General features: G+C 39.5%; 4 protein-coding genes and 1 pseudogene across 8 annotated transcripts; 3 read left to right on the plus strand and 2 right to left on the minus strand.

Moving 5' to 3' along the window:
- The first annotated feature begins 7,111 nt into the window (after positions 1-7,111).
- Positions 7,112-16,954, plus strand: LOC120791206 (protein shisa-like-2A). The gene is made up of 3 exons (XM_040129465.1): positions 7,112-7,293; positions 11,207-11,343; positions 16,635-16,954. The coding sequence occupies exons 1-3, from the start codon at positions 7,112-7,114 to the stop codon at positions 16,820-16,822; spliced, it is 507 nt and encodes a 168-aa protein (XP_039985399.1). The 3' UTR covers positions 16,823-16,954.
- A 3,205-nt stretch (positions 16,955-20,159) lies between these two features.
- On the plus strand, positions 20,160-28,941 carry c6h19orf44 (chromosome 6 C19orf44 homolog). Its single transcript, XM_040128953.1, has 10 exons — positions 20,160-20,597; positions 20,753-20,923; positions 21,087-21,214; positions 21,363-21,849; positions 23,330-23,696; positions 24,267-24,346; positions 25,510-26,002; positions 26,249-26,332; positions 27,368-27,534; positions 27,961-28,941. The coding sequence occupies exons 1-10, from the start codon at positions 20,472-20,474 to the stop codon at positions 28,048-28,050; spliced, it is 2,193 nt and encodes a 730-aa protein (XP_039984887.1). The 5' UTR covers positions 20,160-20,471; the 3' UTR covers positions 28,051-28,941.
- Positions 28,942-28,996: 55 nt separating this feature from the next.
- On the minus strand, positions 28,997-37,880 carry akr1a1b (aldo-keto reductase family 1, member A1b (aldehyde reductase)). 5 transcript variants are annotated; one of them, XM_040128544.1, is made up of 9 exons: positions 37,771-37,880; positions 33,735-33,830; positions 32,656-32,775; positions 32,243-32,394; positions 31,614-31,809; positions 31,295-31,494; positions 29,938-30,010; positions 29,739-29,825; positions 28,997-29,302 (listed from the first exon to the last, which is right to left on the minus strand). In XM_040128544.1, the coding sequence occupies exons 2-9, from the start codon at positions 33,813-33,815 to the stop codon at positions 29,237-29,239; spliced, it is 975 nt and encodes a 324-aa protein (XP_039984478.1). In that variant the 5' UTR covers positions 33,816-33,830; positions 37,771-37,880; the 3' UTR covers positions 28,997-29,236. The 5 variants fall into 5 exon arrangements, with proteins under 5 accessions (XP_039984478.1, XP_039984479.1, XP_039984477.1 ...); XM_040128545.1 differs by lacking the exon at positions 37,771-37,880 and adding an exon at positions 37,657-37,763; XM_040128543.1 differs by lacking the exon at positions 37,771-37,880 and adding an exon at positions 36,444-36,548.
- On the plus strand, positions 37,797-45,924 carry uhmk1 (U2AF homology motif (UHM) kinase 1). Its single transcript, XM_040128540.1, has 9 exons — positions 37,797-38,131; positions 38,729-38,858; positions 39,792-39,978; positions 40,073-40,270; positions 40,439-40,533; positions 40,670-40,746; positions 40,838-40,936; positions 41,050-41,138; positions 41,973-45,924. The coding sequence occupies exons 1-9, from the start codon at positions 37,828-37,830 to the stop codon at positions 42,117-42,119; spliced, it is 1,326 nt and encodes a 441-aa protein (XP_039984474.1). The 5' UTR covers positions 37,797-37,827; the 3' UTR covers positions 42,120-45,924.
- Positions 45,925-52,618: 6,694 nt separating this feature from the next.
- LOC120790778 lies at positions 52,619-60,142 on the minus strand (annotated as a pseudogene).
- Positions 60,143-65,973: the final 5,831 nt, after the last annotated feature.

Below are 65,973 nucleotides of genomic sequence, written 5' to 3' on the forward strand. Positions count from 1 at the left end.
TGAGGAGGCATCGGTGCATTTGTTTATTGCGAACTTCTAAAATCTTGCCCCCGGCAAATACCCCCATATTATAATAATAAAAACTAAAACTAATACTGAAACTAATAAACACAAAACTAAACTAAAACTACACATTTGAAACAATAAAAACCAAAGTGAAACAAGCAAACCCCCTCTGGAAACTAACTGAAACTAAAAAAAATTGAAAACAAAAAAATAAGAACTAAATAAAGATTTAAAAAAATGAAAGATAAAAAACTATTATAACTCTGTAACGAAACCTAGAGCAGGGGCAATAACTGGTTTCCACATGGAAATGTCTGCTCAGGTCCCAGCTAAGTCAGTCCATCTCGCCGAGAATATTCGAACAGGCAATAAGGATCTAAATGATGACACAAACACCCTGCGCTGAATAATGTTTACTATTTGTACAATACCATACAGTAGTACCTCTCTCTCACACACACACATGCTAACGTTAGCTTACTGTCGTTGCAGGACTAACTGATGCTGCATCTAACCTAGCTCACATTAAACCGCTGCAATAAATAACTGTTCTTTTTAAAATATTACAAATTGCACAAATTTTACTTATTTGTGCAATAACATCATATGTTCAACCTGCTCCATTGCTCAAATGCCTTCTTCTTTTCCACTGATCTTTGAACTAGATCCGTCATCTGAGGATGGTACAGTCCCCCATCGGCCCATTGTGGGTTTAGAGGTTTAACTGGAGGCTCACACTCCCTGGATCTATCTATCTATCATCACACAAACTTCAAAATACAGCACAACAATAATCTGAGCCTGATCAACAACAGTATGCTGTATAATTCATTGACAAAGTATTATGATTTGCGGTGTTTATTTGTCTCTGTCACAAAAATAATACATTAATAGCTAACAAAAGTGTACCACACGGCCAAAGGAGAAAGGGGAGAAGGGGAGATAAGACAGAGGAAGTGTGCGGTGGCTTAGGACCACGTGATGGACCCCTGAACGACTGGTCCGGATCTCAAGGACCACGTGACGGACCACACAAACTGCATTGTGCACTGCAACAATAACCCTAGTGGTATTAAAAAATGATCCGTGTTAAAGACTATGGTTAGTGGACAGACAGGACAGATCACTGAATTGGCTTTTTAGATTTAACTAAGTATGTTTACTTTGTTATTGATATTTTTACTGAGGTGAAGGATCTTAGTACTTCTCTCATCAATGTCCCCTTAATACTTCTGACTTCCTTACTGTGGCACTCAGCCCCAAGCCCAATGGTTCTGGAGACATAAATCCTGACAAACAGGCGAGAAATATATATGTTTATATATTATTTAAAATAAGGCTCAGTAATTTCCCAAAACAGCAGGGCTCAGTAGGTTTTAGCAAACAAAACTCAAAGAGGGGGGAAGAGTGCATCTGTTTGGGACTATTTTCAGCCATGGATTAATCCACATTTGGTGCTCTAGTGAGTGTTTACGGCGGCAGGACAGTGTGTGTGGGACTGCGTCAAAATAAACTATGGTAATGAGTGAACATGTCACAGTGCAACAGTGAGACGAACAGTGAGGAATAAGATATATCAGGCTTCGGATAAACAATACAATTGTTACTATGATCAATGTAAAAGTTAAGAAGTTAAGAGCATAAAATACTGCCACTATGCTTTAATAAATAAACCACCGACCATAAAGAGTCCACTTGGGGTTTTATTCAGAAACATATGGTACGGGACCCTTACATGACACGAAAAAAAATCTTTTACTTACAAATTCAAAACGTTTTTTTTTTTGTTAAAACTTTCAACATCGAAGTTTCCGTCCTTGAGATGTCAAACTCCCAATGCATTCACACACATACACACATTATAGCTACACAGAGATACTCGATCCTTTGACACAAAAAGAGAAAAAAAAAGAGCAAATTAAATTCAGTTTTGAAGGTGAAACATTTCAATACACCGTTTTTTTTCTCAAAACGGCTACACCACGAGACAGCCACAATGTGTCCAATGTCAGATTCAGGGATAATGATCCTTTGGGAATTTGGTTGTTGCAGTATAAGCAGAGGAAAGATACGGCAAAGAAATATGTTGCCTTCCATTAATAATGATAGATGATTGATGCAGGCTCTGAGTTTACGTATAGTAGATGTAATGTCGTGGGTGATGACGTTATTGTCTTTTAAAGTTTTTCGTTTTTATCAGGGCTGACTTTTTTAAAAATTGAAACCCTCTACCCGTGTCAAGCAGCATCATTCACCCATGCCCTCTGATGTTGTCAACGTCGGCACAGTGACGTTGAAATTCGGCCCTTTAGGCATGGTGCCCCCATCAGGCTGATCAGCGTTACTGTTGGAATGCCACAATACATCATCGTCCCTCCAGTGATTAGAATAATACTAATAATAATAAATAATAATTTGGTGACTGGAGACTTAACCAATTGTGGGATAAGTATTCTTTAACCAAAAATATAAATACCACAATGTAAAATCACACAATTATTGTTTTAGTAAGTACGTTTTGCTTAAGAATCGCCTGGGATTTTCTGCTCTCCTGCTCTCCAGCAACCGGACCGTCCACCTGAGGTCTCCTTTCTCATTGGTTCCCCGGCCCTCAGGCCGTCCACCCAAGGTCCTCTGCCCCTGCCCAGCCCATCGGGCTCTTCCCCTGAGATCCCCAGCTCCATTCGTCAGCTCCCTGTCCCCTGGGCCCCGTCGGACTATCATTACTGATGCATTCATATGTAAGCAGCATTTTAATGTGGTAGCTGGCTGGTGTGAAAGCTACTTTTAACTACTTATATAGTATAGGCTACTTAAATTGTAGTGGTTCAGTAGTTTAATTGCTTACAATAAATGCTTCATAAGCTCTTTGTACATACAACACTTACAATCTTAATATGCAAAATAAGTACAGCTGTGGAGTGGAAAGTGCAATACTGAGCGGTGAAAACATAATTTATGCACAGTACATAAAAAAAATTCACCACAGATAATGATGATGACAGCATTAGGATTATTTTTTCCTACTCATCAACCTGCTTCTAGAGCCACAGAGGACATTATTTAATGGCTGAGGTGGATTCTTTGATGATGTGTAAACCAATCTTCATATGTAAATGTACCCTTTTAACTTTGACAGTAATCAGTTAAAAAAAAAAAAAAAATGATGTGGTGAAAGGAGATTTGCTCCTAATGACTGAAGGCAAACAATGGAAAGCTGAAAACAATTTTCTCAGTCATGTAGTATTTGATACATCACGGTTGGGTTATTACATTTATGTCAGTAATTTTGACCTTTAATATTAGCTTCCTCTTATGGTTGTTCAGTCATCAAACATGGGAGCATCGATAAAACCTGATGTATGTTTGACGGCCAGATGGACACAGGTTGATTCAGAAAGGACATAAAGAAAGATGGCAGAATCTGGTGACTCAGACACACAAGGTAAATTGTGAGTGACTTCATGTTGGATCCAGGATTAGCTAAAGGTGGTTAGTTTCTGCATTTGCCCCCTGGTGAGGGGGTGATACGTGTTGTACGAGACGGAAATCGTCATTGTCATGCTGTCACTGTGTCGTTCCTGCGTCCCTCCTCCTTAAATAGTTAATCACTGCTGCCCTTCTTCTGGACGCTGCCTGATCAGTATACCACCACACAAAACAGCCAGTTTTTGCATGCAAGCTTTTGCGTACTGGAACATGTTTGACTCATGGAAACCCCGTATCCTTCCAGGTAACAAGAAGCCCAATATGCACTTATCTTAGTTCTAATAAAACCATAATAAACCAGAAAATTGTGTCGTGCATCCTACTCAGGTCTTTGAGTAACTAATATAGATGTAGGCACCTCTTCATTTCAGTAATTCAGAAAAACTTGAAATATGATGAATGAAATGATGCGTAGTGTATTTCAACAGCAGTGAAAGACTGACACCCTTTGTGTGATAGAGTTCTTCTATCTCTTGTTTTGAATGCTGACTAAACGGTTCTGCCTCGCTAAGTAGTTCAATAACTGTTTAATTTGCAAGACATGCTGTGATATTACGTAAAAGCAGACTTTTTCTTGAACTTTATTTAAAAGTAGACGACAATATGATGTACCAAAGTTGAATAAACAAACAACATATCATGAAAAGGCCTGATCTCTTGTAGTCAGCCAGTGTAAAATTGCTTAATTATATCAAATTCAAGTAACATACAATAGCAGGCATGCATTTAAAAAAACGGGTGAATCAGCTTTGATTCTGTTTCAGTCATTATTGAAAATCTGGCATTTGTTCAACATTAAACGGAACCAGCGCTTTCAATTTCATTTCATATTTCAGCCATATGCATTATAATATTAACCATTGTTAAAGACATCAGGTAAACCCTTTATAAAGGGTGCATTATTAGAAAGCAGAGATACACCTTCACCAGATGGTTTGTGTATCATTTCAAAATAAGATAATGAAAATCAGATCCACAACACAGTGTTAATAGAGGACTATCAGAGTAGCCATATACCACAGTTAAGATAACTCCGTCACAACCGACACCTAGAAAATGGTATGAAACAAGTATCCATGGATATATTGGCTGCATTTTCAATGTAAGCATCGCTTCATTAATTGTTCTTTTTTACAACAGGTATCTTCAAATGTCCTGCCGCGAAGATGTCTGTCTGTCATGTGACTATAGCAGGGCCTTAGCACTTGAAACTGTATATAATCATAAACCAAAAGACCGAGGCACCACTGTAGCTCCTCAGTGTTCTCAGTCGAGTTCAAAAGCCAGGTACTTGTAGAACTGCATCCTCCTCCCCGCATTAGTGAGTTCTTTCGCTGTCAGAAATGCTGCCGCTTCCTCACTTGGCACATTCGGATGGGTATCAATGCATTATCTGACCAAGGGTCTTCACCAGACCGCAGTGCTCCTAAATCAGCAACATGCGCAGGATCTTAATATAAAAGTGTACAGAAAGGGTGGAGTGACACTGTTTGAAGCTAGTCTCAGTAATCCAGCTGAAGTAGGTCTATCTGTGGTGCAGGACTCGCAAGAGACAGATTCAAATAATAATACTCAAAATCGAAGCAGCAGAATCCACCATATCCTGACTTTTCGGTCCCTGGAATGTGTTAAGCTCCAAAAACACTGGATACAAAAATTCCCAGGATTCCTGCCTCCTCATGACAAGTCAACTTAATGAGTAACATTGGTAGAGAGCCCCTTTAAAAATTGTGACCAGTTGTAGGTCTTGTTGACAAAACACCGTCACCACCAGGTCCATTTAGTAGCTGTTCTGGTGCTTTCTATCGTATCGTGCAGTCTTCCACAGCACGTGGAGTCGGCGCAGTTGTAGGTGTCCAAATGTCATTTTTCAGGATGTGTTCAGGGCTTCTCATCCGTGTTATCTTAAAAGTTGATGACAGAAAGTTGGGAAAAATTCCTAAAAGCTTAATCCTTCCATCATATTGCATGGAGAGGGACCTCAAAAAGCCTGGAATGAAGCGTTTTTATCTGCAGTTTAGCATTGTAGCTAAACTATTATTGAATAAGTTGAATAAGTAGCTCGACAGACTGTTTATTTTACCCAAACATTATTAATATTAAGGAGGTGGAGGTGTCGGAGGATTACATATACCTCGGAGCATACGCTCGACCACAGTCGGGAGTGAAAGGGCAACACTGAGGCCGTCTACAGGGAGGGACACAGCGTGCCCCCCCCCACACACACACACACACTTGTGACCTGCAGGTCAAACAGCGGAGAACTTTCAGCAAGAGACTCTCTCACAGAGCAAACTCAAGAGCAAGGAAGTCCTCACTGTACAAAACCTTAGTAATATCTCCTTGAGATGCACTAATGCCCATGTTACATTACAGTACCATGTACAGTGTATATATTCAGTATATATTACAGTTGCCAGAATGCTCCATTCTTTGATCTCTATTCTCAGTTTGTTAAACTTTTATTCTATTTTACATTTTATTTAGTTTATGCTCATTGGGGAATGTTGGGCCTCTGTAAATATTACTTACTTACTTACTGTGCATTGAATTTTAGTTATTGTATATTATATATACGTCTAAAATGTATTTTAGACACATATATATTATTTTAATTGTACCTGTTTTTCACCAACTTCATTTCTATGTGCTTATAAACTCCGAGGTTAGGCCCCAGCTGACATGCAACCCCCCCAAAAATGGAGCTTACACATTGGGGGTTACCGCAACGGAGATACCGCAGCAGCTGGGACTGGTCGCTGAACAGCGGCAGTCTCCCAGCCAGCCACGAGACACGGAAGGGGCGTTACAAGTTACCTGGATGGAACTTCGGCTCTGTGCCACAGATTAGAAACTCGACTCTAAACAGGTATATGGCAGGACTCCCCTCACGTCGCAATCCGTCCTAAGTCCCTATCAATTGCAGCACCTACAGCACACTATAAAAGACAGAGACCCAGTCACCAACCAGCACCCTTTGGATGGATCTAAATTTAAATGCAACATTTGCATTACAAAAGTTGTATTAGATCATGCATACGTTATTTTGATATGATCATTCAGAGCATTTGAAAACGCTCAGTATTTTTTCTAATGGATTTTTGGAGCCTTCATTTTCTGTTTTCTCAATCTTTGCTGAACCTGGGGAAGCTGTTGCTCTTGGCCATGAAACGGAGAGGGAGCAAGAGGAGGAGAGAGAGAGAGAGAGAGAGAGAGAGAGAGGAGGAGGAGGAGGAGGAGAGAGAGAGAGGAGGAGAGAGATGGGTGGGGGTGCAGCAGCCTCAGCGCAGCAGCTCCTGGATCAGATGCTTGGATGGTCAGAGGGACAGAGAGAGAGAGAGAGGATGAGGATGAGGAGGAGAGGGAGAGAAAGAGAGAGAGAGAGAGAGGAGGAGAGAGAGAGGAAGAGAGAGAGAGGAAGAGAGAGAGGAGGAGAGAGAGAGAGGGAGAGAGAGGAGGAGAGAGATGGGTGGGGGTGCAGCAGCCTCAGCGCAGCAGCTCCTGGATCAGGTGCTTGAATGGTGATGATGTGATGAAGTTGCAGCAGCTGGAGATGGACGAGATGAGAGCGGGTTTCAAAGTGCGCCACGCCGCCTGTCCATGCACTGTGTCTGATATGAGCTCGGACTGCGAAAGTTACTACAGCAAAGAGAACGTGTTCGTGGAGGGCTTCACGTGTCCGAAAGCGGACAGTGACACCACGGCACTTTTCTGCTGCGGGTTTAGTGACTTGAAGTACTGTTGTGATGACCCCAACAGCTTTTTCCCCTACGACTATGGATACATGTGGTGGTTAAGGTAGGTGGTAGTAGAAGCAGTTAATCTGAAGCGTTGCATAGATATATATTTTTTTTTTTTCCATCCCCCGCCAGGCTGTGTGTCAGAGATGCGCGGTGGAGAGGCGTTGATGGAAACGTATCGTTATGCAGAACAAAATCTCCGGAGCGCAACGTGCAACAGCACAAAAGTGGGGATCACTTCCAAGAGTTTTTTCCGCAGCAGGAGATTTAAGGGCTATATATATATGTATGAGCTGAAAAGCACATAATCTACTGTTTATATCAGCGGTTTGTGTTCAGGAGTCAACCTGTTGATGGCATTTAGCAGCCTGTCCCCGTTTGGCTCTAATGGCTCACTGAGACACCGAAGACTGACTGGGAAGACTTCTGATCTGGAAAAAACGCCTTCAGACTCATCCAGAATCAGTAGCTATTTTGGTGAGTTCAGAAAGGAGTTTTTAAGGCTACCTTGCCGTCTGGGTCAAGCCCAATGTGGAGGTGGAGAAACGTGGACGTTCTTGAGATTTGCCACAAAAAAACAAACAAACAAAGAGATGTTGAATAAAAATAAGTCATGAGTGCATCTTGAATTCACCTCTGAGTTCCTCACACACAATGAGTAGCTACCATCTGGGGCAACTGCCTGTCATTCAGTGAACTGACAAAGAACTGGGGATGCACTGGTCCAACCTTTTCTCTCAAGGTGCCAATTTGGATACTTTCAACTCCGTTTGTCTGTATCAGGCCAATACGACTGCTGTTTTCTCAAAAAAATCGTTGTACCTCACTGCCTGGAACCCCTGGGCTCATGTTTATATGTAAGGATTGCTATGGTGATAGAATTCAGTGATTTTGTAATAAAACATTTCTGATAGCAGAAATACAGTGTTTTACAATGACAGTGACAAAATCCTTTATTTATTTTTGAGTGGCCCCCCATATTTTATATAATAATTCTATTTCTCAAAATGCATCAATCTACATTTACTTGCCTCCCTTTATTTGGTTGAATTTCTGTCTTTCTATTTTTGACTTTCCTAATTTTCATCATTTTAATCATCCAGATGTTTGAGTGTTTATCTGTCCATGTTTGAGATATATCTCTCGAGATTCCTGCTGCCAGCCTAATACAATAGAGATGAATGGAATTTAATTAGTGGTATTCACAGCATTGCAAAAGTCCAGTTAAATCATCTTTTCTCTCAAACTGTGTCCCCGTTACACGGAATAATGTAGACGTAATTTTTAATGCTGTGAGCACCAAAAAAGAAAAAGACTGCGGAAACAGGAGACTAAACTATATGCATGGCTAGATACCGCAAGAGGTAAGTGAGATAATGTGTCTTCATTTTTTTTTTTTGTACTTTGTGTAAACTGATGCTATAATTCATCACACAGAAGGTGCATCTAAAAGTACAAAATAACATTGCAATGGACAATACGTTGTGACAATCTGAATATGCAGTGTGCGAAACATTTAGGAGGCTGAATATTTTACCGGATAATTGGCAGTTTTATGACTGAATGTAATTTTGTGGGTCATTTTGTAGTAAAGTTTATCCTTCATCCTTCGTATCACACTGCAACTCATGTAACGTTTTACCAAATGATCGCGGTAGGAGTTTTGGTCCATTCAAATTAGCCGGCTCTGGGCAGCATACATCCTGTCATCCGACATCATTACGTGTCATTATGTGTAATAAAAACCCCACCGAAACGCACACTGCTTTTACTGGAGTGCTTTACTACCCTCGAGGTACTGAGGAGGCATTTATATCATCAGGCATAATTGCAGGACACATCACTCGTTCAATCATCTTGCATAATTCATCCTTTGATGAAGCACAGTAAGGATAATTGTGTAGGTACTTTTTAATTTGGAGTCTTCTTTTTGTTTCAGCTTTCCTGCTGGGGCTGTACTGCAAGTGCACTCCAATTGTCTATTTCCAATTCTTTCTGACAGTAAACAAACAAATCCTTCGTACCGGATCTGCATGTAAAAAATAGGCACGCAAAGGTTTAATTCAGCAGCATTACGATTTTCAGTGATTTTCACAGACCTGCTTGTTACAGTGCTTCCATACCACATTACAGCTGAACACGTAAATAAGGTGGGAGCGTGCGAAGAAGAAAATGTCATTTTTCTCTGTACAAACTGATGATTCAGAGTCACAGGAATTTGAAGTTATTTCAAAGAACAGAGTCTTTCCTGCCAAATCTAGCTGTATAAATATTTGTTATAGCAGCCTCTCCCAGGCTGATTCAGAAAAGCTAATATACAATTTTTCTAGCACCTCTAACAGGGTGAACTACTGTAATGCTCTTTTGTCTAGTTTGTCTACGAAAACTATTGATCAGTTTCAGCTTGTACAGAACGCAGCGGCACATATTCTGACAAAGATCAGTCAGAGCACCCACATTAGTCCAATTTAAAAATATTTGCATTGGTTTCAGCAGGAAAGGCTCTATTCTTTGAGGGCGCTCTCAAAGAATCTGCCAGAGTTCTGCTGGGAGAACTAATCCCCCTCTATTAAACATACATGAACATTAATATTAGCTAAATGAACAGTACCAGAAATAAAGCTAATTGGGAGGTGATTAGATTGTGGAGGGGACTGCGGCGGCAAACAGTGTTGGCATGAGTGTATCAGAATAATAACAAAAACAATAACATGAAGAATGTTACCAGTCAGCTGATAGCCACACAGCTGTGAATGAGCCTACGATTGTGACGCATGAATGAAACAGCTGATGCCAAACACGACTTCAGTGCTCTGCCTGAACCGACACTATGCTCCATAATGTCCGAACGCTGACTGACACAGGCTTGTTCACATCGTCTCTGTTTTGTTTTTTTTTAATCCATTTTTTCTGTTGTCGCTTTTCTATTTTTACTCTATAGTTGCTGGGGGTGCAGGCTGCCTTGAGTCACGTTCTCTTCCGTCATATATGGCCCATTCTCTCTTTTTTGGAAGTGGCCAATTTTTTTTATCTAATCTTTTTGCTTCTTTAGACAGAAAATTTGGAACTCTGCAGCCACCTTTAATACTTCAAATAGGATTCTACCTGTTATGATACACTACTAGTGGGGGAAAAGACACACCAAGATGCTAGTTTTAAAAAACACTATTTATTTTTAGGGTGAATATTTTAACATTGGCTTGGGATGGAAACTGGTCAGGAACAAATAGCCTACATGCGGAAGTAGGTGGACAGAGGTTTCTTTTGAAGGGAAATTCTGGTATTTGTCAACCTGGCTTTTAGTCTTATGTTTTTGTCCATTATGACTATTAGTCATGGTGACATTTTACTTACTAGCTCTGTTGTAGAGATCTGGGGGACACAGATTCTGGAAAGATAGAGAGGGAGCTACAGGGATTATTATTATCTTAACGTTTCAATAACGTGTTTGAAATCATTTTTGTTAAAGAAATAGTTTCAGATATTGGGAAATTCACTTTTTTTTGCTCTCACTCTCTCCTTCGTACTCTCGTGTCTGTGAATTAAGTATGGAGCTAGAGTCAGGAGGAAATTAGTCGAGCTTAGCATAAAGATTGAAAGCAAGGGGAAACAGCTAGCCTGGCTCGGTCCACAGCCTGTGTTATACCTACACAAACAGAAATGTAAAGACATCATGTTGTCACCTGATGGTAAGTTACATGCCATAGTTAGGCTATTTCTTAGTTTGCGCTGGTTACCTGGCAACCTCACAGGGCTCTTCCCAAATATTCAAAATCATGTCCAATAGTCATTATGGACCAAAGCATGAGAATAACATCTAGGTTGGCTATTAATTAGAATCTTCCTTTAAAAAAAAGAAAGGAAACACATTTATAAACTGTAATCAATACCAGCATTTCAAATCGAAGCGGTTGGATGTATCTTGCTCTGTAAGGTGATACTCTTGCTTGTCTTTGCTCTGTGTCTTATAGTCTTGGGGCTCTTGTGGGTCTCTCTGTAGCCGCTGTGGTTCTCCTTGCCTTCATCATTACTCTTTGTGTCCTCTGCTGTCTGTTCATCACCACCAAACCCAGAGGTCTGGACAATGGGCTGCCACTCCGAGCACCAGGTACTGACTGCATTTCCATCTCCCTGCAGGGGACATTCTGCAAAGACATGAATAAAATACACTGACTTATTTAGGAGCAACCCTCTGATATACCGAATCAATGGATGACCCAAAGGTTTTGGAAAAAAAACGAACCTATCAGCCTTTATTTGACTTTGCGAGCCTGTCATTTTCTTATCTTAAAACTAAAAGCTCATATATTGAATCCTCTTCACATGCTTTATGATTTTTGCGTGCTTTTATTTTATCTTGAAAATAATGGCAAAACTATTGAATGAGCACAAAACAAAGTCAGTCTACAATCAACCAACAAGATTAGATTTAAAAATGTTCAGGGACATATTCATAAGCACTAAACGAGATTGGAGTGCAGTATCATGGGGTTTCGTACTCTCATAATTTTGTTGCTGTTCTAGCAGATTGTGAGCAGTCAATGATGTGAAATAAGTCTTATCAACACATTTTCCCCAGTAAAATTCCATAGGATATGTCCATATTTGTTTGTTTTTACCAATTTCACAGTCACATCTGTAGACATCGGACCAAGCTAACGGAACATGCAGGGAAATTGCCTGATGTGACTTAGAAGACGAAATGTAACAGGACAACACTTTACCTGCAGGACAAAGCAAATGGTTGTTGCTCCGCCTTTCTTTGTATTGGCATGCGAGGGATATAATTGCCAAAGTAAACGACTTAAAAGAAACTGAGCAAAGGAAATCCTACTTCAAATAATTGTGTGATCTCAAAACATTTACTGTGCTTTTAAAACTTTAATGCTCTGTAATCTCTGTGTGGTTGCTCCCATTTCCAGATTTAGGAGAAAGATTTTTACTCAAATTGGTTTAGTGCTCTTTCAGTAGTTTTTTCATCAGTGAACTTCCACCATGTTTGGGCTATGCAGAAAAAAAATGAAAAATGGGGTCTCTATTGATAGAGGAACGTAACCAGAGGCTAAAAAGTAGTATTTTACTACACCCCTGGCTAAAAGTTTACCTCTGAAAGCACCTCTAATGGGTATAGTCAGTAGTTTGCGATGTTGCACCTGAAACCACATCCAACAGTGAAGTCACAGTCTACTGACACACCCTGGAGTACACTTCTACATCACAGCAGATTGAGAAGTGGATCTTCTGGTGGTCAGCAAAAACGAGATTTTCAGCTGCTGTTTAGTTGCTCTTTAAGAACATGAACCCATCCTACTCCTGATTGGACACTCATTAGTCTGTCCTTAACTTTGCCTCAGCTGTTCAAACTAAAGCAGTCCATATAAGCTATATAAGCCGAGTTTTGCTTTCACAGTGGAATACAGAAAATATTTTTAAATTGTACTTAGTTTAATTTAGATTTATGTAAAATTGTCTGTAATGGTTGGTAATTAGGGTATAATGATGAATTTTGTAGGGCCTTAAATTGTGTTCATTGATTCAGAAAAAAAAACAAACTAGCCACAATTCTTTGTATTTCCCAAAAGTTAAACACTTTGGGAAATACACTTATTTTCTTCTTTCCTCTGAGTTAAATGAAAATATAGATACTACTGTCATGTCTCTAAGCTAACTGTGAAGCTGGAGCCAAGAGGTGATTAGCTTTTTAGCGTAAACACTGGAAGCAGGGGAAAACAGCTGGCCTGGCTCTGTCTGACGCTCTAAATTTTACGTCAGAAGTTCACTATCATGTTGTATGTTGTACAGTCCTGGTAAGGTTATTGGCACCCCTGAATTTAAGTACAGAATTTGGAAAATCTTAAGAAATAAATGCAAATTAGCCAATTTTGTATAATCAGAATATAAAATTACTGGTTAATGAACAACAACAACAACAAAAAAAAAATGCTCTCATATAATGAAATAAAAAATACAGACATAAAATGTACGCTTGAAAGATTTATTGGCACCCTTTTGATGAATTTAAATTAGTTCCTCAAACAAAATAAAAAACAAATAAGACTCACTTGTGCTTAATTTTCAGTGTTCACATAACCTGAATCAACCAATGAATGATGGCTTTACTGCATAAGAAGGGGCTGATTGTTTCCGCTTTCTTTTCATGGTGAAGACAAGAGAGCTGTCTGAAAAGTTCAAAAATGTTACCATCAAAAAACCTAACAATTCCAAAATTTCACAAGGCAATGGCCTCGTAATGGTATCAAGATGTTTCACGGTCATAAAACTGTTAAGATGCATCCAGGTCATGGCGGTAAGAAGATACTCAATGAGAGAAGTCTGCAAAGGTTGATGCAGATTGTGGAAAGAACAATCTGGAGTGGTGGTTTCAGCCTGTACCCTATACCACAAGCTAAACCAAGTGGTGCTCCATGGGCAAATGCCAAGGAGGACACCACTTATTAAAAGAAGGTCCAAAAAGGCAAGACTGATGTTTACAAAAACTCGCATGGATAAACCACAGTCTTTCTGGGATTATGTTCTCTGGACAGATGAAAAAAAGTAGAGCTCTTTTGTAATGCAGTGCATCAGTTTGTTTACAGGCAATGAAATGAAGCCCATAAGGAAAAGAACCCCCTACCCACAGTAAAACATGGTGGAGGTTCTATCATGCTGTGGGGCTGCTTTGCCACCTCTGGTGCTAGAGGCACTGAATGTATCAAAGGAATGATAGAATCAGTAGATAACCTAGGTATTTTAGAGTGAAATGAGTTACCCAGTGTCAGATAACTAGGTTTGAGGTGAAGGTGGGTCTTTCAGCAGGACAACGACCCAAAGCACACATCCAGCAGCACACAAGAATGGTTGAAAAGGAAAAGATGGACTGTTATAAACTGGCCTGCGATGAGTCCTAACCTAAACCCCATTGAAAACCTTTGGAGAGAGCTGAAATCTGCCATTGCAAAAAGAAATCCTGCACAACTTAAAAGAGCTTGAACACATACCAATGAAGGAGTGGCAGAAACTACCAGCAGACTGGTGCAAGAAGCTTCTAGATGGCAACAAGAAACGTTTGGAGGCTGTCATTGTTGGTAAAGGTTCTGCAACCAAATATTAGTGAAGGGTGCCAATAACTGTGTCTGGGGTACATTTTGTGTTTGTATTTTTTCACTCTTTTTTCACTCACTCTCACATTTTGTTTTTTTGTTTTGTTTTTTTGTTCAGTAACCTCGGACATTTTATTAAAATATTTTGATCATACAAAATTGGTTAATTTGCATTTAAATTCTAAATTCTGTACTTCGGGGGTGCCAGTAATTTGAACCAGCACCGTATGTTTAATCCACAGAAAGGTAAATGACAATTTGTGGTTTCATGAGGAGTTATGTACTGTTGCTATTTCTAACATGTATCACTCTAAAACCACAGTTGGTCCCATTTACAATTCTCTCTCTGTACAGATTAAATAAACACAATAAGACATGTTAGTTAGTGAGCTTTAGTGTTGTTGGAAGCCAGATTTGTGATGTTTGGTGCTGATAAGAGGTTGATATCAATCTAACTCATCTAGCTCTGGCAAAAAGCAAATTAAAGTATTTCCCAATTCAAAACAAAACAAGAAAAAAAAACACTTCCTTTAAGGTGTTAAAAGGATGATGGGATTTTTGGTAGATATGCAACACAAAGATCAAACTGTAGATGGTAAAAAAAGAATGTTTGAAGGTAAATATATAATTTTGTAATACAAGAGTTCTTATCTGACATACAGAAACAAGAAACAATATACTTTGCCCTCACAAAACCACAGAAAGTGTACTTAGCAGTTTTTCTTTCCATTGTCTACAGTACTTCAATCTCAGAATTCATTAAAAAAACAAGAAATGTCCATTGAAATGAGTTCTTATGTATTTTAAATGAAGTCAATGGAGAGTGAGTTTTACTGACATTGAATTCTGTAGTTGTCACCTTTGGTAGCCTTCATACTATTACAGTGGATCAGTTTTAGAAAAAGCAAAGTACACACTTCCCCTTAAAACCCTATTCAGAAATGTGAAAAGGAGCAGATGTAAGAGTTCCTCGCTGGAAATTGAAAAAACTAATTTAATATAATGTCTCACTAACCACAGCAGATTTTGACCAGCAGGTCAATTATGTTTGTAAGCAATGGAAAGGGACAAATTCTTTTACAAACTATGCCTTTTGGTTGTACACGATTAGATGGTGACATTTTAACAGGATATAGCTTTGTCAGACCGTGGGTCATCTGAAGTGGTAATTATGATTTTGCCATTATACAGCCCACTACTGTGGCCTTCAGTTTATTGAGACGACTTTATATAAAGAACTTTGATTAAAGCCTCTTTCTTGTTTGTATATCACGCACAAAGGTTGGAGACTAACTTAACTCTGTATGATGCCCTGGAGCACCACAGAAGCATTGCAACTGCCTTATTTAGTTTTGGCATTATAGGCATGGTCACTTTTAGTTTTACCAACGAATAAAGTGGCAGCTTATCTGGCTCTCATCACGTGCTTGTTGCCCTATTGGACCTATTTTTCGTGATGTTGTCGCTTTCAGATCTCAGCAGTTACTTTGGAGATATCATTGGTGTTATTATAACCAATAGAACTGATGGCTGGAGCTCTTCTTTTTTCTTTTTGGTCACCTGGAGGCAGCAGACACAACACTGACATTCTGCATTATCACCTTTTAAGTTCATATGACAAAGTTGTTAGCAAACAGTTGCTTACTTACACATCCAGCAGACATCGAGCACTTTAAGCACTGATTTGGAGTTGTGTTTTTGGCCACCTGATAAATGGAAGACCAATGATAGTTATCAATCACTGGTCTTGCGTTGCATACTGTACACTTTTCTGTTAGTTCTGTTTTGGTCTCCGCCAACCCCTGAGGGAAATCTCTGGCTCTTTAGCAGGTAAAAGATCCACTATGTTCACCAGCTAGATGCTAACTGGGTTCATCTTCTTTTTGTTGCTGGCCATGGAGAGCTTTTTTGCTGAGAACAGCTATTAACTGTGTCTGGACACGATGTTGAAGATGGTAAGAGTCAACCAAAATAGTAAAGCTGCCGGCTGGAGACCAAATCAGTGACCTGAAATATGCTAGAATACACGTAAAAGTTGAGGGTAACTGCAGAGGTCAGGTGTTAATTTTCTATGGGGTTGTCACTATGATTGACACCTTTCACATAGACATAGACAGTTGATCCATTGTTAAAGGTTTGTGATTTCGAACAAAGGTCTTCTACAACATAGGTCCATTTTTAAAGTAAAATTACTGATTATAACAGCTTTGAAAAACAATACGTTTCATAGTTTTTTCTGTTTTTGTGGTGTGTCAGGCTCTTTACACAGAGTACATACTGTGAATTTTCTGCCCTCCAGGTTCTACATCGACTCCACAAGGTCCAGAACCGAGTCATACCAGCGCACCATCTGGACCTCAAGGCCTCAGGAAACACTTCCTGAGCGGCAAGCTGGACTGTGACAACCAGCCCCCAGACCCAGATCGCCTTTTCCAGCGTTGTTTCATGGCAACTGTGACATCAATCAACGTCGAGGGTCCTGCATAGATTCGTGGACTATTTGACTTTACACCAGCTAGTTTTACTTTGATTCTTATATTTTGGCTGCCCTCATGTTTACTACTGTAGTATCCTTCGTCTTCAGAAGGCTACAAGTTGGGCTAAATTTCGATTTCCACATAAATCGGAGCAATTGCTTTACATTTGGGATTTATTAGTTTTAGTTTGGGGAGACTTGCAAAATGTTTGTTATTATATGTGTGTAATGTGTCACATTTGTGTAATGTGTCATTTGCATGTCAGAGCAACACAAAACTCTAATTGCAAACTATTTTTGTTGTATTTTGTTGCCTGTTACGACAAACGGTATTATAGGCATCTTGGAGGAAAGCCAACAAAATAAAACAGCACAGTTATGGGCTGTGATTATGTAGACAAGCTATTTTCACAAACAACAAAAACTAAGTGACCTGTTTAGCCGTGTCTAAATTTCTGAGGCCACCGAGTTTACCTTCATGCTGTGTGTTCACTTTATTTGTATCTGTTCTGCTTGCTCTTTCCTTATCCCGATGGCCAAAAACTCTGCTTTTACACTGTGAAGGAAAAGATAAAGACAGTAATGAAAGGAGCTGAATAATAGATGTTTTAGATGAAAAGAAAATGTAATTAAAAAAAAGTATGTTACAATTTAAGAGCATTTAGGACTTAGATTATAGATGTGGGTGTTTCAATATTGAATACGTCGTGCAAATTGTAGGCTCCAGGGTTTTTGGAGCTTGACTTGTACTAGGGACTAAGAATCAGGATATCTCCCTCTCTGCTTTGATTAAATCCTTCTCTTTCAAGTCTCCCAACTTTTTGGAAGTGGGTAACTAACTCCAGATCTCCACTAGATCCAGCTACATCATGTTCCAGTTGCATCATCTCTGACTCATTTGAAATGCCCACTGGAAGAGTTTCAAAAGTGGAGCATCTGCATGCAGCCTGTTCTACAGCAGCCATATTTACAAAACACTTTATAGAGATGTTTTGCCAATATTTTTATTCATGCTAGAGGCATTTGGTTTTGTGTAAAATGTCTTGACAACTAGTAGATGGATTGCTATGAGACTTGGTACACAAACACAGTACATGTTCTAGAGGTGCTAGATTGTAATTTGTCTAAAACTTTGGTTTATGACCAGATACCTGCACAAAGTAATCATGTTCCAATCTGCCTCATCTGTTCTTTGTATTTAGTGCTGTCAGAAGGAGAACAGATTTCTTAGAAGTGACATAAACAAGAAAAAATATTTTTGCTAGATTTACATAAAGACAGAGTCAGTAACTTACACAAATAACACAATGCAAGCTGGTCCAGAAAAAATAAGCAGGTGTGTAAAGATAATGGAGCAGAAAAAAGAGCATGAGCAAGATGCTCCGGTCATGCATGTGGTGGACATGGCACACCAGCTAGAATGGCAATGAACTGTCTCTGACAGCCTGAATGGGGCCAGAACATGCCAAGCTGCATTTAAGAACATTTCAACAAGCGACATACAAAGTTCAGCAACCACCACCAAGCATGGCTGACGCATTAGGAAATCAAAAATGTGACCATCTAGACATACACAAAGGCATTGCTGCCATTCAAAAACAACTTTACTACAGAGACACAGAGAGGACACATAATGTTGAAATATAAAAAAACAGAAAGAAAGAAAGAATGAAAGAAGACGAACAAAAGAACAAGAATGAAAGACAGAAAACAAATTGTGGCCCACAAGTGCTCTCTCCTCAATTCTTTTAACATTAGTAAAAATTTAGTTGGCCCGAGTGCTAACACCAAGCGTCATAGTAAAAAGTTCGAAATGTTGTTTCAAAACCCTCTCTACACTGTTGGAAACGTCCACCACTTTGGTTCAGACTGAAATATCTCGACAATTATTTGATGGATTGCCATGAAATTTTGTACTGACAATTACAGTCTTGCTCAGGCTGAATGGTAATAACTGGTGAACGCCTGGCCTTACATTTAGTGCCACGTTCAGGTCAAAATTTTTTAATGTGATGATACTTTAGTTTGAACAAATACCTGCAAAATTAATGACATTCCCATCAGCTTCAGCTCATGGCTGGATTCATCTCCAAGGGGGTCTGGGGGCAAACACTTATTGTTCAGCCCCTGTTGATCCCCACTATAAATGACAGTTTCATTATTTCCCCAGGCACCAGAAACCAACCAGTACTCTCATGCTGAAATTATTAATTGATCAGTCCGTCAGACTACTGACCGAAAATTAATTAGCGACAATTTTGATGAGCGATTCTTCTAAAATCTGAATATTTGTTTTTCTGTGATAGTAAACTCAACATCTTTGGGTTCTTGACAACAACAATAACAATAACAATCAACTGATTGTTAAAGAAAACTATCAGACGTATTGATAATGAAACTGTAGGTTGCAGCCTTACAGCTCTCCTGTGATGGAATAATACTACCTGCCTGGGGTTTTCTGATTGTTAATAACTTGACATGCAGAAAAAAGGCAAGAAATTTGGTTGAGCATAATAACACAACACGCGAGCTCAATATAAACTAAACAAGTTAAGGTCTTAAAACTAGATTATTTATACTGAATAATAGAGAAACAATGCCAAGGCCAGGTTGATGAAAACATGTTGAGGGAATCGCTTGATGACTAAAGCTCTGGGAGAGAACTGCAAACAGCAGGGGACATTTTCCTTCATAAAGTACAGCTAAAACAATGTAATTGTAATTACACATAGGTGTAGACAAGGGGCTCTCAGACACTGAAACCTGTGGTGTCTAAATGGACAGAGTGATGAAGCTGAGCGACGTTACTGCCAGGTGTCCTGAACTTGATCGTGTCTCTGCTGCTGGCTGCAGCTCGTTATTAAGGACATTACCCGAAAGGTAAAGCGTGGCTGTTCGCCTCAATATATAATTCTCAGATTCATTTTTTACAACACTTTAAAATAACTCTGGTAAAACTGGGTCGTCGCGGAGTAGCAGCGGATTTTCTCTCTTCACCCTGAGGTTGTAATTTGGTGTCAAGTACGCAGGTTTGGCATAAAAACATTACGTAAACTCCCATGTCTGTCACTCATGCAACTGTTTCCCAGTGATCTCTGTGTCATTAAGAGCCCACATGAGAATGTGACCAGTAAAAAAAACGGAAAAGAGATAATGCTGTAGGACTTCGGCTTCATACAACTGTTTCTTCTCCCTCTGAAAGTATCATTTATATCTTCAAATAGGTTGGTCCCGTACACAGAACCGAATTGTTTTTTACACAAGGAAACACAATGAACAGCCGGTGGCGCTAACTTTCCGGTAAGGAATTGACCATCATTGAAGACAAAGAAGAAGACGAAAAAAAAAAGGAAGCTCCATGGAAACAGCGGACGCCAGAGTAGTTTCCATCCACAAAGTAGGCGTTGTTTAGATAGAAGTCTGGGCGTTAGACTATAGAGGGTCATGATGGGTCTCCGAATGAATCTATGACAGACTTTTTTTTATTAAAGTGCGCCGTGTGCTGCTAGCATGCTTTTCGCCACTAGCTAGCTACCGTTACCGTCCCCAACCCAGAATGCAGCAGAACCAAACTTGGCCGGCTGCTGGCACAATGGCGCGGAGACAGTGTGGCGAGTGACGGTTAGCCAGGCAGCGTTGGGAAGAGCCACGGGTTCAAAGATGTGGAAACGCGGCGGTCGGAGCTCCGCTCTGGACCGAGCTCAGGCATTGCTCTCCGCGAAGAGGAACCGCGGAGGAGACGCCGGGCCCACGCCGGGCGCGACAGACACGACACGGGCACGTACGGTGAGTCTCCGACGTGTTGGAATGGGGATGCAGAGATATGTAAATCAGCGCAGCTAGCAGTGCTGGAAGAAGTATTCAGATTGTTTAGCGAAGTAGCCATTTCATAATGTAAAGGATCCAGAAACTTGTATCAACACTCCTCCCCTTCTCCCTAGGGTGCTGTTGGTGGGTCTATGAAAACCGGATCTGCTCCCCAACATACCCACACTTTATTCTCAGATCTGAGTGACCTGTCCTCGGTCAGCTTAGCCCCTGAGAATGGAGCTGACACTGCGAGCACTGTGGCTCCTGGGAAGAGTCGGGGAGGAGAGGGGGGGTTTACCGAGGTAAACGACGTTAGAAGTTATTGTACTTGATGCTGTATCGCTCAGGACATAAATGCAATGGAACTTTAGAAACTACCTCAGTGGGATGTTTGTAAGGCCAGTTTGACATTAAGCTTCCCCTTTTTGTGAATCTGACTGAGCCCGTCTTATTTTCTCCTGTCAGGACCTCAGACCTCAGAGCTCTCTGGGAGGAGGAGGGACCAGGTTCTTGAAGAAGGCTCCACCACCTGCAACCAACAGCAGCCAGTCACCCGTCAGCAAGAACCAGATGCAGCAGATGCTTGAACCAAGGTATGATTCTGTAGATGTAAAAGAAACACATGACAGCACAGGAGTGGAAAGCATGAATATCTTTTCTACAATTAAAATAATTTCCGTTCAAATAATCACTGCTGAAACTTTTTTCTCTTTATGCATCCCTCTGACCCCATCTGGTCAGATATGTGTCATCTTCTCAGCATGGCTCCCAGACTGCTGCCATGAGTAGACTGGCTCAAATTGAGTGCCGCAGCCGCAGTCATAAGCAGGCCCAGGAAGAGGCCAGAGAGGGAATCTCACCACCACCAGAGGCAGCCTCCCACTCCCGGGAGGCATCTGTGCCAATCTCAGTTACGTCCAGCAGTGACCAGAGTCTGAAGGGGAAACGTTTCCTCAAGAACAAGGCAGCTGTGGCATTTGACAGTACTAACTTTGCTCCTTCTGGGTCTCCACAAGGCCCAGATATGGGTTTCAGATCCAGGTCCAGAGCTGCTGGTACTGTGTTCCCTTCAGCGGGTATGGAGATGAAGTCATTGAGAGTAGTGAGTGGTGTGAGTTTGGAAAGTGATGAAGAGGACATGAGGAAACTGCTTGGAGACTCTCTGGATTCAACAGACGACGGCGTGTTACGACCAGGGCGACCCTCTTCCATGAGAACAGTGGATAAGGTACCTTTCAACTTTGAACCTTGGGCTTTTTTTGCTTAGTTTTCAGTTAATTTAATTACAGCCTTTTGGCATAGACGTTACACGTCTTAGATAGACATGCTATATATTGTTATTTTCCGGATATATTAATCTAATGCCATCAGCCCAAACATCAGTGGTTCTACACATGTTCTAGAACAGTTTTTCTGAGAGAATTTTTTTTTACACAAATTAAAATGATTTTGATTCAGAAAAACAATGGAAATTTGTCTTTGACGTGGCTCTCAAGGGTACTCGCACGGTACACACAAATTTAGACTTTTTTTCCCTGTATGTTCACAGGTTTTCAGCACAGCAATCATTTTGTATATGAGGCAAACGACATTTTGATGGGAAATTTAGAGCCTTAATTCTGTCAGAACATGTACTGACAGTGTAAAATACGTACATTTTTTGAGTTTGCCACTACATTTCCAATCATGCTTCAGGTGACACAAAGTGTAATGCAATCCTGGTGTCAGTACATGTGTCCCAATCCCATACTATATAGTAATCTTACACAGAATGTATTATATACAAATTTTCTAGTATACCATTTTATGGAGTTAGTACACAATAAATCAATGAACTTTGTACTTCGGAATAGCATTGTGACTTCCTGGAGCTGTTTCCCAACCATCCACTATTTACAGTGCATTATGTTTTGCCACTGTGAATTGCTCCTCAATTTCCTTTGTGCAGTGGATTGCAGGGCAATAGTGTGCACTCACAAGCACACTCAAAAATCAAGCATGTTTTAGTATGCCTACTGACTGTTTTGAGTTCAATTAATTTTGTACTTGTTGCGGGAAAACCCACTCCATATTCAAAAATCTACTTAGTATTAGTGTGTGTTATTGTTTTTGGACACAGCTAGTGGGTTGGTTGTGATCTGAGCCCTCTTCCTCTTTGTCTACAGTACATTTTGCAGGTCTGCAGTATGAAATGTCATGCTGCATTAGCTACTAGCAGGTACTATTGGCATTGTAGCCATGAATGTACAGACAACAATGAACCGGATTACTTTTAAGACTCCGGAGAAAGTCTAAAAGAAGAAAGAGCTGAAGTGAGCGGAAACATTTTTTTTATACATTATATTCGAAATAGATTTGTTATTATTTATATATATCCATGCTTGACAGGAATCAGAGAAACAGCTATCACTGGAAAGAGTAGTTGTGCTGATTTAATTACTTCTGTATGTGAATGATAGCTTTGAGTTGTGGTTTTTACAGAATTATGATACTTAAAGATGGGTGTAATTTTTAAAACAAAATGCATCAACCTGGTGGATTAAAATACCAGTTTTAAACTTCAAGAGGGCAAGCTGCAACACAGAAACATGTACTTGGAGGCTGCATATATCTCATCAAATCAGACTCATAAGCTCAGTATTTTAACATGGTGGTTGTTTACAGTGCAAAACATGCATACACCATTGCTGTGCTTTCCTCTCTTACAGATATTGAGCAAAAGCAGTCAGAGGGTCCACTCCACACCTCCTCCTGCTGCTGTTTGTCCCTTGTCCCCCTCTAACACAACACCACCTCGCTCCCCTGCCTCTCCCTCTCACCGTAGTTCTCCTTTTCGATTCACTGGCCAAGGTCAGGCCCACTTCAGCCCCTCTGTGCTCTCTCCATCCCCCTCTCCTCCCCGTGTCTCTTCTTCCCCTCCAAGGAGACTGAACTCTCCTCACAGGGTGGCCAGTCCACAGCGTTCCCTCTCCTCTATGTCTGGCCGCAGTGAGGTTCTTTCCCTGGAGGAGCTCTTCCCTGTGGGGCCTGGCTCTGAAGATCCCCACAGTGAAATGAGTTTAGTTTCTTCTGAAGGTGAGGCAAGTTCACCAGGGCATCAGATATATAAGGACAGATCGCAGATAGTTAATAAAATTAAGAGTCACTCGAAATTAAATTCCCCTCTGTATACCAGTTATACCAGTGTCGCAATATTATTGTTTTAATGATTTACTGATGTTAAAATGCTCAGCTTATCATTTTGCATACAAGAGAAGTAACATGTTTTTTTTGTTCTTCACTCTCATGCATCTTAGATGGACAACAAGGTACATGAACCTTCCCTCTCTAGAGTATTAACAAAGAATGGGACAAATGAGTTGCTTTGCAGGGCATCAAAGTTTAGGACAAGCTTTTTAAAAAAATGTTTAGGCACCATTCTTAGAAATGAGAAATTATGCAGGTATTATAATACATTCTGGCACGTACTTCTTTTAAACATAACCCTGTTATGAGATTTTAATCACTGATACAGCAGCCTTCAATAAAACTCATTGCTTTTAATGTATGTTTGATACCTAATGCTTTATTAGCAGTAGCACAAAAGACATTTGTGTGGATATACACTTACATTTTATAAAACATTATGATCTTGTGTTATTGCAGACTTCAAGATAAATGTGATGACATTAGATGACCTTGTCCCTGCTACCTTTGGATTTACAGAGGAAACACCAAGAAAGGAGGTGGGGAATGACAGAAATTCCTAAAGAGCAGTGTAATACGATAAATTGCAGTAATATATTACATGATAGTTGTATATATATTGTACAATGCTATTTGGATATCTACTACATTGAAATGATTAATGGTATTAAAGCAAATACGACTTACAGAAAAGTTTAGAAAAAAACAACCTGGTTCTTGTTCAGGTCATTTTGACATTTCGGCCATAATTTTACATTCACACCAAGCAGTCAGACATTTGACAGGTTTTAAACAAAACCCCAGTTTACCTCGATTAACTTAAAGCTGTGCTAATGAATATTTTTAATGTGTATAATAATGGACCCAATTACTATGTGTGATGGGCAAGATGTTGGTTGTAGTGATGAACCCATAGAGAATTGTCATCCAAATCAGTAGTTCCCCTCAGCTCTAAGCCTTTCAGTGTCTTTCGGTTCATTGTTTTGGTTGTACAGCTCACAACTTTACTATTTTGGTTCAGTCTCACTGCTCTCATCAACCTTGTTTCCAGCAGCAGACACCTTATTTTATTTAACAAGCTCTACTAAACCCACTGTACACTACCTGAAAGTTAGCAGATAGCTGGTGTACATAGTGCGGTATGTGGCAGCTAAAGAGCCAGATCTTCCACTCAGGAGTTCGTGTGGATTGAGCAAAATTTAGCTAAAAGTAAAAAATTTCACCTGAATGCTAATGTTCCTCCATGTCTGTTGGATGTGTAAGTAGTCAATGTTTGCTAACATGATACAAGGAAACAAAATTTCAATGATATGTTTACAGCTTGTTCCACTAACCCCAAGTGACCAAAAATGCCCAGATGGCAACACTGAGACCAAGCACCCCCATTTGATAAGACTGTTGTTGTTGAGTTAGTATTGAATTGTAGATCTTTTTTCCTTTTCTAAATCAAGGATCTAATGATAGGATTTTAAAAATAAAACTGACTCCACTGACTTGACCTGTCTTCATTGTATATGGGGAGATAACAGCTTTGAGAATGATACCAGAAGGATTACGATAGCTATTCTTATGCGTCCACAAGTTGGAAAAAAGTCTTATAAATCAATTGAAGTAAGTTTGAGCTATTTCCCTTTTGGCTGGGTTTTGTTTTTTAATTCTCCGAAGGACTGATGTTTTAGTTTGCTTTTTGCTGCATAAACAGAAAGAAGCCAAACACAGCAGCCGTGTTCCTGGATCCAAGAACAGACATCAGCAGCCACCAAGATTGAGAACTGAGGAGAAGGAAGTGATGCAGCAGCAGGAAGAGGAGGATGTGCTGGACTACCAAAGTGACTTTGAGAGTGAGAGCAGGACAGAGCCAAATTATAGTGCCAGCCAGGTTTCAGAGCACTTGCAAGGAGATGGAGATGGAGGGGAGGTGGTATCGGAGGTCGGAGAGGAGGCTTCGAATTCAGACGTGTCCTGTGGGAGGACAGAAGATGATTACTTGAACACTTTCTCGGACACAACCTCACAGACCTCAGATCTCAGTCACACATCAAAGTCACTCAGCCGAAGCAGGGACAGATCTCTAGTATCAAACAGCAGCTGGACCTCGTGTCACCAGTCGAGGAGGCATGCTTCAGCCAGAAAGGTTTTGAAAGAGGCAGCGGTACAGACCCAGCCTGATACCATGGCTTACACATGGACAACTGGTTAGTCTGCGATACATTATATTAACGTTTTTAAAATGTGGTAGAGGCCACTTTGCATCACTACCATTGTCACATTTATTTATGTTAATCGTCAAGTTATCAGGATTAATTTGACCATGACATATTGAAAGTAGATGGCTACATGTATCATATACAGTAAGTATAACCCCAGGCTTAAGACTAAACAACAACAACAACAACAACAACTTGTGTCTTATTCTGATCTCTGACTGTCCTTCTCTGCAGGTATGGCTACATTTGAACCTCATACAAACTACATGAATCCCCCCCCAGTGGCTGCTCATGCTCTCAGTGCAGAAACAGTGGAAGGTAAGACCCAATTAAACAGAGAATAAGATACAACCTAAATACACGTAGAAATCCTGGAGGAACTCAATCCTTTAAAATGAGTATTTTGATGATAGAAAATGTTCAGTAGTTTTAAGCCTGCACCTGAATTCAGATCCACATCATAATATACGCTTGGCAGAGATACACAACAATGCCAATTTGCTAATTGGTGGCCATGATTTTTGGAGAAGTCTTTTAGGGGAAAATCTGGGCTTTGTTCAACAAAAATAATGCAAACGTTAACTGAGTCAGGCTCATGACCGCTGAGGTAGGGCCATTTATATTTATCATGTTGCTGTAGCGCCATCTGTTGTTGAAATGCCATTGACCTTTGCAGGGCGGCTTGGAGCTGATTCAGCCCATGTTAGAAAACAAGCATTTTGTGGTCCTTATTGAAATATGTTATGGACTATACTTGAACACAGTGTTGTTTGTTGTGACATCTGTGGAATAAATTAAATGATATTTTTGGAATAAAACATTGTCTGAGACATTACTGGGACTAATTACTTTAATCAAAACAAAGACATATAATTCATGTGAGCAGCTCCACTAATCAGATGTAAAGAACATCTTTGATGAATGCTGCAGGGCACGTTGTGAGGCTTACAACATTTATGACATCTTTTATAGTTAAAAGGGGGGAGAGAGAACTGAAATTAAAAGAGAGCATACTCTCTGAACCTGAACTTGAACCTCAGTTTTGTTGCAATGACACATGTAGGAGAGCTGTTGAAAATCTTTGGGACTGAGTGGCTAACACAATGAATTAAAGAAGCCACTAACAACAATCTCTTTACAGATGTAAGTGCTAGTGTTGGAAACATGCTTGCAAAAATATTTTCATCGTAGGAATAGTTAGATATTTTAGGAAATATACTTAATTGCTCTTTGAGCTGAGTTGTGAAGATTGATACCAACCTAATGTCTTAATGCTAAATATTAAACTAGTCAGGAAACAGCTCTAGCCACAGTACTATTTTTATATGTGTGTGCCCCATGTCCTTTCCTCAGCTCTCAGCACCTTCAATCCAGCCGTATCTGTACTCAATGAAATGCTCAAACAGCAGCTTGCCATGACGCGACGGTTCATCACAAGCCGCCGACACCTTCACTCCAGCCTGGTGCAGAGCCTGGAGCCACCGAACTACAGATACACCACGCTGGAGGACACCAAGGAGGTAAAGCTTACTACTTTCACATACACACACATTGACCTCCTAGGGTGGAGTTGTGAATAATCCAGAATTATAGCTTCATACTGCAAAGTTTGGCTCAACAAAGGAAATGACTGGGTCAAAGCCTCATTGGCTGAATATTTAATTTGTATTTTCTAACCACATATCTCTCTGCATGACAGGAAATTTACTGCATTCACAACTTTCCCGCATTCACTGACAGTGATGAAGCTGGTCTGTCTGTCATTATAGTGGAGTATCAGTCAGTGTAATGAGACAGACAAGTAAAAGGAACCGAAACCAGTCTTCATTTAAATTGCCATGACACTTAAACTCCAGACTGTATTAAAAAGACTAAAATGTGCCTTTTTTTAAGCTTTAGTTAATTCACACACATTTGTCTACAACCATTCTTCATCCTTTCCACAGTACATTCGCAAGCACAGACCTCCCAGACTCACAATGGAGGAAGCCTTAGAGGAGGTGCAGCAGGAGATGAGAGCCCACCAGTGTACGTGACAGCTGATGCAGAGTCAAACTGGATCACTGAACCCCCATGTGCAAAGCAAGAGACATTTGCCATTTCTTCTTATAAGATTTAATAGCATTTACACATTATTAAATAGTATTTTTCTACCATGGAATAATAAGCATGTTCATCAGTCACAGCACATGCTACGAAGATTTGAACTCATTCTTGTGTAAAGTGCACTCTAAGATCTTGAGTCTCTACAGTCAGAAAATCATATCATACATTCAGTTTAAAATTTGTGTAATTTGAAATCATGTGATATGCATGCGTGAATGAACCGGATATTTTAGATGGGACTAACTGAGTGATTTGAAGGAGATGACACCTCCCATTTTGCTGGTGAAATAATATAAAGCATCCATGCTGTCACTTGTACATTCTTAGGAAATAACGAACAGTGTTACACCTTCATCACTGTCATTCTGTAACAATGCATTGTTTAAAATAGACCCCAAACAAGGGAATAATGTATTAAAAATTTCCACACTGTACAACAATACATTGTTCCACAGGTGTTCATTCATAAAAAAAATCAGAAAATGTGGCAACATGGTTTCTCTCCTGAAAGTAGCATTATCTATTATCAGTTACAATTTCCACTTCATCTACACAGCTATACATTCTAACACCGTGGTTATTTAAAAGTTACTAATGGATAGAAGCACATCTACCTTTGATGAACAGAATAACAAAAATGATGTTTTGCTTTTCTAAATTTAAATATTAAAATCCACTGAACCATTTCAGTGGATTGAAACCATAGAAACAGTCAAAATGTTGGAAACCAACTCAATCTGCATTTGAATACTGTGTCTATGTCCAGACCGATGTACATTTATAATTTGAGTAAAATTTCCACACTGTACAACAATACATTGTTCCACAGGTGTTCATTCATAAAGAATCGACTGGTCAAATAAAGACACTTCAACGTGAAGTAACAAAATGTTTATTTAAAAAATAACACTTACAGTATGTATACAGCCATAACAGACTTTCCAGTCTTCATCACCGACAGTAACTTGAATTGTTCTAATGATACGTGCAGGACTTGAAATGATCTGAAGACAAATTCCAATGCCAGGATCCAGAAAAATGTATTAGTGATCTGGGATAGTGATGTGGTGTTGATGGGGTTGCTGAAGGCACAAATTTGGGTTGTAGTGTGAGTCATCAGTAGGGGTCGTTGAAAGGGTAGTGAGGATGTCCTGCATCCCTGGGAACACGCTTTCCCTCCACCTGCAAGATCCAAACCAACGCTTAAACATTTCCCTCTGCTCTTCAGTAATAGGTTGATTGTCACCTCTTCAAACATTGTTTTATTTTCAAAGCCAGACTGTTGCTTTTACATCAGAATTTAAGTTAAAATGTCCATAATATTTTATGCCAATATCCCGTATGTTGAATTTTGTCCCTTTTAACTATTGCCAGGATAAAAGCCTTATAAAGATAACGTAGATCATCATACAATATACAACCTCTATACAGTTAAAATCATACTCAGATATGGCAGGATGATGAGGATGAATACTTAATCTGTGATAACAGAAGGCTCCTGTATATGATCTCTTACAAAGCGAAATAGACAGGACATTAAATTTGCCAGTTGACAGGATGATTAGAATATAACACTGTCAATACCTAACATGGGATAAAGTACATAAAACCCACTTACTTCAGCCATTGGTACAATGTAACGCCAGCCCTTGTTCAGTGCAGTCATACTTTTCATTTCATCTGCCTCAAGGGTAAAGTCAAACACCTGAAAACAGAACATTATAGCAGAATATAATGAATTTAGAATATGATTAAGGAAACCATCAAACCACCAAGCTTCATGATAGAAAAGGAACTGACTAAAAATTTCTTTCCACCTGAATGTTCTCTTTGATGCGTGACTCTGTCACACTCTTGGGGATGGTTACCACTCCTCGTTGTGCCTGCCACCTGCAAATACAACAATTTTGTCTTCAAATGTACAGGTACCGGAGAGTTCCTTGACCTTACTACTGCATATTTAAGCCCTGTTACTACAAATCACGTATACCTGACCATGATGTAAACAGTTTTTCAAAGCATGAGACTAGGTGTCATTTTGGTTGTTTTTAAATAGAGCCTGACTTTTTTTTTTTTTACATAAAACCAAACAAACAAACAAACAAAACAAAAAAATCTAAATATGGTTAATAGAAAATTATGTGAGTTGGACACTGGACAGTTGAAAAATAAACCTGTCAATGCTCTTTGACAAATAATGTAAGGTAGTAGTACTGTACAAATGATTTCTGGTAGTTAGGCTACAACATACAAATAAATGCTAATGTGTTTGCTATATCAACTCTATACGGTGATAATATGTGAATGTTTACAACTTATATAAGGCATATAAATAAACGACTTATTGATACACATAACAGCGTTGTTTTGCATATTCAACTTTCATGTCAAAGTCACTTTTCTCCAATGTTCCTACTCTGTTTGAGCCTGACACTGTAGTATAGTCAATATCTGGGAGTTTTAAAAAATCTGATAAGGATATATCAGTCTACAGTATTTTTTCTTTTTAACATAAACGAAGGTCTGGATACAGATCCTTAGATTTGTTTAATTTAAAGAACGATGACTGGGACATTTTAAAGTTAAAAAAAAAACAACAAACAAACTTTGTATAGGTGACACTGATTCTAAATTACCTTGAAACTAGTTTGGCATTTCTGTGCTGCAACTACATACACACATCTATATCTGCAATAAGCTAAAATGGGCCGATATATCAGTCTAGCTCAAGTGTATGTCTCCGATAAAGGTGGGACATCAATTAAACATTTTCTGTTTGTGATTTCATGTTAACCTTTGGTGGATCAGAGTATAAAAGGTTTCAGGAATATAAACTTTAATGCTACATGGAATCAATACAAAAACATTAAACGCAGAAAGAAATCAACCTTTTAAAACCAGCAGTGTTTGGCTAATGTACACAAACGTGTACATTAAGTGCTATTGTGTGGTATTTGGTAAAGAGGTTGGGAAGCATATTGTGTTTCAAATATGTGAAAACCTCTAACAACGGGATTTAAGAATTGTTTCAAGAGCTCAAATTTGAAACCTTCCGAGACTTTTTTGATCTAAAGAAATATAATGTCTAAAGAAATCAAAAAATGCCCTGTGAGAAAAGGAGTATTGTTTGGAAAAAATGCAGAACACCTGCAGGTTACTGAACAGTGAAACCACCTGAGAATAATCTGAGCTGGGGTCTTTTTATATTTCTCTGCGAGGGAGGCGATGACAGGCTCCTGAAGCAGAACAGGTTCATCTGGATGTTTCCAGGCCCGGTCAGGGGACCCCAGAGGGCTGTAGGCCGTCATCACCAGACCACGGTCCCGACAGTGGGCCAGTAGCTCTACCTGGGCCAGGTAGGGGTGGCTCTCCACCTGTCCAACCAAAATACAGAGGCACCAGGGTGACTTGAGACATTTTTCAGCTATTTTCTCATCTCATCTGTTTGGGACAGTTGAAATAAACTTTTTTTATCTTTACAAACATACTCTACCTGTAGGACAGTTGGTTTGATGCTGGCCACAGACAGGATGTCGTCTATCTGCCGACTATTGAAGTTGGACAGACCGATGGATCGGACGAGACCCTTCCCCACCAGCTTCTCCATGGCAGCCCAGGTCAGCTTGTAGTCTGTGTCGTCATATAGCAGGGTGCCATCCTCCTTTCTGGGGAAATCAACATCCCCTCGTCTAGTGGATACAAAGAAGGGGCCATATTTAAAGGAGAGATTAAAAGCAACCAAGGACAGACTGAAGTGGAAAACAAGTAAAAATGTAGTTTTCCTGTCTGATAATTTTTTTCAAATATGGCCCCTTTGCAAGTACAACTCCAAGGTTTACATAGCGTGAAGATGAATGCAGTCTCATAATTTCAATTTTTTATATTGAATAATTCTTTGTCAGAAATCATTTTCAAATCCCACAGTCTCAAAATAACAAGTTAACTTCTTGTTATCAGGGAATAACTGAAATGACTTGATGGCCTAGTTATCTCAGGATAACAAAGATGTTTTCTCTTGACTATGCTGTAGTTATCTCATTATCGCAAGAAAACAAAACGTGGTTTTCTCAGGATAACAAGTTAATGATCTCATTATTAAACCTTGGAGTAGGTTGAGCTCACTGGAAGGCGTAGGGCCAGTGGATGAGGTAGAGGTCCAGGTACTCCAGTTTAAGGTCCTTCAGGGTCTTCAGCAGGGCTGGCTCCACGTCATCTGGATGATGTCGGGTGTTCCACAGCTTGGATGTGATGAACACGTCCTCTCTCCTCAGCGACTGGTGCACAGTCAACATGTCAGATACAGTTTGAACACGTGGTGAAATTTTTATGGAAGGATTGTGAGTGTCTTGAAATTTCAGGATAACAGAGATACAGTAAGAAAGTACAGGCTAGACAGTGAAATCTGGAACAGATCTCAGCATCTGGTCTTGATTACCCTAAAATGACATATTATTGTTATGTTGCATTATAGAACAAAAAAAACATTCTCACTGAAACTTTGAACTTTTTAATGCAATTTGGTGTCGCAGTTTTACCTTGCCGGGGCCAAAAGTCTCCTGCAGGGCTTCTCCAATCTCAACCTCATTGCCATAAACGGCTGCACAGTCAATGTGGCGATACCCAGCCTCCAAGGCCCAAATAAGTGCTTGTTTCACCTGGGATGGGGTAAACAGGACAACTGTTAAGTTTAAGCACTGACTTGAAAGGGTACAATAACAGATTATTTACGGACATCAGCTGGTTATGTTCAGTAAGTGCACATTCAATCTTTCACATTCAGTGTTTGTCCTAAAAATAGGTGGAAACATAAGAACCGAAACGTCTATCAGATTTTCCAAATTTGGTTGGAAAATGAAATTGTTTAGATCCGTAGGTCTCTGTAAAACCTATGTATTTACAGCTGCATTAAATGATATTTTGGCCATGTGGGTGCACTAACATGCAACGCTGAAATATTATCACCTTATAAAGTTGACATGGTTGATATGGTGTCTACCTATACATCCAGCAGACACAGAGCAACATTAGCATTCATTTACAGCTATGTCTCTGTGCACCTGGCAAATGTAGGTCCAATATTAGCTTTCTTTTTAGCTCTCTTTTGGTAACTATCAACTCCTGGTGGGAACTATCTGCCTCTTTAGCTGCTAAATTTGTTCACCAGTAAATCCCTACCTTTGTCTTTCTCTGTCTTTGACTGTTATTTGGTTCTCAGCGCATTGGGTACAGAGCTGTTTGCTTAAAACAGCCGTCTGCTGTGGCTGTAAATTAAATGCTGAGAGCTGTCAGACTAAACCAAAACAGTAAAGTTGTGTCTAATGAAACCATAACAATGAGCCGAAAGACGCCAAAACACACCATAGACTGTAGAGTCTAGTGGTCGTTCTCTGTGTAGTTGTCAGTACAAGCAACACATTTCACATTACACAAAGTAATTTGCTCCATTGTTAATATAAAAATATGGATTCGTGCGGCGATAAAGTCTGACATTACAGATATATTTCTGCATTGATGAAGGAAAGAGGGGAACTGAAAAGGCAGAGATTGTATCTGTTTGTTATTAACTTATTTATCAAACATATTAAAAACAAGAGGATAATCGCGCAGCATCTACCTTTCCTGGCTCACTCTTCCAAGTTCCCAGGCCAAGCAGGGGCATCTTCCGCCCTGTGTTGAGAACTGCAAAGTCATTCATGCCTTTCAGAAGCACCTTAAAAAGGACAAGGCAAGCATGATTCAGTCAGTAAGGGGAGCTGCTTGGCTTACTTGGATGTTTAAAGCTGCAGTAACATGAATTTTAGATACAGCCCTCTTCTTGGCCTTATTTGGCTATTTAGACTGTAATAAAACCTTTCCGGAAACTGCAACAGAGAAATCCAGAATAAGCTTCAATGGTGTAAGCAATGCACAGCGCCATTCACGTCAAATGATCAAGTGTCCTGCAGTGGCCATGGACCAACAATAGACATCAATGCTTAAGAAAGCCTAAACAACGCAAGAGATCTGCATGCATGATACTGTACTGCAAGAGGACCGGCAGTACAGTATTTCCATTTCAATTATCCATGGAAAGGGCATGAATCCCTGATGGAAATACAGGAGGAGACAAAAGTCATGAGAGGTTCAGTAGGAGTCACAGTGTTGATGAGAAATATTTTACTGCTGTTCATATTGCTGTATTAAAAACTGGGAGTGTATCCGTTTCCAAAACGCTTCTTTTAATTCATAGTGATTAAGCATCGGCCAAACAGCTTAATTTTACTGCTGTAATGAAAGACAAACATACTGCAAAAATGCCCTATAGACTTACGCGAAAGATGCCCAGCCAGCAGAATTCTTAAAACAAGATCAAATGACTTAAAATAAGATTAGTGCTGTTCTTGTTTCTAGATAACAAAACTGCACACGGGCAACACCTTGCCCAAGCAGGTCTTAAACCAACAAACTTCAAGTTGGAAGCCATGTGCGCTAACCATGGAACCACCATGGCTACTGCTGCTATGTCTCTTGCTACAATATTGATTAGCAATAGATAATCCAATCCATACTCCAAACAAGTCACACTTGATCCTATAACTAAATATAATAGTATTTTACTTACTTAGAAATACAGTTTGTTTTTGCTGTGCATTAAGGCTATATAAACCCAATCTGTATTGGGTGGAAATATTAGGGCGAGGAACTATTTTGCACTTTCAGCTGCTGGTGATTTGCACAGGTTAAACTAGCACATTAACTGAAGAGAAGCCCTTATTCTGACCTTAGACCTTATTCTGGTTAAAAGATGTGCGGAAGAGGGTTTAGTTTTGCACAGAAATAAACAAAACCTGAAAGGAAGCAGTTTCGGGCTTGATTGCCAATAAAGACTAAGAAGTGCTGACTTGCGTTTTCCTCACAGCCCGGATGCAACTAATGATGACATAGCAAAAGAAGAGGCTGTCTTGTTTTAAGGAGTCAAAAGGGTGGGAACAACTGTTAGATCATTTTTTCTTTTTTTATTTCTTCCAAAGTGACTTTGGAAATCTACCATGTCTTCAGGGAATGCAGGACTAGGCTCCATTATTTAGTTCCATGACATGACCATACATAACTAGAAAAAGTAAAAAAAAAAAAGCAACAATTAAAAATAACAGCAATAATGTACATAACATACATATCAGCACACACAGTAGGTTCACTTATTTAAATATAATGTTGAAGAGTTTGCAAAGATTAAAACTTTTAAAGTTTTATATTTAACAGGCATTATTGTTCTTGGAATAACTGAGTTTCTGGTGAAGGTGTTGTTGATTTTTTTTTTTTTTTTTGGGGGGGGGGGGGGTCAAAGATTCAAACGCTATCAACAGAAATTTCGTAACTGTCTAAAGCAACAGTGTCGTATGTTTTTGAGCTACAACGTGGTAACCATATAATGCCAGAGGACAGGGCATTGATCACGGCACTATACTGGTATTGGGAGACAGGAAGCCAGGGATATTATACCATACCAGAGTCACCGTCACCATTGTCACCGTTTCCGTGTAAAGATGAGGGTTTTGCTACGTTGTGTCGGGGCTGAGGGGGGCCCCCATGATTTCCGGTGGAGTCATGCGCGACAACCACACCTCACTGATAATGACCTCGAGCTCAGCCGCTCTTGACACCTCACAATGTGGGAAAACTCCGTCCGGGGACAGATTATTGTCAGAGGGAGACGCGCTCAGATATTAAGGTCCAACACCCGCGAGCCGGGGGGGTGATGCAATATGAAGAAACTGGCTGACGGTGAACAGTTTATTGAGACAAAGGTTGGAAGCTGTGACATCCCTCTGTGGGTTCGCTCTCTGGTCACGGTGCCATTTATTCCTCTGGGAAAACAACAACAACAACAACAACAACAACTGTCCATTGAAAAACAAGTCACTGCTAAAGCTCTAGTCCGAAATAAGAGCTAGCTAGCGTTAGCGTTCCTCCAATGACCCATTCAAACTCTCCCGTTTCACTTAACTCTCCTGGCCGCCTTCTATCCAAAGCTACAATGTTCAAGACTGTCCACTGTAAAACTTACCGACTTACTCGCCCTCCTGCCGGTGTCAGAACATAAACGACGGAGCATCTGCTTTAGAACCTGACATCCTAACGACCGCATTGTCGGTCCAGCTCAGTCGTGAAACTTACAAAACGTCAGCTAACAGGCAGCCTCCCTCCGCATAGGTGTAAGTCACACTTACTGTTTCGAGATTTGAAAACCTGCGACGCCGAACGAGGCCCTCTTCTTACAGCCCTCCTAAGCAGGACAAGTATGCAAGAGTACCGTTTTCTGCCAAGTGTTCAAAAACAATACCTTATTTTGTTGAGATTTGCCTTTCCGGGATGATGACTCCTCTGTTTCCGGTGGAAATACCGGTCAGTTCTCCAGCGGAGACAACTGCCTCAGCTGAGAAAGTTTAATTTAGTTTTAAACGGCTTTAACTGAATCTTGGATTGCCTTTAACATTTCCGCACATAAAAATGTGCCAAAAAAAATAAATAAAAAATAAATATGACATTTAATATTTGTGTTACTGTTATTTATCGTGAAATCATATGGCTGTGACTTTTGGCAGATAATTTCACAGCTAGAAAAGCTGAAAACTTTCTCTCTTTATGCAGCTGAGTCACATTTCAACACAAAACCCCGTTTGAAATTTTGATGTGATGGCGTTATATTTGAAACATGACATCCATTATCATAGGTTCAAAGGCATTAGGTTGGGGCTGGCATGTTTAGGTGTGACCTTTAGGAGATGGTTAAGCTTAACGGAGGTTTTATGTTTTAGCATGGTAAAACCAAAAAATAAAATCAATGAATGCATTGCATTAGAGAACAATAAGAGCAACCAAAATCTCATGCAGCACACAACATAGAGCGGTTCCTCAGCTCTGTATAAGGTATTGTTTTTCTGGAAGCACTGGCAAAGCCAAAAAAGCAAACCCCTCAAGAGTGACAAGTGGATTTTATATGTGCAGCAGTTTTTCATCTGATCCCAATTCAAAGTCGCACACCCCTGAGGAGGAGAACTCATGACAATGCTACATTTCATATGTAGTAGTCTGGAATGCGAGAACGCTTTCACGGTTTTTAATGGAAACAATGTTTAAAGGGAAAATAAAATGGTGTAAGTGAAACTCCTCACCGACAGGGAGCATACTGCAGGTCGAGATGGACCGCGAATGTTGCAGGGAGGAGAGCAGGAACGGAAGTAAGATAAATATCAACAAAGTGGGTTTACAACTCAGGTGAAACTTCACTGTGTTCGAACCCGAATAACTTCATCACGTTGTTAGGCTCAGTTAAGATGCCGTAATAATATCCAGTACATTATGGGGTAAGCGTGTTATTGCGCGTCGCGGATGTGGCTTGTTTTTAGGGATCAAACTCAGCGGCTAGTTTAGCCATTTGGAGGCGCTAAGTTAGCTAACTTTTTGTTAGTTGACCGGCGTGAACTCATTTTGACAGCCCCAGTAAGCAAACAGTAGTCTAATATGCTCGGATATTGCTCCGTTCGTAGTTTTACCAAGCTTGCGGGTACAGGCGGATTGTCTGCTAGCTGCCGCTGACTTGTCCTTGTAGTTTTATGTGGCGCCGTTAGAGCCCGGTTCACTCGCAATGATCCTGCAGCTGCTCCCACCTGTCAATTAGCTGGCTCCTCTCCTCCCGTCTCCTGTCTCCCGTCTACCGTTGCCCAATGGCTCACTGCGGCTCCTCCGAGCCAAGCGCAAAGGCACAGGCACTGCGTCCGGAAAGCATCATGTCGTCGCACGGTAACGTAGACCAGAGCATGAAGCCGGTGCTGTTCGAGATATTCGGCGAAATATGGACCGTCCAGTCGCGGCTCGGCCAGGGAGTCTCGGCCTCGGTGTACCGGGTCAGCTCAGGCAGGGCCACCACCGCCGCTGTCAAGGAGTTTCAGGCCGACACTCAGGGAGGAGATTACGGGTATCACAAGGAGAGGTCCGTGCTGGAGGACATCCAGGGACATAAAAACATCGGTAACAACATTATTTTACTGTGTGAAAACATGTAGCCCTGTAGGTTTGTTTCAGGCAGAGAATGTGCTTAGACTACTTCCTGTAGAATTGTAGCATTAAAGTCCGTCATCAAAACTAACGACTAGCTATGCTGACATTGAAATGAAATGTCGTTACTTGCTATGAACCTTTCTATAACAGTCCTTTTAATAACAGAAAAAGTTTTCAAGGTGGAATCTAACACTTATTTGTTGCATCGTCTAAATAGAGCAAATGCCAAGTTCAATTATACAATTTTCAGTTAGAAAATTCCATTAGAAAAATGTCAGTCTTTCAAATTCTCAGGTTGTTGTTCCACTAAAAAACAAAAAAAAAACGACAACAAAAAACCCCCCACAATGGTTGACAACAGATAGCTTTGAAATTCTATCGTAAAAGTTTTATTAAAATAGAGTGGTTTGAGTTGAAAGATCAGCAGAGGTTTTCTGATCCTCCTAAGCTATGGTATGTGAATGCTGCTGGCCACCAGGAAGGTCGTATTTACTGTCTCGTCAACATGATGTGAATGCACCAGTACAGGCCTAGCTGTTTGTAATGACGGATTTATTTTCCCTTCAGTGACACTGTACGGGGTGTTCACCAACCACAGCTGTATGGGTGTTTCCACCCACTGTCTTCTGCTGGAGCTGTTGGATGTCAGTGTGTCTGAGCTGTTGGTGAGAGGCAGCGGTGGTACCCAGGTTGGTAGGTGGGTAAGGTGATTTCTTCGGATGTATGACCCCCGACTGTAGCAGTTTGCCAGTTCATCAGACTAGCCCCACCATGTAAAGATTCCACGAATAGTATGACATACCATATAATGTATGTGGGTTTCTGAAGGCCAGTACTCATGTATTTTAAATACATTCTAAAACATATACTGGCTCCCCAAAACAATGGAGATGAAAGGAATTTTGTTTGGGATTCTCAGAGCATCAAAAAAATTACTCAATAATAATGGTGTAATGAAGCACTGGGACATTGTATCAGTAATAGATTCTTTACTAAAAGCTTAATTCAAAACAGTGCACATTGCTATCCACGGGTAAAACAAAGTTGCAAATAACCTGTACCTTTATATCCTACATTACGTATAAAGCCAAACAAAGCGGTGCAAATAGCTTTATGGAAAAAGTTTTTGCCTCCCATACAGATGATCACTGGCCCAATCCTCTTATTATGAACTGTGCGCTCATGTATTTTGTTAACAGACTGAAGACACTGAGTGTAGGAAAGTTTGTGACCTAGATATCGATAATATTTTCACAGATTATTTCTAGTTCCAGGGAAAACTGTTGACAGCGAGTTCTGTGTTTTAGATACCAATAGTTGTAAGTAGGGGGAAAAAAAGTTGTTTAAATTTGGAGGAAGTGACCCTTTAAATGTGACTAGGTTCCCAAAAATTCATCCCAGAATCTTAGTCTGTCAGAGAGCATTCAGACTGTTGTAGAATGGTATGGTACATGATTCATGTGGCCATCACAACTGCGAAAAAAAAAAAGACCTTGACTAAGAGAATGTCTCAAAAATAGTGGAAAGATAATAGAATGAATAAAAGTGGATGCAGTCACCGTAAAGCCTTCATATATTTAGGAAGGCTTGAGCTTTTTGTGTAAATTCATAGTATGATATTTTTTGGCAGACCCCAGCAGGGCCACTCCATGTGGCTTGTTCAGCACTGTGCCAGAGATATCCTGGAAGCTCTCGCCTTCCTTCACAAGGAAGGCTATGTCCATGCCGACCTCAAGCCACGCAACATCCTCTGGAGCGCTGATGATGAGTGCTTCAAGCTCATCGACTTCGGCCTCAGTTTCAAAGAGGGAAACCAGGTTGGTGTGTCTGAGCATTTGAAGGTCAGTAAAAAAGGAGCTGGGATAGCTGAGTATTGCATTTCTAACTCCTACTCTTCCTCGCCTCCTCCAGGATGTCAAGTACATCCAGACAGATGGGTATCGAGCTCCGGAAGCTGAGCTTCAGAACAGCCTCGCTCAGGCCGGGGTGGAGGTGGAGGGAGACTTGGGCTGCACGGCCGCTGTGGACCTGTGGAGCCTGGGCATTATCCTGTTAGAGATGTTCTCAGGAATCAAACTCAAAGACACCGTCCGCTCGCAGGAGTGGAAGGTATGACAAAGTTCAGCCCAGGGTAGACTGATGATATTGATTTAATGGAACCGACCAACATTAAAAAATCCCTTCTACAAGGTTTGCAAGCAAGGAAAAGTCTAATAATGCAGACACCTTTTCGCAATATTAAAACAGTATTGTGCAATCTGTTTCCCTCTCCTGTAGGATAACAGTTCTGCCATTGTTGACCATATCTTTGCCAGCAACAGTCTGGTGTGCCCTGCCATCCCCGTCTATCACCTCAGAGACCTTATCAAAAGGTAAACTTAACCTAGTAAACTATGAGCAGTACTGTATAATGAAATAGTCTTGCCTGCTGTGTGAGCAGAGGACTATAGTCTGGTCTGTATAACGTCTCCAGGTATTGATTGGGCCTTTGTTACTTTGTGTCTGCAGCATGCTTCTCAATGACCCAAAGCAAAGATGCACAGCTGAAACTGCCCTGCTGAGCCCATTCTTCAGTATTCCCTTCGGTATGTGTCAGTTACTGTGGCATCTACCAAGATTAACATATCTCTCAGTGTGCCTTATTTACTTATTAACGTGTGTGTGTGTGTGTGCCAGCTCCTCACATCGAGGACCTGGTTCTGCTGCCCTCTCCTGTCCTGCGTCTGCTCAACCTGATTGACGACAGTCATCTGCACAATGAAGAAGAGTATGAAGGTACAACATAATTTTTTTCTGCCACTGAATTAGGAAGTAATTTGTTAATTTCTGAATTGCTACCCAGTTTACAGAGGTTAAAGTGAGTAAAAATGTCTCATGGTTGTTCCCAGATATCCTGGAGGACATGAAAGAGGAGTGCCAGAAGTATGGCTCAGTGGTTTCTCTGCTCATCCCCAAGGAGAACCCAGGGAAAGGACAGGTAAGACTGTTTTATCAACCAAGATCTTCAGAAAATGTTCAATTCAACTCAGAATTAAGGAGATCCAGGCATTCCTTAATGACAGTCTTAGCGATTTCATCATAGAAAGCCTCTGCTTTGTTTCAGACATGCAGACTTAAATTGGGTAGTAGCACAACAAACTCGGTTCAAGTACTTTTACTCCACTCATACAGTGTTCTCTCCTTGACTCGCTTACCCCCAATATCCACTGGGTGGAGCTGTGATGAGTTCTGGCTCTGTCGGGGCCTCTGGAGATGACGTTCTGCCATTAACTTGTTAATGTATATAAATGCCCTTTTTAAATGACAGTTGATTTTAAATTAACATTTAATGATGTATTTCGTTTGTTACTGACATTGTATAACATATACACAGCAAAACTATTTTTTTCTTGTTTGTAGACAGAGAGAAAGGAGAAGAAGAAAGAGAGGAAGGGAGGCAGACAGACAGACAGACAGACGGGTTTTCTGCTGCAACTGTAATACACACAATTCAAGAAAGAGATAGATAGTCATTAAACCAAGTAAAATGAAGTACAGCCACAAATAACCATCTACATGTGCAGCACACACAAATTCAGTAATCTTGTAAATTACTTAAATATCAGCAAAAAATTCAATCAATATGAAATATGTCTGCTAAAGGACAGACTGCTAGAAAATGTCCTCTTTCTGAAACACTGAACATTGGAACTGCAATGAGGCCATGGTGCAACCAGATTGTGGAGCACCCACATCCAGTGGGCGGTCAAGGTTACATACATTCAGCCACATTCACCCACTAATTCATCCACGTCCTTTGTGTGTCCACCAGGTATTTGTAGAGTATGCCAACTCCAGTGACTCCAAAGAGGCTCAGAGGTTGCTGACAGGCCGCACCTTCGATGGGAAATTTGTCGTGGCAACTTTCTACCCTCTCAGCGCTTATAAAAGAGGTTACTTGTATCAAACTGTGCAGTGAAGTCTTGAAGCTCAATTTACACCTCTGCATTAATCGCATGAAATAACTAAACTGCATAGGGCACCATGAAGGAGAAGTCATTCTCCCTATAGAAATAACTAGACCACACAGAGTTATGAGTGGCCGCAATGCTGTTCAAACTGATTCAGTTATTTAATGAGTATAGTTTAAAGCTTTGCATGTTAGCCATGTGGTTTTCTACCGTAAATCTGTGTTTCATGCAGAGTGTAAATTGAACTCAGTTGTCAGGAGCGTACAGCGACACTTAATTTCTGCTGCCTCCAGCCTGTGTTCTACTCTTATCAGTACGCATCCATCTAGTGCTTCAAGGTGAACTGTATCCCTTTCAGTTACTGACTCTGGGCCAGAGGCCTGTGGTCTGGGGAAAGCAGTTCCTGTTCTAGCTTCCATTTCACTCTTATTCATTCACACTTCATTCATAGAAATGACCAGAGAGGATGTGTGATTGTGACAAGAACAGTCTGTGATCAGGGTTGCCAGAGTGAAATCCTTTATCAAATGACAGTGTAAGATTTGAGTTTCTGTGTTCTACAATTTATCTAGATAAAATTTAGTCAAATACTTCATCGCATCAGTTGAGTCAGGGATGTGATTAGAAACATGTAGCAGGTTTAGGCTGATCTTCCAGTACTAATGAACGGGAGTTTATGTCTCAAAGCTAAAAATCCTGATGGGGGGAAAAAAAAACCCTGTCAACTAAAGGTGTCCTGTGGTGTTAAATTAATATTAATAATGTTATCGTTGCTTATTTGTATTTGTTATGTTGAACATTGAGAGGAAATGGCTTGGTACAAGGGGCTATACAGGTAGCCTTTGTTGGCTCCGCAGGCAGTTTTCAGGTAGAAATAGTTTGGAGTGACCCCCTCCACCAGCAGGTAGTTTTCACTCATTCTCTGCCATTATCTGAGCAAGCCAAGGGCTCCATGTGCCTGGTCCTCTAGCCTTATGCTTTGTAGCTTTTTAGTTACAAAAGTCTCCATACTCAGAGAATATTTTTAGCATCAGTTCACTATGCTCCCCGTTAAGAGGAAATACACTGAGTTTTGTGTTTTTGACTGCAACACTGAAAGGGCATATGAACAAGTTTTTGAGAACGTGCTAAAAATAATCAGAGATTCATCTGGTTTATATAATGTTAATCCAAATCCTTTCCCAGTTGGAAAATGAGTCTTTGAACAAAAACAGCAGTAGTTCCATCTTTGGTATAAATGTCTTCTAACTAAAGGCCAAGTACACTTTCATTTATCTCATAGAATACTGTAATTTCAATACCAGTCTGGAGCCGAAGCCAAATAGAAAATGCACATATACAGTCAACTGTTGCACTGTCATGTAAGGGGTAGTTAAATGCCACTGTGTGTAGATTTTTTTTTTTTGGTAGCATCTTTCAAATTACTCTAATGACATTAGTACTATTTGTTCATTGGTGCGGTCTGTGTGTTTCTGTTGCCAGAATTTCCAGATACTACACATAGTGGCTTCAAGGATTTTGCAGTACTGATGCAAATTGAAGACAGAGTCTGTAGTGGCTGCTCTATACAGATAAAATGTAATGTTATACAATCTTCCAGTGCTTCACCTGATACTGTTAGTATCTCACTTAGTTTGAGCATGAATCAGAGTTTTGATAAATAGACTGCAAGACCAAAATTGCAACAATACTGTCCTGCGGGAATATGTTTCATCAAGGCGTCTGTGTTTGGAGTACCCAAAATACAGGACAGAGAATTGTTTCATACTTCTGTATTGTATGAATCAATAATGTGACAGAAATGTCATAAAATATGCAGTCTTGAAGTGAAATGTTTTTTGGAGCCGAGACAATTACATCATTTTGTTGTTTTTGTTATGTTGGTGATATCAGGGCACTGAGACAGTTTTACTAATGGAGTCCAGAAATAGGCATGATTATGTTGGATAGCAGTGACAGTCACCAAGCCTAGGGTTTTTTCAGTGGAATGTACTTTTTGTTGTGGAGGCCAGAAAGTCTTTTGTGCTCTTGATTCTCTTGGTTCCACTGAGTCCACAGTGACAGCGGTGTACACGCAGTGCACATCAAGCACACGCTTCTGTCGCACTGAAGCATCGGATGATTTCTACACAAGTGCCCAATGTTATTCACAAGCTAGCTAGCTAACTAACCAAAATGCTACCATAACAACAGGCTGTGCTACGCCTGTGTGCGTCGATTGCTTCCGTAGCTGAAACCGTTGCAGATGCCTTAGAAAATAATTCCCTTCCAGCAGATGCAGTGCTGCCCACTAACAAAACCGGCTTATTACGGACAATGAACATGGAGCTCTCTTTAGCTTCTCCTTGCTCATTTCTCACTGTATTCTTGTTAAAGCCAGACTATGTAACTTTTACTGAACAGCAGCTACTCCAGCTAAAAATTGACGGTATTATGCTAATGCTGGTATTAGATAAATGCTACACTAAGCTACCGTTAGCTTTCAGCTGTACAGTTTACTATTTAGCTAAAATGCTAAGTAATTGGAACACTCCCAAGTGGAGACGAGTCGTGTAGTCAGCAAACTGACTCAGTAATGTGTATTATAGAGCCATATTTACTTTAAGTTTGCTCAGATTAACCATAAACCACATAAGTAAGGCTGTGGCAGCAAAAAACCCCTTTGTGTACTGAATTGAGCAAGGGTGTGTATTATTGCTTATGAATTCAATGTTTCAATTGCAAGAGGAAGAAAGTTTCTGAAAGTTACATAGTCTTGCTTTAAAGTTTGGAGTGTCAAGAACTGCAACTGGATCACTAATTGTAAAGCACAAATATAGAGCCCTGCTCCATCTGAATGGGTTTTGTGAACTGAGTGTCTGAGAAAAACTAAATAGTCATGTAAAATGTGAATGTCTTTAAAGCTTATGGACATACAGTGTAGATCATATTTTTATTAAATACCATGTTGTTCCTTCCAGTATTAAAAAAAATGTCAATTCTGCAACAAAAAATATCTAAACCTATAATTAGAGAAAATGTTGGAGTATTGTCTTATCTAAAGTACTCCAAAAACATATTTTTCTACAAACTTTCATTGTACGTGCCTGAAATGTAAATTCCAAAGTTTCTGCTCAAGTCCTGGCCTAAAAAAATCTTTATTTGAAATTTGAATTAGACTCCAACCATGTGACTATAAAGCACTTTTAAATCAGCAGTCTGTGGTACACAATCAAGATGGTCAGTGTTGTCACTTACTTGTAACCAGTGGCTCTCAAATAACAATAACAGGATAAAAACCAATGAACAATGAGTTTTTCATCATTTGTCCCATAGTTTGTCAAGGACCTGGTATCGAAAATGAATCTTTGATAATGTCAAGATATTCTTTTTAAAGCAAGTTTGATTTTGTGTCGGGTATTTATTCATGATATATGTTGTTCCATAACTATCTTCTGCTGATCCCTTAGACAAATATATGATAGCGTCTGTAGTTTTCTGTGGCAGTGCTGTCGCATGGTTACTGACCAGGTCCCCTGCAAGAATAAACTCATCACAGTTGTACTGTACCTTTATCAAATGATGAGTATAGGCCTTACCTTCTATGGCTTACAAAGAACTAAAGGGAGAGTTTGGACATGATGAAGAGAACTCCCTTTGTTTGTGTTTAATGACGCATGAAAAATCGGCGCGTGTAAGTTGTGCTCTTTATATGGTATTGAGATACTGTGCAAGTGTAGATTTAATTAAAAAAAAGGGGTTGTGTTAGTGAGTTTGTGTAGTCTTAAAATGAGGCTGCTGGGATGCTGAGTAACCCAGCAGTTTTTGCTGATTGGAATCTCAGTCAGTGGGATCAGAATTTTTTTTTTTTTTTTTTTTTTTTTTAAAATGCTTTATTTTACAGGTCCATAATATTGTGATAATTATTTGGAGGTTATGTTGAAAGAGACATGTAATGTGGCACTAAAAAACCCCAGTTTTTAACCCACGTAATTATTAGACATTACTAGATTAATATTGTCAAAATCTTCCTCAATGTATATGGAAGTTTGTGCTTACCCACAGACAAATTTAGCATTTCTACATGATGTAAAAGAGTCCACAAGTTAAACAGTTCATTGGAATTAACCAATTAGAGGTGTAGCCTTTCAACACTGTATTTTCTCTATAATTAGTACAAACTAAGTCTTCACCATGCATACCTGGTAGACAGAGCATAGTAGGATGATATCATAATATCATACAAAAGAAACTCCTGCACACTGTCACCACTAAGTCTATTATTAAATTCAGCACCTTATTTCCCTATAATTATTACATAGACACTTCTTGGAAATTCAAAGGAAATTATGTGGAAATTACAGACCTGTGAAATAAAGTTTATTTTATTTTTTTTATTTTTTTATTTTTTTGTGAAGTTTTGCGATTCAGGGCCAGTTAGAGGACCCCGTTTTTTGTTTTATATATTTTCTTGGCTTTTTGCTTTTGTTATTAGTTAGTTTACATAAAAGATACTGAAAGGTCCCCAGTCATTTCCTCATTACCTGTGTTTGGTTCACTTTAAAGTGAGATATTCACATTTTTTACAAAAGTTGCCAAGACAGTTTCTGAAGTGACTGACAGCAAAACATAGCACAACAAACTGTGGCCCGAGCAACAAGTGACAAATCCTTACTTGGCAAAACGGCACGAATAACTCAAATGAAATTGCCTTTTGCAGATCTTTGATATAAAGGATTTTTATCCCCCGACATGCATACAGCATGTGGTCTTCCACACCTTAACTGCCTTGTCCGAGTATCACTTCAAAAAGCTGCCATCTCAATACTTGATGATAATGGCTCATGGTTGTCGTAAATCCCTTTTGGCGACATGAACGCAAAGCCACAACAGGTGATGAAACGGAAGCAAAGAGACGAAGCTAAGAGATGACTGACAGAGGACTTAACCAAATGTGACTGTTATGTCATTGCTAATGACTTTATTAACATGACCATCCACTGAATCCACTATTGAAAGCTTCACTGCCATTGTTAAATGCACTGACACATGATCAATTTATAATTGATTCATACATTGGTTCGTTTGTCATTTTGTGTCACAAATCGGAGGATGGTACTTACTCTGAATCTGATACACAGTACACGTGTTTGGTGTGTATTAATGTTAACGTTAGGTTCTTGGTTTTGTATTGAGTTATGGTTTGTACTGTTTCTAGTTTACATAGAAAAGGGCAAAGCAGGTTTCTCTATTAACGGCTGCACCTTAGAATTAAACTGTGACTGCCCTTCCGAGATTGCTCACTGTTTGATTCAGCATTTGGCAATATTTGTTCCCTGCTGGTCTGCGTCTGGTGCTGCTCAGACTTGACTGATTCAGCTTTGGACCAGTAAGTATTGATATACTAAGAAAGAACCTGCTACCACTGAGCTGTTAGCATCTGCAGTGGAACACTAAGTCTTTTGGCAGTGTTTAAATATTAGACTCAAATATTTATTCAGGATACAGTTGACCTGAATGATATAATATTAATAAGTTATTTGCTGCATGCTGATCCTGTTCATGGTAGGAGCTCATTTTAGTTGAATCCTGAAAGCCTCTTCTTACTAACTGAGCAATGAATTGGGCAAAAGCAGCAGTTTTTTTTTATGTTTTAGTTTGTTTGTCTACACAATAATTATCACTTTTAATGATTTTATGGTAGTGTTTTTTTTTTTTTTTTTTAAATACATCAGTATGAAATTAGATTTTCACTCTTTGTGTGGAATAGCATAATTTTTTTTTTTTTTTTCCCCAATTAAATGTGTGCTATGCAGGTTAAAAAAATAGACGCCTGCCACCTGTGTAAAGCTGTGTACACACAATTGTAAAAGCATGCTACACAGGCTTCATTGCACGCTGTTTATTTAACACCCTACTAATGTGATATTAGTAGACTTTTCTGTCTCAGTTGTGGTGACACTGTGTGCATGTGGCTAATGCTTAGTGCCACAGGTAATCATCAGGAGATATCAACAGAGCCCAGTTCGACCTGATTTGAACATTAAAGTCGACATGCATCATCTTTTACCAGTTTGTGACAATATGCCAACTAAGGCTGTAACTAACCAATTTTTTCTTATTGATTAATTTGTTCATTATTTTTTGATTACTTGTTTAGCCGATAAAATGTCACAAATTATATATATATATATATATATATATATATATATATATATATTATATATATATATATAAAAAGCCCATCAAAATTTCCCAGAGCCCAAAGTGACATTGATATTATGAAATAAAGAAAAGAGGTAATTTCTCACATTTGAGAAGATGGGACCAATGGATGTTTAGCATTTTTCTTGATTAAATGATGTAAACAAGCAGTTGATTATTAAAATTGTTGACAATGAATTACTTGCTTGCACATCAATATCAATCAGATTAATATGAGGAAAAAAAGAATATTAGCACAATACTGTATCAATAAATGCTGTTGATAGCGAATTTGATACGCTATGAAGATCATGGCTCTAAATAAGTTGAAGATCCCTTGTTGATGCTGAACTTTGTTGATATCACATTCACTTCAGCTGATTCATGATAGTCCGTAGTGAGGCCCTGCCTGGAACATCATTGCTTTGATAAATGCCAGTGTGTCTGTGGAAAGTGGTACATGCATTCTTTTTGTGCATACTGGCATTAGGTCTGCTCAGAGTAGCAGCCAAGAGTGTCGTAGTATTTTTTTTGTGTGTGTGGGTCGTAGTAGAGTGCAGTACTGATAATGAGCACAGAGTATTTGTCAGCAGGCACAGAGAGAGGAGACAGGGTGAAGAACAGAGGATCACACGCCTTAATAACTCTGTCGCACGTTGAGTGATTTGACAGCAGTTTTCTTCCAGTTAGAGCCGCATATTGAGTTTAGAATGCGTAGAAGCTGCCTTACCTTGACCTGCGCTGGCTTCAAGTCAGCAGGACAGTCAGAGGCCTCTGTCCTGTAAGGGTTTAGTGTGTATGCATGAAGCGTGTTGCTCTGTTTGCCTGCATACATACATCCTGAGTAGTTACTCAGGCTTATAAGGCTGTACTAGGCCAGATTTTTTTCCGGTCTGCCCATCTGTTTGAATTCACTTCTGTTTTTGTGTGGACACCAAAGGGAAATCTCTAGCCAGAGGAAATAATGGCAACATCCAAACAGGCATCGAGAAATGCAGCAGAATGTACTTCATGATTTCTGGATGTTTAAGTCTCTACATTGAAACTATTACTTCTTACTGCCCTTTGGGTCTGCCAGTCAGCGAAAGTGCAGCTTGAAAGCAGTTTACTTTCCGTTTTCTGTCAACTTAGACATAATATTTCTTTCTTCTTTTCGTCTTTGCTGCTCAGCGTGGCTCCTTTTGTGCACTGACAGATTCAGGGTCATGCTTTAATTTTATGGCAACTGACTGTCAGGCCTGACTTTGATAAGCTCTCCGCGCATTTGTGCATCGGTGTATGTAATTTGGACAAGGTGTGTGTGCGCACGTGAAGAGCCGTGTAGAATTTTTGGAGGTGGCATTTTATGAGTTGTCTGCCTGTGTGCATGGCATATCTGTGTGAGACAAATGTGTAACACTGTTTGACTATCTGTCTTCCCTCACTCTGTGTGTGTGTGTGTGTGTGTGTGTGTGTGTGTGTGTGTGTGTGTGTGTGTGTGTGTAGTGTTATAGCTGAAACGCTGTATGCCTGTTTACTTGCAAAAGGCAATCTGAAATAATTTAAAATCATAAGGACGGTGTGACTAAGAGTCAATATGCAAGAGTACAGCTAGCTAATTATATGCTTTGTCACTGCAGTATCCATTCCTACAAGGATACCTGACGCGGGTTTACGTTGAAATTCTTTACAGCGGAGTAGTTAAAAGCTGAAGTGCAGTGGTACACAGATCTCTCACTCAAGTTCACTAAGAGGGATTTTTAAGTCACTAAGAAAGCTTGTTGATGAAATTGGTCAACTAAAGGTGAATGAGAACAAAAAAAAAAAAACCACAACAGTGATTAAACCTTGAAATTGACTTTGGTTGGTTCATTTTTGAGCTGCACTTGCAGTTAATGTGATGTACATTGAGAAAGTGTCTTCTGGTGGTACAAAAGAACTGTGATTCTATGTCAATTACAGAGGTTGTTTTGCTTTCTAATTCTCATTTAAAGCTGCAACAATTAATTGATTTTGCAGGCCAGAAAATAAAAACAATCTTAAATATCTAAAAAAGCTCCTTAGAGCTGAGATGAACTCCAGAGTTGGGTGATAATTCTTTGTTGGTTTGTCACTACAATTGACCCCTTTCATATTACACACAGTGATTTGATCTGTTGTTAATATAAAAAATATTGATAAATGCAGCTTTAAATGCCTGTGTTAGGTCGAAAGATATTTAGGCATTTTCATATGAAATGTGTCCGATGAGCCAGCGCATTTTTTTCAACATATTTTTAATGTAATTCAAAACCATTTCTGACCATTACTGTTGTCTAATCAGGTATGAGAATAAATGTCAAGCTGCACAAGTTCCGTGGGCCTAGAAAGACCAAATCCTGATGGAACCATCACACCACTGAAACCAAATGATTTAGCGAGGAGGGAGAACTTGCACAGTTATTGTTATTGTCATTTTGAGTCTGAACGACTCAAAACTGTCATGTCTTCAGTTTAGTATTTGAAAATATCAAAAAACAATCCTTAATGCCTTTTTTTGTTAAGGTCTTCCTTTTGGTTTCAACCAGGTTGGTTGAGGAGTACTTTGTTGAATGTTGTTTAAAAGTTGGATTTTGACACTAGATGATTTCCAGAGAAAAGTGGGATATTTTAAGAAGTGGGATGTATGATTTGATCAGATAAATTGTAATGATTTTTCTCAATGAAACTTTAGATTTTAAAGTGTTCATGTTCAATTCTGATTCCATATCCGCATTCAGTGCTCCTGCCTCATGAAATGTCCCACAGGGCAAACTGGACTGAAGGCAAATGATTGTTTCTTTTTGTTTCAAAACTTCTGCTCAAAGGAAGCACAATGTGAAAAAGGCACTGTATACAAGACACATGCAACATGTATGAAACTGTGTGAGCAAGTCCATTCTTTACAGCCTCCAGTTGAGAGTGAATCATAGCACTCATGCTGTTGTGTTTCAGTATCTCAAAATAAAAATGATGCTTGACTTGAACTGATATTTGTCTGGTGTTTTTGGGTAAGTGACTGGTGGATGTAACGCTTAAGAGGAAAATGAATATTTCATTCATATAAGCCACGTAAGACTGAAAGTTGGAGACTTTTATGATGTGGGCTGAAACACTTTATTATTAATTTACTTAATTTCACTACACATCTAGATAATTTATTTATAATCAGTAGCATCCAAGTTTTGAGGGGGGTGTGGAATGAATGTGAATTTTGAAGCGTAGCACAAAAAAAGGAGAAAAATAACAACTTTATAACATTATACACAAACTAAATCCAACAACTACAAATCTATGAAATTATATCAAATAGTGACCCATAGAGCCTTAAACATGTTAATGTGAAGGTCCAAGACAAAAGGCATCACTTAACATTGACTGCTAACCTACTGTAAAACATGTGCCTTAAATTTAACCGGGGAATTGAGTGCAGGTGATCCCCTACATTTAATTCACACTGAACCGTAATATTGAGTATGATGCCTCTCTGTGGCTGCTGGTGGTATTACACTCACCAATTTTCTTTCCCCAGATAATGACAGCATGGACCTCAGGGCCTTCAGCACTGCTTCGACCTTAACCCCAAGTTCCAGTTCAAATCTGAAGCAACTCACAAATATGAAGCCTATCTATGCTGAGGGTTTCACTCCAAGTCACCATAAAAATAAATAGTCTTAAATAACCATCTGTCTCCATGATAGATCATTTGTCTGTAATGGTTCAGATTATAATAAATTTAACAATAAAATGGGGACGTCCCATTGTGGAACACAACATTAATGTAAACTGTTCAGATATGGTACCTATTTCACCTATAAAACTGAAAATATTGTATACTCCAAGTCACTACAAATTGAATGTCTTGTAAATGTGTTGCATTTACTCTGAAGGCCTTGAGCCCAGGCAGTCCCAGTCTGTAGTGGGGAAACTGGGATAATGCCTTCTAGAAATAACATTTAAAACTGAGTTGCTGCCGGGCCACAAAGCCAGTGACAAGAAGGTTATGGTGTCCTAAAGACCAGTCTTTCACCACTAAGTGTTCAACTATAAACTAGCAAGCTGCTTTAATATCCTTATAGCTTACAGTTTCTGCAAGGTTGAGGTCACTTGAAAGTGACCACGATAAATCACTCGCACTCTGACTGTTAACAGAGAAGCTGTGATGAGGAGAACACGTGATTTTTTTAAGACAAGTGCTGGCAGAGATTTTATTTCTAACACCCAACTTCAGATTTTACATGAGAGAGATTGAGGTGGCAGTCGGATTAAATGCTGTAGTTGTAGCGATCATTTAGTGACGTGCCCTCTCTTCTGGTCAGTGAGGACATTATGGAGTGGTGAGAGGTGAGGGTACGTCTTTGGTCAGGTTTCCCTGTGATGTAAAAGAGCACTAACTCTTCTCACATTAACTGAGCACATGACAGTTAGGTGTGGTGCATCAGTGTTATGAGGCACGGGAAATTATTGCTGACCTAAACTGCACTCACCTCCATGAACCCAGGCATGTCCTGTATGACCACCACATTGTCACTCCCCTGCCGTCCTCTCAAACCCGTCCGCCAGGCATTCCCTACAGTCACCATGGAAACCACCAACGTGGCTGGTGCCACAAATGCCGCCACAGCTGTGATCACCGGGGTTTACTGGCATGAGCACGGACTGCAGAGCGAGGCAGGGGCTGAGGCACCAGCAAGTTGGATATATCTGAGGACAAAGAGGCAAGAACCAAGATGTTTCAGAGACAGGATGAAACTTAGATATAGATTATAGTTGTGTGTGATATCCTGGTCCTGTCTAAGCGACTAGTGTCTGACTGACTTCCATACCTTCCACGCTGAACGGGGAGAAGACAGCGTCTCGTTTGAGGAATTTTCTCCTCCTCAGTCTGCTGTGGGTTGATAAAAGTACTTGTTCCGGCGCCTGGGCCTTGATAATAATAGCCGCCATTAGAAGCAGTCACTTCAGAGCCCACTTTCCTGGGATCATCCCAGTAGTCCTCAGTACCGGAGAGACACAGGTGAACTATCATTCCCTGCTTGACAAACTCAACAACTCACTGGCTTTTGGAAGCTCAGCTGATATGTGGACAGTCAAGCTCGCTTCTATACAATTTCTCCCCCCTTCTCTTACCATCAGAAGACATCTTGTCAGGTTCAATGTTGACCATTCAGTGCATGTTCATGGCCAGAGGTCAGATGTAGGTAGAGGGCCTATATAGCCTGGATGGTTGCTTCTTCCATTTAGGTACATGCCTACCTACAGAGCACAGAGTAGCATGAGGTACTTTTCTACAGGTATTTTTCTACATGTAAAATGAGAACCAGTTAAAGTTTTGTTCAGGTTTTGTATGAACTGAACATTTCACTGTTCCCTAGAGCCCAAGGGGACGTCGTCAGATTTCTTGCTTTGTCCAACCAGTGGTTCGTAACCCCAGAATATTATATTTACCATAATGTAAGATCAGGAAACACAGCAAATGATCACATTTCAGAACCCGGAACTATAATTTTTTTTGTTGCTTACTAATCATTGCAGCTTTAATGCTTATCCATAAGGTAACTATATGGTCCACAATTGCTCAAATGTATCCATATCAACCATATTTCTGGTACAATATAATGATCTAGATGTAATAAACATTAATTTGAAGTTCTCCAGGTTACACATTTGGGACATCATGCCATTTTAGAACTTTAAAGCCACTATCTGTCCTGCACATAAAATGTCCCTACTTTGGCGCTGACTGGTGGTCGTATCGATATTGTCCACCAGCATTACTTAATTTTATTTTTTTATAAAATAAAACTTATGAAAATAAATAAGTAAATTAATAAAAAATCACTACTTATAGTAACTTTAAGTTGTTCGATATATAGTTTTTACATAACCTACTGTTTGTTGTACTTGGTGGTGCCATTACAGGCCACGCTAAGTGTATATAAGCATTATCTGTTAGTGTTTAGCAGTGAGCTGTTGTTGTCTTTGTACTGTTTTTATATATCAAGTAAGAGAGAGGCATTTACCTAATCTTATTTAGGCTGGCAAATTTGTTATTGGTCCCTATTATAGCTGATCATTTTTTGGCTTTCTATTTATCGTTTAATAAAAGTGGCAGGATAAAAAGGCATTTATTATTTCATTGTTCTGTTTTAAATGGCAAACCGCTTACAGCTCACATGTACAACTGCTACGCAACATTGGAAACAAATGTGGCAAGACGAATTAGGAGTAGAGATTTCAGTAGAACAGTGGGAGGAAATCACGGAACAGATGAATTTTTTCCTCCGTGTGGCCCAGACATGGCCTCTTACAATGTAAGGTGGGCCATAGATTACACTGATAAAACAAAAGCTTAATAAAATATTCCCAAATAACAATCCCTTAAATTGTGGACTTGTGCTGGCATCACTAACACACATTCATTTCCTGGTCTGTCAAACTACCGGAGAAGAGTTTTTCAGACTCAAAGATGTTGAATGGAACCCTTGATGTATTTAGACCATTTGACAAATATGAAAACAAGTTCTTAGCATGAATGATAAAAGTTGTCGTGTATTTATCATGTACTTGTTTATTTATTAGTATTTAATTTATTGATTTTCTTTTTCTTTTTCTTTGTTGGAATGGATTAAAATGTTCCTTGTATAGTGCAGAATTGAATTGTATCACATAGTGTACATTGGCTATTAGAATCTAACATGGTCTCTCTTGTAGAGATGTATGTTTTCTGTGTTGTACTTGTTAAAAACACAATAAAAAAAGGTTGAAAAAAGAGGGCATTTACCTAGGAGTAACCTGCTGGAGACAGAAACTGAGGGCTGTACAGTTCATTTCCTCCCCGTATGGTGGCCATCAGGCCAGTGATGTTGCGGATGTGCCAGATGTGCCGAGGACACTATGTGGACGACAGGTTAATGTCATCCAGAGAGAAACTCCCCTTCGACGGACGATTTCCCCTACGCCCTCAAAAACCACACGTGCCTTCTGTTTCATGTTCAGATTGAAATTACGCAGTTCCCAGGAGCCCATGACACCTCTTGTAACATAAAGAAGAGAGTACAGATACAAATCATTATTTGTCCCTTTTCCCCCACTAGATTATAGGTGAAACTGTTATTATATGACCTGTATGTGCTTTTAAAGCACTAATGTGTAGAATTTTTATGTAAGTAGAGGATCTTTTAAATTATTCAGTTTTCATGAGTTTTTGCTGAGAAGACAGAGAATCCTGGTAAAAAAAAAAAAACTGGAGCATTCTTAATGTTGCTTTAAATCTTTCAGTGTTGTGTCTTTTGTACCTCATAAAATCATCTGGTGCTGTATTGTCCCTACTCATAGGGGGCTTCAGTTATACCAATACATCATTCAACATGCAACATTTCATACGTTACCTGAAATGCTCTTGAAGACCCTCCGTTTACCGCTGGGGCTGGCCTTGTCATGCTCTCCACCCGGATACTGAGAAAACATCACCAGCTGCCCAGGTGTTATGGGGGAAGAAGTGCAGACACTGGGCTCCAGGTTTAGGGGAGAACCAACGACTTTCCAGAAAAGCCTGATCACCAGGTTCAGCAGAGGCTGTGCTGGAGTGCACGAAGTCGCCTTTCCCTGGGTAAAACGGCCACAAAGCAGGTAATATCAAGCCTCAGCAGTCTGTCATATAACAGTAAACTAGTAATATTAGTTCTGCATAATCACCTGTGAGTGTCAAATAATTGGTAAATACGCTAATTGTCTTTCAGAAATACAGACACCCACCAGGTTTTATCACCACATTTGGTGGGTTGTATGGTACCAGGATTGCCCCCATATCCAAGAAAATACCAGGTCTTTCTGTGAGGTCGTACATTTCTCAAGCTGCTTCTCTACAAAATACAAGGACAAGCTATGCCTTTCCGGGCCCTTAGCAGTTTGATTTCTCTGCTCTCTTGATAGATCCCTAGTACTGTTATTGTTGAATGCCAAACAAATAAATGTTGAATTGCTGACAAAGTGATGCGGGGTCCCAATTTCAGCAGCCAGTACAGAAGTAGGGCAGTGGACAGAAAAGCGCAGAATTATATGCGGTCTAGAAACACCAAGGGGAAAAAAGACCTTATCCAAAAATACATTGTGGAACATAAAGTAGATTAGTGTGGGGTTTCAGTTCAATTAAAATATAGAAGGCTGTGTATATGATGCATTTATATGACGCTCAATTTATCAACTAATATGATAAAATGAAAAAATGAACAAGATGTTTATATTGTGCATTACCCCCATCTTGATAACTGAGGGTGATATTGCGGTTAGGAAGCAAAAGTGTGACCCTGCAAACATGATTACATCATCTTGCAATAGAATATTGGAAAAATAAAAAATATAATAAAGGAAATTCTGTATAGCTAAAAACGGGCAGCGAAACATGACTGCTAGAGTTTATCTGGGCTCAGAGGAGAAATGGAACTGAAAACAGCTGCTAACCTTCAGCAGTTCAAAGAACAAATGACGCCTGAAAACAAACCAGCAGTGGACCTGAATAAGATGCTAACGAAGCCTCTTTAATATAGTGTGAGGAATGTTAATCTCCTCATTAAAATATGGCTCAGTTGCTATTTTCTCCTTGTGTTGCTAGATGAATAATGACTGTATAATAAATAAATGATTGCCTTAGCGTTTGTGGCCTCTCCAGGGTATCCATGCTTCCTGAGGCTTATTACTAAGCACTGATATATTATAGATTATTGCCCAGGATTATCAATTCGTATTAGCATCAGTTTATGCCAGATGGACTTTGACCCTTTTTGTAACATTATTATTTTTTATTATGAGACAAAAAAATCATTCATTTTTATGAGCTGATTTAGTGTAGTGATTTTAGTTTAGTTCAAACACTCAACGGACCCTTTCAATGCAGTTTTATTTAGCCCATTTCCTGCAGATCACGTATTTTTACATGATGGCAACTGTTTTTCGAAATATGCCATTGGGTCTTTGATTTTTCAATATTTTTCCCATCTTCATTCCTCCCCTTAATGACCCACAATTCTCATGAATGTTTTTAGCATTTTAGTAATCTGTGATACTGTTTGATAAAAGTATGCTAAAAAATACTTTGCACTCTATACTAAATTCTACATGTAGTGGCTTGCCTAGATGTCAGTTAGAATCAGTACATGAACTGAGTTATTCGGACAGCAGATGTCAATAACCTTTGCAAGAGGTTAATAGCAGCTAGATGGGGGGAATAACCGTATAGCTAACTCACTAACAAAGTAACTAAAGGATAGTGTCACAAATCATTGAGGGCAATTTTCAAGACATTGTTTTAATAGCATGCAAGGTTTTTATCGTAATGTCACTAGGTTCAAACTACATACCAAAATTAAAGTTTTTCTTTAAAACTGTTAGCGAAAAAACTGTAAAGTTTAAAAAAAAAAAAAAAATTCAGTTTCATTAAAGAGGACATTTTAGAATCTTTTGCATGGTTTTATCATTCAACGTTAGCTTCTCCAACAGGCAAACATTACAAAAGTATTCATTATCTAGTTTAGCATAGTATTTCTATCACACCTAACACACAGAAAGAAAGAGTATTTAGCTAGGTTTTGCTGCTTAAAAAACTAGCATTACCTTCTTGTGGTTGTATGCCTCCGCCAACTGGTCAAGTTGCAGTTTTCCATGTCTGTTCAGACTCAAATATTATATATATTGAAGACTTGAAGGAATTTAATAAAAGCTATTAGGTGTATTCTATTATAACTACGGCATATGAGTTCTTGTGTTATGGGCAAAAGCATGTTAAAAGAGGTTACTGAGGTAACAGTGACCTTGACCTTTGACCTCTAATCAGTTCATCCTTATAACTACGGCATATGAGTCCTTAATCAGTTCATTCTTGGGTCCTAGTGGACATTTCAGCTAGATGTAACGAAATTCCCGCCAGAAATTCTTGATATATCATGTTCATAAGAATGGGATGTATGTGAGGTCACAGTGACCTTGACATTTGATGTTTAACCATCAAAATCTAATCAGTTCATCCTTGAGTCGAATTGAATTGTTGTGCCAAATTTGAAGAATTTACCTCAAGGCATTTGTGAGCTATTGCGTTCATGAGAATGGGACAGATGTGAGGGAACAGTGACCTTGACCTTTGACCTCCAAAATCTAATCAGACCACCTTTGAGTCCAACTGAACGTTTGTGCCAGATTTGAAGAAATTCTCTCAGGGTGTTCATGAGATATTGCGTTCACGAGAATGGTAACTATGTGGATTTTTTTTTTTTTATCTGCTTAAGTACATATTTTGGCTGCCAGTTCTGAACTGTTAGCTATCAGTTCATTATTGCTACATAACAGCAACAAACTGTTAGCAACTGCACTCTTGACTGTTGAAGCTGAGACAACACCTGTCTTTACTGTATTCCTATATGGTATATGGAAGGTGTTGCCTGAGGCTGCCTTCTGTACCTTACAATATGTTAAACATCTAACGGTTTGTGCCATGGAGGTAACCTGTCTTATTCATAGTTTGAAATTACTCACTGCAGTTTTAGAGACAGCTGAGTTTGGTTAGGTAACTAGCACTGAACCCCATCCTCTGACCAATCACATCCATGAATTTGGGGGAACTTGGAGATGATGGTGGGCACAGAGTCGATGTTGAAGGACATCTTACTGTAGTGCATCACAGAGCAATAGTCATAGGGGACGCCCAGAGCTTTGGACACTGTGTCATGTGTTAAAGCACTAATAATTTGTTTTTTGTTCACTTTAGGGCAGCAGACCACAGCACTAACATGGGCTATTATCACATTTTTGTTGTTGTGACAAATGTGTTGGCAAAAAGTTACCTATTACACGTCCAGCAGACTGCAGAGAATTCACTTGGAGTCACTTTTCTGTCTACCTGAGAACAGTTCTATTCACTCTCATTTTAGCACTATTTTGGTCTCCACTAACTCTCTGAAAAAATATCTGGCCCTTTAGCTACTAAACGCTCAACTGTATTCACTTGCTAGTGGCTAACATAGTCTATTTTGTCTACAATTTAGAGCTGCACAGGTAGTACACAGTGGGTTTATCCGTTTTTTCACTAAAAACAGCTGCCTTTTGCTGCTGGAAACAAAATTAATGAGAATGGTGAGACTGAACCCAAATAGCAAAGTTGTGGGCTGCAAAAATCAAAACAATGAGCTGGAAGACGCTAAAATGCTCTGTAGAGCTGAGGGAACGGCAGGGTTGGGAGATCATTCTCTGTGGGTTTGTCATAACAAATGACCCCTTTCACGTTACATGTAATAATTACATCTGTGAATATGACATGAAAATATCAGGTAGTGCAGTTTTAAACATTTGTGGGATGCAGCATTATTTGCATGGATGTATATTGTGACTTCATTTACAGAGACACATACAACCAGGGAGTGTGTAATAAGCACTGAGATAGTTCTGTCTTGTTCAACAATACAGTGCATATGAACATAACTTTGTGTGAAACTGAACACGGCAGTTTAAAGCTCGACTCACCTGCTGCCTTTGAACACAGAGATGTAGTCTTCCTCTCCTTTCCATAGTGTGAAGTGAACACAGGTCTTCAGTCTTTACTGGTCAAAAGCATTCAGGATCGCTCCCTTTGCATTCATATCTACATGTTACAAGGTGTAGGACAAAAGAACATGAAAAGTATCCTACTTTGGTGCATATCCATGATAGGTGCTGAATGTGAGATTCTATAACACAGTGTCTTACCCAGACTGTCCTCTAGGTAGTAGGGAATGGTTGCTGGCCAGAGATACTTATCTCCTATGATTGAGTATCAGCTGAATGTCTGGCGATAATGAAATATCAAGATATAATTAGAGGCCATCTTATGATGGGATCACACCAGCCGCGATGCCTGTCAACACGTTGACGTCTCAACCGATGAGTACTCAGTAGTCATTACTACAATACTGACCCGTTTCGAAGCTGATCCCAATGCAAAGTCGTTTGTATTTTTACCTACTGTCTTAGAGTGGAGGGGAACGATTGAAACTGGGATACAGTGAAAACGAATGTGGCCAGGGGCAGGGAGCCAAGGGCCCCTTCCCCACGCCCTTATTTGCTTGGACCATGCCCACTTTGAACTCTGCCTTCATTACAGTCATGACACACAAACACACACACACACACACACACACACAGAGTCACAAGGAGAAAACAATACCAGCCACGCTGTCGCAGCTAGGAGAAACAGAGCAAAAACTGGAACAGATTCACTTAAGTGATATAACTGTAACCACGTGTTTTTCAAATTGCTAGCCTTCTTCAATTGCTATGCAGATTAGATGTCCTTCAAGACAATGATGGCTTTTTTTCCCTTCAGAAGACTTTGCAATCTATATCCTTGTAGTTTTATAAAACTGTTCCTATCAGGGCAGGGGAATTACTCAGTGTCACTCAAAACAATCATGCTTAAAAATAATGTATTTTTTACCGAATGAGACCTGAAACAAGTTGTATTAATGCTGAAATTACTGTCTATTTACTGAATCTGTACATTGGCATCGTTTTAATTATTCAAAATAATTTTACATAGGTGAGCTGATATCATCATCGTGTTACATCAAAGCTTTAAGACTGTCATCACATGAATCCTGTTCATATTAGCCAGCTGTAGTTCCTGCATATGCTGTTCGAAACATGAAATCATATTTGTGTCTATATACTGAAAGCTTAATGGGACATTTTGAGCACAGAAAAAGATTTTTGCAAGCACAAAAATGATACTTTTCCAGGGAAATAATTATCACACAAATGATCATTTAATTTGAGAAGACAAAAATCTGTTTTTAGCTCAGTTATCCACATAAGCACATAATAATAACCAAAATGAATTGAATAATTGGAGTAAGGTAATTTCTGATTGGCTGCAATCTGATCACTAATGGGATCATCAGTCTCTAAGGCAGTAGGGAGCACTCTCTACAAAATATAACTTATGCATAAAATCTTTTTCTGTGCGACATGTGCCCAGAATGCCATACTAAAATACGCCTGAATATGCAAATTACTAAGCCCCAATTTTTGTTTCTGCATGATAGACCTTCAGCCATCGACATTCATACTGACCTACTTTTGTGTGGGAAGGGTAAAATTTTAAGCTGGAACTTTTCTTGTTGTCTTGAATTTACAGTCTACTGTGTATGAATGGTGCATGGAGAGCTCAGTTGGGACACTAAAAAATCAGTTCAGTGCTACAAGACCAAAAGTGTGCAGAATGAAGTAGGACTTTTGAATAATAGAAAAGACTTTACTGTAATTTAACCTCAGCCTGATTAAAATGCTCAAGTTTTTAACCATAACTGACAAAAAAAAAAACCTTCGTATTATCTGACTCACCTGGTTCACCTGTTAGCTTGGCTACTGTCTGTAAATCCAATTTGAAAGCACAATAATTCATGGAAAAAACTGATGGAACGATTTAGTTGTGAAACTGAAGGAACTGACATCCTGCCTCGCCTCCTGAGAGACAACACAACATTAAAGCAGAGGCTATATTTTTCACCGAAGATACAATATAGATGGTTGTGTTATATCAAAATGCAAAGGGTTACACTTACCAAACCCAGGCCGAAAAGCAGAACAAGAAGCCTGAGTGACACGCCGCCAGCTTAAATTTACATTTGACCTACATGAGTGTGATTTAAAATCATATTGTGAGGCATATCAATTAAAACTACTCGAGCGGTTACGCTGAAATTTGACTGGTTGTCATGATGAATAATACTTTGACGTGAAACAAGGTTCAGAGTTTTGTCCAAGTGACTGAGCAGTGTCTCCGTGGAGGACAATGCTGCACAGTTATGGGAAGAGAAACAAATATATAGCTCAAATGGCTTCGAAGCACATTTATTTCAAATAAATAGGTCACATTTAGATAAATATGACATATAAATAAATATAAATAAATATGACATATTTTAGCCATACTTACTTATTTATATATATTTTTAATTTTAATGACCCATGACTAGCACCATAGCTCCCACTGAGGACACTGGGGTCGTGTCCGACATGATTTTGGAGGTATAAACAGCCTGGGGACAGTTTGCATTTACAATCATTAATGTAGGTATTGGTGAATATTTAACTAGGGAAATAAACGAGTCAGTATTTCTCAACCAGAGTTTTATTTTTGGCAGTGTGGAAGGAGCTTGGAGGAAAAAAAAAAGGAATTCAATGCCATTAGCATTCATAAAGAACCAACTCATGGCCCTGCCTCTGGAGACACCCAAGCAGGGGGAAAGAACTAACTTTACAGTTTTAACTCTTTACAGGTAAAGGACTTACATCCAGTGTGCTAGAGTAGAACCAAAATAATGAAAAACATACCACTGTCCAAGTATCTCACAGGTACTTCAAAAGGCCTCATAAGGAGTTAACAATATATTCCAGAGCTGTTGTACTGGATTGCACTGATTGTACAGGTGTCAAAGTCTACTGTCAGTGAGACTGACAATGAGTTGACCTGTGGCCTGTTTCTATTCACTGTTAAGTGTGAGGCCTATTTGACAGTGACTAGACAAAGGTGTGAGATAATGGATACCGGAGACTGATAAATGTGTCAGCATATGTTCTATCAGCCATTACAGACAAGGACACAGTTTTTGCAAACACTCTCGCTTTGGACAGATTAGCTGACATCAACATCAAAAGTAAAACTGCCTTTTCAACATAGATGACTAACACTTGCATTCGGCTTCCCTCAATAATGGATTAGTCTTGATCTTCATTCACAAAATACTGTATTGACTGGTTCGATAAAAGAGTGTTGTTGCTATTTATCCAACTGACATCCCATCAAATTTACATTCACTTTCAACGGTTCTAAGCCTGTTTCCCAGCAGATATTGTAACAGAACTATTATCTGACTTTTTTTCAATTCCCCTACACATTGTGTTGACATATTGTAGTTCATTCACCTCCAAAAAATGAAAAACCCTAATTTCCAAAGGCTAGTTACTCTGGGAGACTAATGCATGATATTTTGGCTCCTCTGCCTCCCTTTGGAAGTACAATTTTAAGTATCTCAGTTTGCAAAATGTGCCCATATGATATATACTTGATAGGAACCTTATCTCTTTGATTATATCTGCCTTGGTTACAATAATATGTGATGGTGCAGGCCATCCAGACAGTCACAGGGCCTATCAAATTGCCGGTCATTATGAAACAGTTCACAGAAACCAAATAGCAAGATGTCAAACAGTGGCACCATCAGATTCAATTAATAATGTTATGCATTAATAATAACATTATAACAGGAACATTGTGTTTATTTGATAGTAAAATCATTCACGTAACAAAACATGTTGGAAAGAAAATGGCAAATCAATCACAGGCAGTAGTGATCAAATGTGTGAAGCTGTGAGTAAACCTTGTTTGTCTTAAATTAAGCCCAGTAGTAGAAAATACACATTATTGGTTTTCTTCTTGGGAGGCCATCTCCTTTGTTTAAAGCAGATATAATCATTTACACATTACTGCATCTGTAAGGCAGCCACCAACCAACCCTCTAGCCTGCAGCTTCAGCATGACAAGATGAAATTAAAGAGAATTACTGTGGAGAGTTTATACTGGAGCGAAGCAGAATAAGGTTCAGTGGAGTTAATGGAAAACCTTTCTATTCATCCTCTTCCTTCTTTGTGATTTCAGCTGTTTTTAACTACTTGTTTGCTTTTCCACTATAATTAATTTGAACTGAAGAACAATTTATGTTCTTTAGTCCTTTCCGAAGGTGCGGTCGCACTTTATCTGCAAAATAAATTTAAATACATTGTATCAAATCAACTTGAAATGAAAATCCATCTTATATGACACCAATGCAAAAATCCTCCGTAAAACTGAAATGACAATGTCATATTTATTATTATACCTTATCATTACACTGTCGTTATTTTGCCAACTGCTTTCAGATTTAGTTTTGTATGTTTGATTTGATTTGATATGATTTGAAGGGGTACCCCAGTGATTTAGTATTGTACTCCATAAAATTGTGGCTTTGCAAAAGACTAAGAGAGGTTTCAAAAGAAAGGTAACAACTGACAACAACAAACATTGGAGGTTGAGAGCTCCTGACATTTAGCCCCAAGTACTGGTCAATCTCTGGATCACATCACTGGATCCTACATGTCCCATGATGCAACCAATAGGATCTTTCTGTTTGGACCACCCTGCCCATGCCCTCTAACTCCCAATTTGTTGAAAATTTGTAGTGCCAGAGTTATTCTCTCATACCTCAGACTTCTCCAGAGTTGTAGTAGCCATTAAACAACTGCTTTCAGCCTGAGTAGTACTTATCATGATAACTGAAATCAGTGGAGTGCCCCTTTATATTCGGGAGTCCCTGTGAGTCCTATAAACTGTGGAAATGTTGTTACAGGGTCAGTAGTTATGTTAATTGCGGACAAGACTATAAGTGTCAGCCCTGTAATAGACTGACGCTGGGATTGGCCCCCTGCAACCCTTAAAAGGATACGTGGTAATGCTAATAGATGGATGGAGGGACTATGAGTATCATGGGAAAAGTTATGAAAAAATAAAGGGTAGGCCACTTAATATAATGATATATATAATGTATGGATAGAAAATTTGCAAAAATCACTAAAAATCTATTTTGTTTTTCAGTAAAATGATGCTACTGCATAAAAATTGCACTTGTGTGAGATTTCAGAGCTTATTAAACAGAATCTTGTCTCTCCGAAACTTTGATGTGATAAGGATAAGGAGTCAATGAAGGGAAGCTAAAATTAGTATGAAGACTTTTAGTACTAGCACATGGCAGACGAGAAAACAAAACGTTACAATAATCCAGGCTGGATGAAACAAAGGTTTCAATTACTGTCTCATCATCTGCCGTAGACAGAAAATACCAAATTTTGTTATTTATTTATTATGTTATTTAGGGGGAAAAAGGCAGTCTTGGTGATGTCTTTGATGTGATGAACAAAAGAGAGAGTAGGATCAAATGTGACACCAAGGTTCTTGGCTATCAGACTTTGAGAAATCACACAGTTGTCAAGGGTTATTGTTCAAACTGATGTCTATGTCAGGCCGGGCCAACGGCCAGCATCCCAGTTTTATCTGAATTTAGGAGCAGGAACTTTTTTGACATCCAGCATTTCACAGCAGACAAGCAGACCTCACATTTGATCTCGATCCAGGATTTGCATTGATCTGTGGTATCAAAAGCTGCACTGAGGTCGAATAAGAGAAGCACAGTAGTGGAATCTGAATCCATAGTAAGCAAATGATCATTCACCACTTTAGTAAGTGCCATTTCAGTGGAGTGACGGGCCCTGACAGCAGACTGAAAAGGTACAAAAGATTACTGTTAGATATGTGGACTGAAAGCTGCTCAGATACAACTCATTCTAGTACTTTTGAAAGGAATGTAAGGTAAGAGACCCTGGATCAAGGTGTGGTTTCTTAAGTAACGGTTTAACTACAGCAGATTTAAAGCTATTGGGGAAGATGCCAGATATAAGTAATAAATTAACAATATATAGGATTGTGGGTCCCTAAACTGGCCAGAGGTCTTTGGAAAGTTTAGCTGATGGATGGTCGAGGGGGCAGGTAGTAGGAAGCCAACACCAACTTAGACAATGATTCCAGAGATATAGTCTCAACATTTGTTAATTTCAGTTAAATTACAG

Source organism: Xiphias gladius, chromosome 6, assembly GCF_016859285.1.
Source record: "Xiphias gladius isolate SHS-SW01 ecotype Sanya breed wild chromosome 6, ASM1685928v1, whole genome shotgun sequence".
In the NCBI taxonomy this organism is placed as follows: domain Eukaryota; kingdom Metazoa; phylum Chordata; class Actinopteri; order Istiophoriformes; family Xiphiidae; genus Xiphias; species Xiphias gladius.

What these genes read in the sequence shown, in the direction of transcription:
- LOC120791206 (XM_040129465.1), top strand. Translation starts at nt 7,112, where the DNA reads ATGAGCTCGGACTGCGAAAGTTACTACAGCAAAGAGAACGTGTTCGTG. An exon ending in GGATACATGTGGTGGTTAAG is followed by an intron (nt 7,294 to 11,206) that starts GTAGGTGGTAGT and finishes TGTGTCTTATAG; the next exon opens with TCTTGGGGCTCTTGTGGGTC. An exon ending in GCTGCCACTCCGAGCACCAG is followed by an intron (nt 11,344 to 16,634) that starts GTACTGACTGCA and finishes TCTGCCCTCCAG; the next exon opens with GTTCTACATCGACTCCACAA.
- c6h19orf44 (XM_040128953.1), top strand. Translation starts at nt 20,472, where the DNA reads ATGTGGAAACGCGGCGGTCGGAGCTCCGCTCTGGACCGAGCTCAGGCA. An exon ending in CCATGAGAACAGTGGATAAG is followed by an intron (nt 21,850 to 23,329) that starts GTACCTTTCAAC and finishes CCTCTCTTACAG; the next exon opens with ATATTGAGCAAAAGCAGTCA. An exon ending in CAGTGCAGAAACAGTGGAAG is followed by an intron (nt 26,333 to 27,367) that starts GTAAGACCCAAT and finishes TCCTTTCCTCAG; the next exon opens with CTCTCAGCACCTTCAATCCA.
- akr1a1b (XM_040128541.1), bottom strand. Translation starts at nt 36,248, where the DNA reads ATGCGGTCGTTAGGATGTCAGGTTCTAAAGCAGATGCTCCGTCGTTTA. An exon ending in TCAAACCAACTGTCCTACAG is followed by an intron (nt 31,495 to 31,613) that starts GTAGAGTATGTT and finishes TTGGTTGGACAG; the next exon opens with GTGGAGAGCCACCCCTACCT. An exon ending in GCATCAAAGAGAACATTCAG is followed by an intron (nt 29,826 to 29,937) that starts GTGGAAAGAAAT and finishes TTCTGTTTTCAG; the next exon opens with GTGTTTGACTTTACCCTTGA.
- uhmk1 (XM_040128540.1), top strand. Translation starts at nt 37,828, where the DNA reads ATGGCTCACTGCGGCTCCTCCGAGCCAAGCGCAAAGGCACAGGCACTG. An exon ending in CCAGGGACATAAAAACATCG is followed by an intron (nt 38,132 to 38,728) that starts GTAACAACATTA and finishes TTTTCCCTTCAG; the next exon opens with TGACACTGTACGGGGTGTTC. An exon ending in GTTTCAAAGAGGGAAACCAG is followed by an intron (nt 39,979 to 40,072) that starts GTTGGTGTGTCT and finishes CGCCTCCTCCAG; the next exon opens with GATGTCAAGTACATCCAGAC.